This window comes from Primulina eburnea, chromosome 9, assembly GCF_022965805.1.
Source record: "Primulina eburnea isolate SZY01 chromosome 9, ASM2296580v1, whole genome shotgun sequence".
Taxonomy (NCBI): domain Eukaryota; kingdom Viridiplantae; phylum Streptophyta; class Magnoliopsida; order Lamiales; family Gesneriaceae; genus Primulina; species Primulina eburnea.
The window spans coordinates 5,876,010-5,948,098 of NC_133109.1; the positions used below are offsets into that span (position 1 = coordinate 5,876,010).

At 34.8% G+C, this 72,089-nt stretch overlaps 6 protein-coding genes and 1 long non-coding RNA gene across 8 annotated transcripts; 3 read left to right on the forward strand and 4 right to left on the reverse strand.

Annotated features, from left to right (window-relative positions):
- Positions 1–23,573: 23,573 nt before the first annotated feature.
- On the forward strand, positions 23,574–34,680 carry LOC140841215 (15-cis-phytoene desaturase, chloroplastic/chromoplastic). Of its 2 annotated transcripts, none has more exons than XM_073208479.1 (15): positions 23,574–23,909; positions 24,790–25,072; positions 25,163–25,295; positions 25,611–25,699; positions 25,791–25,848; positions 26,197–26,352; positions 26,696–26,844; positions 27,047–27,166; positions 28,516–28,729; positions 28,824–28,926; positions 29,296–29,343; positions 29,548–29,593; positions 33,378–33,565; positions 33,822–33,984; positions 34,182–34,680. In XM_073208479.1, the coding sequence occupies exons 2-15, from the start codon at positions 24,857–24,859 to the stop codon at positions 34,239–34,241; spliced, it is 1,743 nt and encodes a 580-aa protein (XP_073064580.1). In that variant the 5' UTR covers positions 23,574–23,909; positions 24,790–24,856; the 3' UTR covers positions 34,242–34,680. The 2 variants fall into 2 exon arrangements, with proteins under 2 accessions (XP_073064580.1, XP_073064581.1); XM_073208480.1 differs by having other exon boundaries at positions 24,803–25,072.
- A 1,935-nt stretch (positions 34,681–36,615) lies between these two features.
- On the forward strand, positions 36,616–37,784 carry LOC140840410 (small polypeptide DEVIL 22-like). The gene has a single exon (XM_073207612.1). It carries the CDS (start codon positions 37,091–37,093, stop codon positions 37,268–37,270), a length of 180 nt encoding a protein of 59 aa, XP_073063713.1. The 5' UTR covers positions 36,616–37,090; the 3' UTR covers positions 37,271–37,784.
- Positions 37,785–39,678: 1,894 nt separating this feature from the next.
- Positions 39,679–41,324, reverse strand: LOC140840408 (mitogen-activated protein kinase kinase 5). Its single transcript, XM_073207611.1, has one exon. It carries the CDS (start codon positions 41,120–41,122, stop codon positions 40,169–40,171), a length of 954 nt encoding a protein of 317 aa, XP_073063712.1. The 5' UTR covers positions 41,123–41,324; the 3' UTR covers positions 39,679–40,168.
- Positions 41,325–50,022: 8,698 nt separating this feature from the next.
- LOC140840686 (uncharacterized) lies at positions 50,023–51,103 on the reverse strand. The gene is made up of 3 exons (XM_073207858.1): positions 50,925–51,103; positions 50,726–50,846; positions 50,023–50,649 (listed from the first exon to the last, which is right to left on the reverse strand). Exons 1-3 carry the CDS (start codon positions 50,978–50,980, stop codon positions 50,023–50,025), a joined length of 804 nt encoding a protein of 267 aa, XP_073063959.1. The 5' UTR covers positions 50,981–51,103.
- An 829-nt stretch (positions 51,104–51,932) lies between these two features.
- Positions 51,933–53,590, reverse strand: LOC140840411 (uncharacterized). Its single transcript, XR_012119964.1, has 3 exons — positions 53,233–53,590; positions 52,388–52,559; positions 51,933–52,307 (listed from the first exon to the last, which is right to left on the reverse strand). It is a non-coding gene; the product is annotated as an uncharacterized lncRNA (long non-coding RNA).
- Positions 53,591–64,714: 11,124 nt separating this feature from the next.
- On the forward strand, positions 64,715–67,897 carry LOC140841216 (D-3-phosphoglycerate dehydrogenase 3, chloroplastic-like). Its single transcript, XM_073208481.1, has 5 exons — positions 64,715–65,399; positions 65,839–66,215; positions 66,458–66,568; positions 66,675–66,770; positions 66,884–67,897. Exons 1-5 carry the CDS (start codon positions 64,766–64,768, stop codon positions 67,568–67,570), a joined length of 1,905 nt encoding a protein of 634 aa, XP_073064582.1. The 5' UTR covers positions 64,715–64,765; the 3' UTR covers positions 67,571–67,897.
- Positions 67,898–68,058: 161 nt separating this feature from the next.
- Positions 68,059–71,260, reverse strand: LOC140840412 (glutamate receptor 2.8-like). The gene is made up of 3 exons (XM_073207613.1): positions 70,848–71,260; positions 69,399–70,729; positions 68,059–69,316 (listed from the first exon to the last, which is right to left on the reverse strand). Exons 1-3 carry the CDS (start codon positions 71,101–71,103, stop codon positions 68,144–68,146), a joined length of 2,760 nt encoding a protein of 919 aa, XP_073063714.1. The 5' UTR covers positions 71,104–71,260; the 3' UTR covers positions 68,059–68,143.
- Between the last annotated feature and the right edge of the window lie 829 nt (positions 71,261–72,089).

The window sequence follows — 72,089 nt, forward strand, 5'->3', positions numbered from 1 at the left end:
ACCAATTGCCGAAGCATACGGAATGCGTGTCATCGCCACTATCTCTGCATCAGTCTTGGGAGACAGACTTGGATAGGGACACGCCATGACACATTGGTAGGTGTCCTCCCTTGGACTCATCCATCGAGAACGGCTTCACGATGGTATCAATGTATGTGGACTGGGTGAGACCAAGCAATCTTCTCGATCTATCTCTATAGATCTGTATTCCCAATACAAAAGATGCTTCACCCAAGTCCTGCATCGAGAACTTACTCGCTAACCATATCTTAGTTGATTGCAACATTCCTACATCATTCCCAATGAGTAGAATGTCATCAACATATAACACCAGGAATGTCACAACACTCCCACTGACCTTCTTATACACATAGGGTTCCTCAGGACTCTTAGTAAATCAAACTATTTGATTGTACTGTCGAATCTGAGGTTCCAACTCCTAGATGCCTGCTTTAGATCATAAATAGATCTCTGAAGTTTGCATACCATATGCTCACTTCCGATAGATGTTAACCCTTCAGGTTAAGACATGTAAATAAATTTCTTAAAATCCCCATTAAGAAAGTCTGTCTTGACATCCATCTGCCATATCTCATAGTCATACCATGCAGCTATGGCTAGCAAAATCCTTATGGACTTGAACATTGCGACTGGGGAAAAAGGTTTCCTCAAAGTCAACTCCTTGTCTTTGAGTATATCCTTTTGCCACCAATCGCACCTTGAAGGTCAATACCTTCCCATCCGTCCCAAGTCCCTATGGGAACAATTCCCTCAGGTGGATCCACAAGATCCTACACTTGGTTTGAATGCATGGAATTCAACTCAGATTCCATTGCTTCAAGTCACTTGGATGAATCGGCATCAGATAACGCTTCCTTGAAGGTCCTTGGATCACATCCATGGTTAGGCTCATCATGGCCCTCTTCAAGAAGCAGACCATACCTCATAGGTGGTCTCGAGACTCTCTCGGATCTTCTAGGAGCTTGTATCTCCTCTCTTGGCTCTTCGGGTGTGGGTTCTACAATTGTGGGTGTCTCTCGAACCTCTTCGAGTTCTATCATCTCCCTTTTTCTATCCAATAGAAATTGCCTTTCAAAAAGGTCGCATTCCTAGAAACAAACACTTTTGTTTCTTGGGGATGATAGAAGTAGTATCCAATCGAATTCATTGGATATCCCACAAATTAGCATAAAATGGATCAACTATCCAATTTATCTCCCACTACCTGCTTCATAAGCAGGGCACCCTCATATTCTAAGATAAGAATACTTAGGAGGCTTACCCATCCATATCTCATATGGTGTATGCCTTTGAATGGACATTTAGTGGAATATCTTTCAATTTTAAGTTATAGAGATCGTTTTCAAGTTCACCAGTACCAATCAAACATTCATTCATGTAAATGTTGCAAACACATTTGCAAAATAACAAGAATATCCATTTTTATCAGCATAGAAATGGAAACAATGTTTTACAAAATTAGGTACAAACAAAACATCTCATTAAATTAACTTAAACTATTGTTCAATAATAAGTAAACATCTTCAATAGCCTTGGCAGCAACTCTTGCTCCATTGTTCATCTTCTAGAAGGTCACACCTTCCTTAAGCATTCTACTTCTTCCCATCACCTATAACTCATTATAGAGATGTGAGTCACAACCGGTATCTAATACCCAAGAAGTAGAGTTAATTGAAACGTTTACTTAAATTTAGAACATACCGTTTCCAGAACACTTCTGGGCCAGATATTCCTTGCAATTTCGCCTCCAATGTCCAGGCTTCTTGCAGTGATGACATTCATCAGCAGTCTTGTCAGCCTTAACTGGTGTGGCTGCCACAACGGGATTCGGAGATTGCCTCAACAAGGGCACGTTCTTCTTGGGACGTTGGAAAGAACGCTTATTTCCATTCCCATGTGGATCAATCTTCGTACCAGATGAAGAACCCACATAAAGAACCAACTTCTCTTTCTTGATGGTGGATTCAAACGTAACAAGCATATTCACCAACTCCTCAAGGGTCGGTTCAATCTTGTTCATGTTGAAGTTCACCACAAAAGGATCAAATGAGCTAGGCAGCGATAAGAGCAACACGTCGGTGGTCAACTCCGAAGGCAAGATCAGATCCATGCCAACGAGCTTGTCCACGAGCCCGATCACCTTTAGGCCATGCTCATGGACCGAGGCCCCATCTTGCATGCGTAAAGTGATCAGCTCCTTGACGGTAGCATGCCTAAGAGGACGTGTTTGCTCTCCAAAGAGCTCCTTGAGGTGCAAATGAATGTCAGCAGCACTCTTTGCACCCTCAAAACGCCTCTGCAGCTCATCATTCATAGAAGTCAGCATATAACACCTAGCTATCAAGTCATGGTCACACCATTCCTTGTAAGCCTGCAATTCCTCAGGATTGCAGTGAGTCGGAGCCTCAACAGGGGGCGACTCAGTCAGTGTATATGCTACCCTTTCCGAATTCAAGACGATTTTTAGGTTTCTTAGCCAAGTGAGGTAATTAGGTCCAGTTAATATGTTTTTGTCGAGTATTACGGATATTGGATTGCGAAGCGATGACATTGTCAATTTGTACTGAAAAGTAAAAACAGATAAATGTTGATGACTATTTTAAAATATTTAGTAAGATATGAAGTTTGGACTTTTACTTCATAAATATTGGCTCCCACTGTTTTGACATCTTTCACTACCCTCTAGTGAAAGCGGGAAACTCCTTTCCTCAGTAGGTACGTAAGGTCCAATTAGCGAATTATGATCCCGAATAATATCAGCCAATCACAATTCCTAAAAGGTAGTTTCCAATTGCATCACAATGCAACCCTCTACGTAAACTTTTGTCTCACGTTTGATTAGGACCCAATAATATGACGTCGTTCATCTTCACGTGTCAAGCCTTACCCATCGATGTCGAACCTTAATGGACGGTCGCCATGAGTTCCCCCAATAATATGAGCCGAAATCATGGGAGTTCCACGTAGTTCACATCACTATGTCAATGGATGTCACGTCACAGCTTTCCGGCACCCAGGGCCCCCCCAATAATATGAGCCGAGCCTCGAGTACGGGTAGCGTTCATCATGCACCCATTGTCGATGGAAGACAAGGAAATTATAAACAAATTTATAATTCCCCTTTTCGGGCTTGATATTAATTTTGAATCTTATTCAAAATGAGGGTTTTTAATTTTGAAAGGTCTCGTCATTAATTTTTTATTTAAAAGCTCGCCATGTTTGATCGTATGTTTGCCGGATTCATGCAACTTTGTTACTATCATAATAATAACGCACATACTCATTATTTATAACATATCATGCATATATTATAAACAGTAAACAAACAAGGATGATCAATCGCCCCAATACTAACGGTCCGTGTGAGCTAAACACGGACCTAGGTCCAATCCTAGGGTAAATGCACGGGATGCAAATGCAACTACATTATTACATTAGCATCCAATATTACATGTCTTCGATCTTCATAATCACCAAGGCCACCATCTTCCAATCTTGATCTTCCACTATTCTAATATTTACAATTAAATATCCATGGCACATAGGGATACATCTCATGGGGGGTGGGAACGGGCCATAAACCAAGTCCACTTTAAATTGATAATTATTACAATCATACAACACAAATATCCTAGCATACACCTAGCAAATTGGGCTTGGGCTTTTGATCATCCTTCATGCATAATATCACATATCATACACCATCAATTAATTATCACAATAATTAATTGATCCAATATTATATATCTTGAACCAATCACTAACCGCCACGATTATAAACTAAATTAACAAAGTATACAAACACCTTTGTCTACTTTCAAATTAATTTATTTATAACCGAATTTCTTGTAAATCACCATTTACTATAAATAATTAAAGTCCAACTTCAATTATTTATTTCATGAGAAAATATTTGCAACTTTTGTAATTTTAAACTTAAGGGCCCAAAACTTTATTTTTTACTAAAAACATTTTGGCCCATTTAAAATTCACAAATATGTTGACCATCAAATGGCCCAACAACATCAAGGCCCATGACACTTGGATAGTCCAAAACACTTTTGGAAACCCTAGTCGTCATCGCCGTAGCCGGAGCTCCGTCGCCGGATTCCGGCCAACCAAAAAAATTTTTTTTTTTATTAAAAGATAGGGGCGTTCGGGCAGCCCCTCGGGCTGCCCTTGCTGCCCGAAATGGGCAGCCCACGGGCAGCCCGAGCTGCCCGAAATGGGCAGCAACAAGCTGCCCAAATTTTCCCCTCAAGACCTTGATTTTATGTTGCAAATTTTCATCCTCAATCGGTTAGAAATCGCCCTCAATATAATATTATGTATATGCTACAAAAAACTAGTAACCTTAGCTCATGATACCACTTGAAAGGTATCGAATAAGGTGACCGAAAAACACAACGGAAGCTACAAAATTTTCGAAAATCACATTTTCTTGCAAGGAAATTTTCGGCCACCATGTGTACTAGTGTAGCATATACAAAAACTCAACTTTCAAGCATAGGGTGTTGAGAAAATTACCTATCAATCACAAGGATTGATTTTATGGCTCCAACTAAAGTATAAACACTTTAGCTCTTGATGGATGAAGATCTACAAGCTCCTCCTTTCTTTTGGACTCCTTTCTTCCGATCAAGCCCACCACCAACTTAAAAGATCCACCTTACACTTGCACTAGAAAATGTAGGGCATTTTTCTTTGAGAAGTGAGTTGTTGCTTCAACAAATTGAAGAACAAAATTGGAGGAGAAAGGGGGAAGAAATTTCGGCCATGGTGAGGGGAGGAGAGAGGGAAGAGCATTTTCTTGGTTGAGGAAAAAGTGTGTTCTAGCATGTGCAAGACATGCCTAGTTTCTTGCAAAAGTTGTCTCCCAACTTTTCACCTCCCCATGCATATAATATATGGTTTTAACAAATTAAAAACCATGGACTAAATTTTATTATCTCAAACATATTTGAGACTAATTAAACATTACTTGAATTTACCCAAGTCACACTAGTTAAATAATTATTTTAATTGAGCTCTACAAGACTCAATATAATTTAATTAATCCAACACTTGAATTAATGTAATTATTTGGACTCTACTAGGTCCACTAGTGTTTAATTAATTCAACACTTGAATTAATTTAATTTAGTTCACAATAATGTTTATGAAAATCACAATTTTCAAATACATTATTTACTTGGCCAAATTTTAATTTAGGAACACTTCCATAAATTAAAATTTACATTTCTCTCATAGAAGTCATACTTCTATTTCATTTACACTTATAAACTCATTTATAAGTCGTTCAACACATTGAACTAATTTCTCCTTTATAGAAGTCATACTTCTAATTTTCCTCACGCTTATAAACTCCTTTATAAGCCGTTCAACACATTGAACTATTTTTACTTCTCAACGGGATCTAGAAAGCTAGTACTTGTGTGGCCCTCAATGGTTCATTGATACAACTAGCCGTGGGTTCACATCTCTATGTGATTCGGACTAAACATGTCCTTATATGAGCATACCCCAATTGCTCCATTCTTATTTATCAACACCTTGATAATAAGAACGTCAGAACTCAAGTCTGATAGTACCCAACCAATCACGTTAAACGCCTAGCAGCATCACTTACGTGATTCCCTAGGTATCACATGATAGTGCCTGCAAGAACCATTCAATTATGGTTAGCGTACAGTACGGTCCCTTCAACTCATATATCCCGATCGATTCGACAACCATTGGTTTATCGAGAGTTGTCAATGAATCGATACTATGTGTCATGTCGTAGTTGCATCGATGGTGTAATCTATGAAACCCTTTCATAATTACCACCATACTCTGGCCAGAGATTTCGATCTACATACACATGATAACACATAGGATATCCATACCCGAAGGTAAGCGGTGAATCCCCGACTACAATGCATCGACTCCTATGTGTTTCGACAGAACACCCAACCTTGCCACCTAATGACCCCATGAGAGTCGGTAAACAAGTCAAAGTGTAATTCTAGCACATAGAGTCTCAATGTTGTCCCGGGTCATAAGGACTAATTCTGTACAACCATAAACTAGGACATTTCCACTCGATAAGTGAGAACCACTTGGAAAGTCCTTTTATGGAGAGTTGTTCAGTGCACTCTACAAGGAGCACCTATCTGCATGCTCGGACATCACAATGTCCCCTACCAATGAAACATGGTACTCACATCGCAGATACTAGTCTCTAACTCGAGCGGCCTATATCCTTCTTAGTGGCGGCTGAATCGACTAGGAACCGTTTAGAATATACAGTATTACAAATATGAGTTTCATGATACTCATCATATGAGCATCTCATATTCTTTCTACTATTTGTATATTCAAGGGCTTTATCTATGCAACTAGCATGGGTATACAGATAAAGATGTGCCAAAGTAATAATTTCAAATATTATTAAAATAAAGATTGCTTATACATAGAGTTTCATTGTGAACACTCGGCCAACACTTGGCTCGACGGGCACCTACTCTAACAGATAGATTCATTGAAATATTTTACCAGATTGGTTTTCTTCGTTATTTTCTTCTTTTCATGAGCTGGGAAGAAAAATTGGGTCAGTGGAAGTTATTCTTGATTTGAGTCACTCAGCCTCCTCTGATGTAGAGACCTCACAACCACCAATTTTTATTTAATTGTTGCTTTCTTTGGTGATTTTTTCTTCTTATTTTCTTCAACAGATCATCATGATAGATGATGTTCTTTGATTTATAGACTTCAATAGACTTTTTGTTAAGCACTGTATGGATGTGCAGAGTAGAGGGTTGCCCCATCTCAGCTTTAAGTCTTTCGAGTATTCGAAAAATCGATACATCATATGCTTGGTGTTGCTTATCTAACGTGGGGATTAGTTATATTAGAATGTTGTAAAGAATGAGAGACCAATTGATCTCGATACCCGCGGTATTGACTACCATCATCTCACGTCGCTCAACAGTGAAGACATCAAATGATCTTGTTTTAGCTGTCAATGATTTTACCACAATGTCATTCAAAATCTTATATTCGATCTTCATTCCTTTTTTCTTCCAAAAAAATTAGAGGCACAAAATATAAAGAAAACTTGATCTTCATTTCTTCGATCATTGATGAGACTGTCTGTTAAACTTCGTGATCCCTAATGTTGGCAGTCCGAATGTTTCAATGAAAAACTTTTGATTGATAGAGATGGTCTAGTCACCAATAGTGCATACCACTACCTCATCTTCAATTTTTGTAGAAGAGAAAAGTTGAGAGTCTCTTTTAAAAAATAAAGCTTGCAAATCCAAGGAATCCCTTGAGTCATGTTGATTCCAATGATCGGAACATGGCTACTATGCTATCATCCAATAGCAAATAAACAACATAAAATATCAATCTGAAGAGAGTCGTTGGTGAATGAATAAATATTTGAGAGTTATTTTTGTGAGCAAGAATGTTGTGAATATAGAAGCTTTTCAGTGAAATCTTATGTATGGTCGTATATGAGACAAACATGTCAGTCCACGTGTAAGAGACGTGTATCGTATTATTGTAAATCCTATGTTGATTATCGATAATTCCTCATGAAATTGTTATGTGATTATGTGTATGAATTATATCATTGACAACCAAAGTGAAAAAAATAGTTGGTGATAATGAAAGATTGTATTGGAAATTGATTTGTGTTTGAAAATTATGCTGAACCGCAACAGAAAAGTGACACATGTTACGGTTTTCAACATAATTATCTGAGTATTGGTTCAAATGAAATGAAACCAATTTCATTGAAAAGCTAATACATAGTAATACAATTTTCAAATTCACCATTTTTATTAATTTGGATCCTAGGATGTTGGACAGAACAGCTCGTGCTCGAGCGCGATATTTGACTGCCCGAGCGCGGCACAACCAGTACTCGGGGGACAGAACGTCTCGCACTCGGGCGCGAGATGTTACCGCTCGAGCACGAAATCGCCAATAGGCGAGGTGATAAGATCAACTGTTGTACGTTGCGTTTTCATTTCATTTCAACCGAGAGACAGAGAGAAACAAGAGAAAATCGATTTCTAACGTCTGAATCTACCTCGAAACGTTATTCAAACGCGAAACAAATTATATATTCAGAATCCTCACGTCGAGAGCTTTCTATTGAAGTAAGTTCTTCTAGTTTCATCAGCTCTAATTATTAAAATGCTGAAATAGCATGTATTAGAAGTCAAGATTCATATATACGGTAGAATAACTGACAAGAAACTAAGTTTTGAAGTTGGAATTGAATTATGTTATGATTTTGAATTGATATGCATTTTCAAAATTTCAAAAAATATTTGAAACTTATATTGTTGATTTTTAATAATGTTATTAATTGAAATGAATATGTTATTGATGCAGATAGAGTTTTTATACTGAAATCTTTCAGCTACATCAAGTGGAACGAAGAATTGAGTTATGTTGTGACCGAGTAACATACAACATGTATCTGTATCATATGATATATGTTTGATTGATTTGATTGAGAATATATGTCTATATGTCTTATTTGTTGAGTTTATGTGGCATACATGACATACACGTTGAACTATGATCCTTGGATATCCCTGATTGAGGTCGGTGTGCCAACTCGAGCATTGATTTGATAATGATTCGTTTGATTCTGACATGTGCTCAATGGATGAGCATTTGACCTGATACCTCCACGACATACATGCATTGCATATCATATATCATTGTTTAGATACTTGTGGTATATATTGTGGTTGTTTCAGACTGAGCTTTACTCACCCCAGATGTGGCTGTAATTGTCTTTGTATGTGGACAATGATAGGTACTCCAGGATATCAGGAGGTCGGATAGGGTGCTTCTGGAGGGAGTCACAGTTTGAGCTGAGGTTTTCTGTTTTTCTCACTGTATATATGTATTTATATACCGGAGCATGTCCCGAGGATATGAGTTGTTTGTATGTGGTTGGTTTTGATTAAGTGTGGGCATATTTTATGATATGAGATGAAATAATATTTTTAGTATTCAAATAAGATATTTTGATCTCATTGTAAAGAAAATTTTAACTCGTTTTCCACTTTGATTAATTAACCCTAGTCAAATTACATTGTAATAACGATTAGGAGTTAATGACCCAACACCATGTGTCAACATGTTTGTGAAGAAAATTTGAAAAGAAAAAAATACAAAAATCATACAATTAAGGTAGTAAATAAATATGACTTGCAATATTAAAAGTGATAGATAATAAATAATAAGAGTCAAATAAAATGGATAATTTACCATTCTATCAAATTGCTATTGGGTAAATATCAACATATGAGGAACTTATATGATAAGATCGAACTGATATTAAGCGGAGCTGTCAGTCAGCTGAATCTTATACATACGATTGTTGCCTTATCAGCTTAATCTAAAATTTCCTCCTAATAACATGCAACATTAGTTTAAATCAACAAGTCCTAGAATATTTCTAAAATAAGAAAACTTAGTCTTGTGAAATGGCTTAGCGAAGATGTTTGCCACTTGTTGATCTGTTGAGAAATGCTCCAATCTGATGTCTCTTTTTATCACATGATCTCTGTTGAAGTGATATCTTATATCAGTATAATTGGTCCTTGATTGCAACACAATATTATATGTTATTGTTATGGCACTTGTATTATCATAGAAGATTGGAGAATCTTCAGCTTGAACACCATAGTCTCTGAGATGTTAAATCCACAACAGTTGAGCACAACAACTACCAGTAGTTAATTATTTTGCCTCAGCTGTTGAGGTAGCTATTGAGGTCTACTTCTTTCTAAACCAAGAGATCATTATGTCTCCTAAAAGTTGATATGTTTTACTTGTGCTTTTCCTGTATATCTTACAACCAACATAATTTGCATCAGAGTAACTAATTAAATTAAAAGGAGAATTATTTGGATACCAGAGTCCAACATTTTGAGTACACTTAAGATATTTCAATATACGTTTAACAAAAATATAACACGATTTTTTAGGAATTTCATGGAACTTAACACAAATACAACAACAAACATGATGTTTGGTCTGCTAGCAGTTAAATGCAACAATGAACCAATCAATCCTATGTATAGCAACACATCAACTGATGGTCCACTCTCATCCTGGTGTATATTGATTGATAAGCTCATGGGTGTTTATGCTGCTGAGCAGTTCTCCATTCCAAACTTTTTGAGAAGTTCTTTGGTGTATTTAGCTCGATTAATGAGAATTCCACTCTCAAGCTATCTAACTTGCAACCCGAGAAAAAATGTCAACTCATTCATTATAATCATATCAAACTTATCATGCTTCATCTTAGAAAATTCTTCACATAGTTTGGGCTAGTTGACACAAATATAGTATCATAAACGTATAGTTGAACTAGTAAAGGGTGATATCCTTTAATGAATTTAATTTAATTTTTATCAACCGAGTCAATTATAAAATCACGATCAACAAAAAAATTAGATAGTGTCATACGAAGCTCTAGGAGCTTGCTTCAGACAATACAAAGCTTTATAAAATTTAACACATAATCAGGCAATACATGATTCACAAATCTAGGAGGTTGTTCTACATATACATCTTTTTGTAACAAAACATTTAAGAAAGAAATCTTAACATACATGAAATGAGTATCTTAATATCTTTTAATATGGCTATATATGCAAATGATTCATAAAAATATATTTATTCTTCTTGCTTATATTCTTGTGCAACTAATCTAGCCTTATTTTTAATGAAAATACCATTTCATCTAATTTATTTCTGAAAATACATCTGGTACCTATAACATATTGATCTGATGGTCTAAGAACTAAGTGCCACACTTTATCTCTATCACATTGTTTTAATTCTTCTCTCATAAAATCTATACAATTTGATTCAATCATAGTTTCATCCATCTTTTTAGGTTATAATTCAAAAATAAAGACAACAAGCAGGAATTCATTAATAATTTGCTTCCTATTTCTTAATCGAGCTATCAGATTACTCATGACCAAATCAGGTGGATAATTCTTACTTTACCAATAGCAGGCCAAGAGGATTTTGATATATAATGGAAGGATCTTATTCTTGGATCGGATAAGCTTGTTCTGAAACAAGCTTACTTTGATTTTGAATTTGATCATCTTGACTTGTAGTTCATTCACCTTGATCTTCTGGTATTAGCTCAATGTGGTCATCATCTTGGTTGGTGGAAATGTTTGATTCACAATATAGTTTATCTGTTCTTCTGATATGAATCTCATCATCACTTTCAAACTGAAGATTAGTATTTTTTATTATATTTTTAAGAACATTTAAGTGTGCATCGTGTGCATTAAGAACGACAGAAGATTCATCAAATACTATATGAACTAATTCTTTCCCAACTAGAGTTCTAGTATTAAACACGTGATAGGCTTTATTAACATATGAGCCTCTAAAAATATTCAATCAAGGTAGTTAATTTATTTTTTATTATTACTATGAATAAAACACTCACAACCAAATACCCAGAAGTATGATAGTTCAGGTTGATTTCAATTCCAGATTTGATAAGGTGTTTTTCCATGCATTTTGTTGATCATCGATCTGTTTGACATATAGTGTTTACAGCTTAAGCAGAAAAACGCTGCGATATCCCAGAGTCAGCTAACATGGTTCGAGCTACATCCTTAATTCTTTTGTTCTGTGTCTCGCAAAACCGTTCCGCTAAAATTATCTGGCAGCTGAGAAATCATGCTTGATTTCATTGTCATCTATATAAGTTGAAGTGATATGTTGATGAACTTCGTCCTTCGATCACTTCTTATCTTGTCAACTGTTGAAGACTTTTCATTCTGCAGACACTTTAGAATCTTTGTCATACAAGAACTGGTCTGGTCTTTGGACTTAAAGAAGATAACTCACATATATCTTTAATAATCATAAATGATCATTAAGGTGTATTGCATTCCTCCTAAGCTAATCACAAGGATATGACCAAACTAGTCCATATGGAGCAATTCCAAACATCAAGCTAAGGTAGTACGTTCTTTGTTCTTGAAAGTTGATTTGACTTGCTTTCTCATAGTACATGCTGAACAGATCTTGACCTTCGAGAAATCAATTTTGGGTAGTCCGACCACTAAGATGTTTTTACTCAAATTAGTGATGCTCTTGAAATTCAAATGTTTTAACCTTTTGTGTCACAACCAATTTTTGTTAGAATTAACAGTAATAAAACATGTCGGATCAAATGGTTGTTCAACATTCTAGTTTATTTTATATGTATTACCAGTCTTATTCCAATAAGCATAGTTTTACCATTTGGATTCTTAACAGTGCAATCGTGTTTGTGAAATTATACGATATATCCATTATCACATAACTGACTTATGCTAATCAAATTATAACATAAATTTTCAACTAAACGTACATCATTAATAACAATATTATCATGAATAATCTTACCCTTACTGACAGTTTTATCTTTAATAATATTATCATGAATAATCTTACCCTTACTGACAGTTTTATCTTTAGAAGCATCTCTAAAAATGATATTTGGACATTAATAATCAATGATTTCAGATAATAGTCTGACATTTTCTGTCATAGGTCTTGAACATCCACTGTTCAAGTATCGATTTCTTCAATAGCTCGGTCTGTTATCATACGAGCTCGATTTGGAATGGGAACCATAAGCATTCTTGATGCATATGTTTTTTAGTCATCCTGAATAGAACTCAAGGGTTCTACATAATCAAGAACATGATGAATTCTTTTGTTTTTCTGATAAACAAGCTGATTAGTCATAAATTCCGACTCTAATTGTCCATATTGTGTTGGATATGGCAAAATTTATGAATTTAGAGTTGCCTCTCTCTTGACACAACTAAGTACTTGTTTCAAAAGAGCTACAATCATTATTGGGAAAGCCTAAACCCGATCTTTCACCTGCTTTCTTTTGACCTTCGTAAATTTTTCCAAGTAAAACAAAAGATTTTGTCCAAATGTTGAACAAATTGTTAGACATTTGCTTTTCAATCATTATTATTTGAAATTCAAATTGCATATTTTCATTTTCATTCATGAGCATAGTAACTTTGGTCTTAAGACTATCTAGCTCAACAAGCTATTAACAACTTGAGCTGCTAGACTTGACAGTTAGACACTTGTTTTCTACTCTTACTTCCTCAAATGTCTACTAAAGTCTTTGTACTCCATAACCATCTTGTTAAGTGCGGTGGCTAAATAATCTCGTGTAAATTCATCAAAGGTAAAATAAGATACAACATCAGTGTTGGATTCCATATCATCATATGCTATTAAGAATTTGACTGATTCTTTGTCACTTTAACTGGAGGCATCATCTGAGCTAGTGTTCTCTAAGTTTGACTCATCCCAAGTGCTCTTGCTCTCTTTTTCTATCAGCACTTTCTGTTATCTCTTCTTCTTGAAATATTTCTTCTCTTCTTTGGTTATTCTTTTGTCAAGTGACTTCTTATCATCCTTTTTGGGTCTGATACAGTGAGCAATGAAGTGGCCAATTATGGTACAATTAAAATGTAAGGTCTAGGAATTTCGAACTACGTAATCTGATTGAATGCAATTTATGGTTTTAACTAAAATAAATGTTTAATTATTTTAAAGCTTTAAATAAGTGACCGGGGATAATTGAGGAAAATATTTTTTTATTAAATAATTATTTTTAATTATTTAATGTAAGGTGTTTTTAAGTGTGATTTTCGAAAATGAGCATTGGTTGGATATTTTTACTCTCCAGGTTATATTTTTAACCGGCACGCAAAATTGAGCGAATTAGGGTGACTTTTTGAGGGTTCGGGAAATAATTTCTAAAACGTACCAAAACGAAATATTTTTCGGGAGCGTTATTGGGCTCTATGGGTTGAGTTTAGTGCTTAATGGGCCCAAAACCCTTTTAACCCTTTAATTTTTAATTAATAACACATTAGTGTGTTATTTTATGACTTAAACCTAATAAACTAAACCCTAAACCTAATAAAATCAAGTGGCCGCCCCCTCCCTCATTCCATCAGCAGCTTTTTCGAAAATATCCAGCAGCCATCTCAGTTTTCCCTCAAAGCTTTCAAGAAAAATTCTTCTTCGCCTCTCCGGTGCATGTTCTACGCAAAGACCTTCAAAGTTTCGAGAGTTTAATCGCAAAGGCACACCATGAATCTCTTTTTCTCGTTATTCACGCTACTATTATGCTGTTTTGGTGTGTTTGCATGAGTAATGCATACAATTATCGTGTTGCATCATTTCTTTCTTAGTTTGTCACGAAATATGCCTTTGTTTGACGTGAACTCAAGATTTTTGTTGTATTGTGAAAATTGTTACCGAAATATTGATGCTAGGGGCTGAGAATGTCGAGGGCTAAGGTGTTTAAGTGCTGGGGTCTCGAGTTAGTCGCGTTTCGTAAAGGTCGGTCGCACTTCATTGGTGGAATGGTTCGATTGTGGTTAGATAGGAGAAAATGAGCGAGTCGACAGTGCAAGGGATGTTCCAAGCCTTAGACAGACCCCAGTGGGTCTGAGTCGTGGTCTAGGATGGCTCAAACGTTGCCGATCGTGGTCATGGGGCTGGTCGAGGGAGTTAAATTGAGGTTGTCTCGGTTGGGCTTGTTTAGAGATATTCGGGTAAAAAGGGCTTAGCAGCGTGCATGGGGCTAGGGCCCTTAGATAAGTTGGTCCAGGAGGGTCCAGTTGTGAGCTAGGAGTGTTGGTTCGAGGCTGGTTTGGGTCGGTTGAGAGTAGGGTAGAAGTTGACTTCAAAGTGTTTGGGACACCTTTCTGTCGCAGGGTTAGCGTCGTGGCGCTGCCCTTTAGGTGCCGCAACGCTTGGTATTTGAAGTAAGTGGCGCTGCAGCGCTGATGTCCGGGCGCCTAGGAACTAACACCACTGTGTCAAGGCCTAGGCGCTAGTCTAGGGTATGAGGAGCTTTAGTTTTAGCTCTATTGTCTCGTTTGTGTATTGATATGTCATTGACCGAGTTTAATGATGGTTGAATTGGGTCATACGAGGCTTGTTTAGGAATCTTTGAATTATGATTTAAGTGTGGTTGTCTTCGGGTCAAGATTTTGAGGTCCAGGAGTAAAATGGTCAGTTAGAGTTTCTAGGGACAAAATGATCATTGTGCACCCGGGTTGAGTTAACAGTCCTGGCAGCTTCCTGATCACAAAATTACACTTTTTTAATGTATATGCTATCATGAACATGAGTTTTATGTAAATATGAAAAATACGTTGCATGCTTGATTTTAAGGAAATTTACGTGTTTGCATGCTTTTTATAAGTGATGAATATGATGACATATTTTGAAGGATGATAGTTGGTTGTGACTAATACGAATATGTATACGATGATATGTAGGGCCAAGGCTCAGTGGATGGATAATAGTGTCAGTGATGTCCCCGTCGCCGAGCACCACGGTTATACATAGATAGATCCATCGATAGAGTTGATACGATAGATCTGATACGAAAGTAACAACTAATGAACTGAATTCAATTAAAGAAAACGAACACGTATATGATGATATGTTGAGTCATGTTTTGACACGTTATGCCTCGTTACAATTACGTTTAAACTTTTAAGATCATGAAATTTATGTTGATTACAGTACTTTTCGTTGCATGTTATGTATATGTACTCGTTATAACATTTATGGCGTGTTGAATCTTTTGACTCACTAGGTGTGAATGATGCAGGTGAACATATCGTTGAGGAGATTGGAGGAGCTGAAGACTGAGTAGGCGGGGCTGGATATGTGGATGCTAACCCAAGAACCTTAGTTTTCCGCATATCATGTTTAGGACTTAGGAGAGTTCATGGATTTTTTCATACTCTGTCATTATTTTTTCATGTTGTTGGTTCGACAGAATTTTTGACATCTTTGTAACTATTGTATTTTTACCATTATTGGAATCCTTTTATTTTAAAATGTGTGTTTTATAGCAATATTGCATGCATGCATTTAAACACATTTTCAAAATCTATCTTACAAAAAAAGATGTTAGCAGTATTTTCAGTAGTAGACGTTTCATAAAACACACTTGATCACTATAGTTTGATTCTTTCTTATAGTTTTTTTTTTTAACTTTGAAAATTATTATGACTCTTCCTCATGAACTTTTCGTACTTTCTGATGAATATGGACATGACATCATTGCTAAGTTGTTCAGCAGATTTTGATGGAGATTTTTTTTTTTGTAACAAAAGCTTTCTTTTCTTTTGAAATAATTGGTTCTTCATCATTTCTTGTTTTTATCTCGAACTCATAAGCCTTTAGATAAGAAAACAGCTCGTGCAACTCAATTTTGCTCAGCCTTTTGATTTCCTGCATGACACAGTCTTGATGTCTCATTCTTTTGGTAGGGCTTTCATAACTTTAAGTGCAACTTTTCTGTTACTGTATTTCTTTCCAAGAGCAGTCAACTCAATCACTATGTTGTTGAATCTTTCATCGAATTCATTTATTGTTTCTCCAACCTTCATTTAACATTATCGAACTTCTGAATTTCCACCATCAACTTCTTCTGCTTAGTTTGGTCATTCCATTCAGAAATTTAGATTGGTTTTTCTCAGATTTATTTAGTAGTTGAACATGTTTAATTTTATTAAACATATTTTTATCTAATGTTTTATAAAATATGTCTTCGGTCATGTTATCCAGATTTGATTTCTTCTTTTCAATTGTAGTCCATTGTGACCGATGCTTCTCAACCATCTGTGGAGTACCTTTAGTTACTACAACTGTTGTATTAGCTTTTATTATCTTTATCAGGACGTCGGTAATGACATACCATATGTCATCATATTGAGCTACCGAGTGTGCCTACATGCTGATCTTCTAGTCGTCATACTATTCCTTATAAAACATAGGGATTTGTTTGAAACAAGCCATCAAAGTATATCAAATATTCGAATATTGGAATAAACATCTCTGATACCACTTGCGAAAATAACAAGTTAAAGGAGGATGAGAGGATAAAATGTTATACAAATATTGCAAGTAATGAAAAAATTAAATTATGTTAACAACTCAGTTAATATATATTCCAATCAAACTAATTAAAATGGGCTACTAACATACTAAGTGTGGAAACAACTCAAGATATTAAGTGAATAAAGTATACGCAAGTGCAACATAACATATCAGTTTAAGTGAACAAAAAAATTAATGGAAGTAATAACTGATAAGGAACTTAAGTAAACTGATAATAAAAAGAGAGCTAGAACTTGTTTATGAAATTTCGAAGGCTAAGCTTCTAGGTTTCCCATTCTTCCTTCGATCGGTACAACTCTTGTACAAACCATTTCAGCTTGGTTCACCAACTCTATTGAACTGAAACTCCTAATAACTATCTCTTAACTCAATCTATTCAGAAACATGTTTCTGACAATTTCAATGATTTTCATTAAACAACGAATTCTGTGTATACAAATGATAAGTGAGAAAAAAGTATGCACAAGATGATCTTTAATCGATATGATTGAACTTTGTTTGTGTGCATGTTAGCTTATAATAAATATGTTTGAGAGATGATGAATATTTTGCGAATACTTGATTAATCAATGTAACAATCCTTTTCTTCAGTTATGATATACCCACTTATATATGTGTTGGTCTCCAACATTAATAAATATAGACGGCAGTCACAGATGTACTAGATGCCCGAAAATTATGCAGAAGGTGTCACATTTCCTTGTCGTATTTCGGAAAATAGTGATGACAAATTTAAATTTCTTGGACGCTAGCTGAAAAGGATAACCAACCGTTCTTTTATTTTTTCCTTTCTGATAACAACCAAATCTTTCATAGAAATAACTATTACTTGTCTTCATAGAATGTCGTCAGATCAATTTAATTAGATAACACAGTTTGTCAGTCTGTCTCATCTTGAATTAGCGTGGTTGGTCAACATATGTTTGATTTAGATTGATGGTCTTTCAACGATAGTCTTTTCAGTTCAGTCCAATAAGCTTTCTGGATTATTTACATTTGTGAATTTCAATTAAGTCATATCAGTTTAGTTTGTATCATCAAAACTTTAATTCAAATTTTGTCTTAACAAAGTTGTTTTTAAAAAAAATTACCAAAAAACAATTAAGAGCTTTTAAACTTTAAACCCTTTATAACGTTCCGTCTAAATAAAATATGATAAAATATACGATATTTGGTAATATTTTAATAAACTTATTAATTTTGTTTATGTTCTTGCAATGACCAAATTTCTCTCACTTTCTTATTTCAAATAGGGGTGTAAACGAATCGAATCGAGTTGAATATGATTAAAATTTGAAGGCTCGAATTATTTCTTTCGTTGTTCGAAAATTTTAAAAATTTTGCTCGAATTTGATTTGAATTAGAGCTCGAGTTCCGTTCGGTTCAAAAGATTCAAACATGTTCGCAAACTATTACTCGAAAATAAATACTCGAAAAGCTCGAAATTTATTTATTTAATATATAATATAATTATATTTATACAATATAAAGTTTACTGAACGGCTCGTGAACTATAGAATAAAATAATTTGGCTCGAGTTCAATTCAAAAAAAGTTATAACATGTTCTAGTTTGACTCGAATTCGATAAGTTTTAACGCAAATCAAATATTTTTCGAGTCCACTCGAAAACCCATGAACCAACTCGATTTATTTCATGTTTTTTGTCTTCTCACCTTCATGAGCTAACCTCCCACCTTCTCTTTCTTTAACATTTGTAGCCCCGTCCACCTTCAGCAACAACTGTTTGTTGTGTCTTTCTTTTTTTATCCACAAATTTATGATTTCTGCGTGACTCTTTCACGAAGAATATAGGAGGAAAATGAGATTGTTGAGGCTGTGGCTGTGGTTCACAGGAGAATTGGGATTTTTGTTGTTTGAATTTAAAAGGTTAAAATTTGTTATTTCAATGCACAATTTAGATGAGTGATAAACTATCACAAGGTTAGAGTGAGTCTTATGTGAGACTGTCTCACGGATCTTAATCTGTGAGACGGGTCAACCCTATCGATATTGTAATGCCCGAGAATTATAGAATTGATAAACCAAGATTATTAATCTTCATTAACGTGAGACTCGGAGGATATGAGAATGCATGACATGCAATGAGGGAAGAAAAGACATGAGAAAATAGGGTTTGTAAGACCGCACCCGCGGTGCAAACATGACCGACCCCGCGGTCATAAATTATGAAATTTTGTAAGAAAGGCCGTAGCCACACCGCACCCGCGGTGCTAGAAGGACCGCACCCGCGGTGCAGCTACAGTAGGGTGACCGCACCCGCGGTCGTTGAATTTTTGAAAATGAAAAGCTGCCGAAGCATGAGCGCACCCGCGCTCTTGGAATTACCGCACCCGCGGTCATGCGTGTAGCTTGAAAAATAAGCCACGTTTCCTGTGTTGCATGCAGTATATATATATATATATGAATGACATGTAAATTCCTCAGAAATTCAGATAAGGGTCGAGGCTTTGAGAGAAAAATCCTTACGTCTTTTAGACTTGCGATTGTGAAAGATCCGTTTATCAGAATTCAAATCCGAACGCAGTATCGTGTTCCTCTTGACTCAAGCTACACAAGGACGTAAGTTTTGTTACGTGTTGAGATGTTTTGAAAATATGATGTTGCTAGAATCGAATATGATTCAGATATGGTGTTTCTACTACCGTAGGCATTGTAGAATTGAAGTCAGATTAAAGAACAGACTGTTTCTGTAATTGTTATGATTTTTAAAAGATATTGACGGAGATTCGATATCATATTTGTGTTATCATTGAGATTATGAGTTATATCAGTATTGATTATGAGTTCTAGTATTATATCTGTGATGTTGAGATTGACGGGGTTATTTAGATTGTATTGTTATGCCGTCGAAACATCAGTTGATTTAGATTGATCAGATTCACATATGATTTCGATTATATTGTGATGTCGATGATATGAAATAGATTGTATCTTGTTCAGACATTGATCAGATTATGTACTGAGTTGAGTATTGATCAGAACAGATAGTGTATTGAGTTATTCACTGATACAGTGCATTCGATATTGTCATTTCAGATTTGATATGGACAGATTCGAATACAGGTCATCGTCTTCGTCAGACAGGGATGACAAAGGTATAATTCATGTGATATTCGGGAAGATGCAACTCAATTGAGATCTCATTTGAGTTTCCCAACAAATCACATACTAGAATTATTGTGGTTATTTTATGATATGATTATGATGCGTTTATAGATGATATATTCATATCTTTTGAGATGATTATGCTTTGTTTACAGATTGTTATTCATTGCATTTAAGATAGGGAGTCTTGACAGAACAGTCAAACTTCTAGATGTTCGGTGATATCACAGCTTAGGGGAAGATCAGTCTCCTATTGTAGATGTGGATACAGATCAGGCCGAAGTCTAGGAATAAGACGTACAGTCACCCCGATTGGGAGGGTAGGTGATAGATCTTCTTATTCACACCGGGATCCCTAGAGTTATAATTGAATCGAGTCTAGACATGATTTGACTAGAACTGCATGCGTTTATGAATGTGGTTTAATAGAATATGAAACCCATTTTTATTGTTTTCAGCCATGATAGCATGTTTCTATGGTTTGATTTGAGTTGCATGTTTATCAGATTCGAGTTGCATGCTTATTTTGATTTAATTTCATAGATTATGAAATATATTGTTTTGATAATATTCATGATAGAATGTTTCATGATTCACATTGTGTATATGCATGTTTACCATGTTTTATACTGAGATTTATTCTCACCGGAGTATCCGGATGTTGTCTTGTTTTGTATGTGTGCATGACAACAGGTGGGACAAGATCGGGGTCAAGAGAATGATAAGAGAAGACGAGTTTAGCGTGGTGATTCCGGACTTATTGTAGACTTTGTTTAATACTTGAAATTTAGTAGTTAAACCCTAGATTAGTTTGCGTGAATAATGTACATTATTGTACTTTTATATTGAAATGTATTTTGATACTGTGATGTATGTTATTTAGATTCCATTACCTTCCGCACTTGCATTTTAAAAGAAAAATTTTTAGACCCTGTTTTATTTTAATTGACAATTAAATCCCAAAGAAGATTAAGAAAAAGATCAGCGTCCGGGTCCCCACAGATATTCACAATAAAAAGTAATAATATTAGCATAAAAAGTAATACTTTTTAATGGATTACCCAAATAAGAGATCCATCTCACAAATACGACCCGTGAGACCGTCTCACACAAGTTTTTGCCCACAAGGTTATTGGGTGATCATTCATCATAGCATTTTGGTAAAATCAAAAAAAAAATTGTGAGATTGTCTTTTGTAAGACAAATTTTTGACTCACTTTATTCGTAAAAATATTATTTTTCATTGTATACTGAACACTATAATAAGACTATACAAGGAACAAAATCATGGTGATTGTAAAATAATAATAATAAAAAAATGGTGTGAGGGAGCTTTTAAATGACTTTATTACCCCTATAGCATGTAATAATTATAATTTGACTTTTAGATGATAGTGTTTCAAGTTTAATTAATATATTACCCTACCCTACTCTATACATTACGTGAATAAAAAAAGTGAGTCCACTGTTGTCTTTATTTTAGAAATAGTTTAAAAAACGATCACAAAAAACTTTAAAAACAAAGAAAAATTACAAATTGTTTCGGTGTAGTTTTCAGCAATAAAAATTACAAATTGTTTCAATATAATTTTCAAAAAAATTTCTAAGTTTTTACAAAAATTAAATTTTAAAAAGCCTATACACCTCACACCTTATGTCCAGGGCCGTCTTCAGAAATTTGGAGGCCCTAGGCTATTTTTTTAGGTGAATGTTTTATATAATATTTTTTAAAATTAAATATACAAATATCACATAAAAACTGATAATTAAAAGCCCAAAACTAAAGCCCTAATTATATTAGAGGCCCTAACAAAAAGAGAGGCCCTAAGCGGCTGCCTAGGGCGCCTACCCCTAGAGCCGGCCCTGCTTATGTCTATGAGTGAAAGCGAGCCAATTTATTTATGAGTAGTTTGGTCAAAACTCGACTCAAATTTCATTTGACCGAGCTTGAGTCGAGTTAAGTTTTAATTATTTCTACTCCATTAGCTTGTGAGCTACCCAAATAACTACATATATTTTTTAAATTTAGAGGATATAAAATTTAATGGATATTTTTTTGTCTATATATACATGAAATTTAACCTCAAGTCATTTTTATCAAAATCTAAGAATCTTTTTGAGGAGGAGATCGAGTACCTCCACTCACACACGAGTCGATCTCAACTTGAAATTGATTATTATATCGAGTTTAAGTTTGAATTCAAATGCAAATAGCATGATAAGACGAACATGAGTAGCATGATACTCGACTAGACCCGTACTTGTGTGCATTTATGCTAGTAATAATTAAATTTGGGTTATGATAGATTCAGCACATTGAAAACTTTAACCCAATGAATTGATTTTTCATAGCACAATAAATAAATCTAATACATGTTTAAAAGTTCTAATAAATTTTTTGGATACTAATAAATGCCAAATTCGATTGAAAATTTGTCATTTATCATCATATAAAAATTTATACTTGGGTTATATTTTCTTTTATAGTAGTGTATTGGTGCACGCAACAGTTTTTTTTATAATTTATTTTAGTGAATTTAGTTGTAACAACACAATTTAAATCCCTACTTTTAAAATTACTTTACTTAACTAAAAAATTTATATAATAGTCTTACATCTTTTAAAAATCCTAAAATCATTTTTTCTATCTTAATTCAATTTTGGGTTCGACGTGTAATTTTTTTTAACAATCATAAAAAAGATAAATTTACTATAATTATTAAAGTCGTAAATATTTTTCATGAGATGAATTTTAAAATTTGATTTATTTTGATAAATATTTATCTATATTATTAATAGTACATTAATAAACTATGAATTTTTAAGTATGAATTGTGTAATATTTGGTCAATTTAATATAAAAAGTAAATTCATATATTACAATAATAAATTAATGACGATGATGAGAACTATAATTATTCTTATTGTTCATCAATATTTTATATTTAAAAATTCATAAATTTTTTTTAAAAAAAAAAACAAAAAACTATATAAAGACATCATTTGTCTCTATTATAAAATTGTAATGAGGATATGATTATGAAGCTGTAAGAAAGAATCGAAAGAACATATTCCTTGGTTGTGTTAAGTTTTAATTGTGTTGGTAGAGAAATCGTTCCATCGAAATTTCAAAGTTTTTTTCATGAGACGGGTCTTGGATTTAGTCATATCCGTCACATTGACATTTCTATTAAAGACCAAATATCAAAATCTATTCACCGAAATATATCAAAAAGTTACATAAATTTAAGTTATAAAAAAATCATCTAAATAAATCTATTTAAAGGTAAATACTCTCCAATTTTAATATAAAATAAACAAGATATAATCTCTTTTTGTATAATTTTCCAACTTTAAAAATAAACTCATCCTCTGAAATCTTTATGTATAAATTGCAGAATAAGTTGAGGCTAAAGTCCAAATTTGAGACGAAATGGGGTTCCAAAGAAAATGGTAAGAGAAGCTTGGATGGATAGAATATTCCTAGCCATAGCAAACTGTCTCCACAGCAGAAGAAGCCAAGGCGTCCCACCTTTGGCAACCTGACAAACCAATACCAAACGGCCAAATTCATTACTTTATTGCCAATGTTGTTGATTTTGGCCAACTCGGTGACACCCTTTTCATAGTGCCACACCATCTCCTTGCGTTTTACTTGTAATAGTAATAATACTTCTAATATAGGCGTGGTCTTCAACACAACAACACAGCTGAATTGAGAGTTTTCTTGCCTGCCCATCACTTGAATTGCTCAAAGGTAACTGCTTTTTCTTGATTTCTTGGAAGCTGAGATGACTCTGGTCACGAGTGGCCGTTATTGGGTGATTTTCTGCTTTATCTGGTCTTTCGATTTATTAAACAAAGGCAAAATTGATTTATCATAGGTGTTCTCAATTCTCATGTACCCTTTACTTAATTTGTTTGTTGGTAGCTTCTCTTTCCAGTATTTCGAATTTCGTTTGTTATGAATTTGCGTGGAAATCGAACCATTTGATGATTTATTGCCTCCTTTTAGTTAGGGCCAGTGGTGAAAGTTTTTTTCTTCATTCTTTTTACTGATCATGAATTGCAACAAACTAGAATTTATTCTCTATGCTGCGGCTTCATTAATAAAATCATGCTTTTGGACTGAAAGCTGGATGGTTATAACCCCTTTGCGAACATGACTTGCCAAGGGTGAACAAATGCTGGAAGCAAGTTGATCCATTGTCGGAATATCTAAAGTTGCTAATCTGCCATTTCATTTCATTGGTTTTTCTTGGAGGAGTTGTTTTTTGTTATAATTCATTTGCTAGTTTTTATATATTATGATTATTTCTACCTCCCAGAGCTTTATCATAGTGAAAAGAAATCCAACTATATTTAAATGTTATATTTGCTCATCTCGAGGTTTGTAAAAAACAGCAGATAAATTCAATAACTTCTAAATTTACAAACACCACCATTAAGTTTGTGTTTATCTTACTTTACAATCTTAGGTTTTGTTCATCTTACGTTTTTAGTGGGTTTAAATGTAAGATTTAAATTTAGTTGAGTTTTTTGGTTAATATCTTAGGGGAGGTATATATAATTAACCCTTATTATTTTCTTAAAATTGTTTATGTGGCTTCTAACAATGCAATGCCACACTTTTATAGTGGCAAAGTGCAGGTTCTATTGAACTGTGACTGCAGTTACCTGGAAGTAAATTTTTATATCTGGAGAATGGCCCAATTTGGACACGTTTCTGCTGTGAACTTGAGTGGACAAAACACTATAGTCAATAAATGGAGCACACAGTCATCTTGGAGATGTGGCTGCAAAGTTGGGCAGTTAAATAGCATATCCTTTGCTGGCAGTGACGCTATGGGTCATAAATTGAGGATACCTGTTGCACGTACTCTAACGAGAACTTTTAATTGGGATGCAATCCGTTTGAAAGTATGTTCTGCAATAGCTGCTGATGACATTTATGATTCTCTTGTTAATTTGAAGATGGAGAATTACATCAAATCTATGTTTGTTGAGTAGGTAGTTTGCATCGATTATCCGAGACCGGAGCTTGAAAATACAGTCAACTATTTGGAAGCTGCTTACTTATCTTCTTCATTTCGTAATTCTCCTCGTCCAAACAAGCCATTGGAGGTGGTGATTGCTGGTGCAGGTCGGGATATTGTTTCTCAATGTTCAAATTTGTTTTCTCTATTAACAAGTTATAAATCTTAGTTTGTTGTATTCCTTTTACCATTAATGAATCATTGTAGTTTATGCTTTTCTTAACTTAGCTTTTAGATTCTCTTTCATATTTCTTTGAAAGCCACATTATACATCTTGTTCGATAATTCATGCACTCAAATTATTGTCGACTATCTGTGAGATAACATTCTGAAAGGAACTTAGTTTTTATGAACGCCCAAAATAAGCATATCCAGTTTTCAGTATTTTCTCATCAATTTTATGAGCTATTTTTCCCATATAGGTCTAGCTGGTTTGTCCACTGCAAAGTATTTGGCAGATGCAGGTCATAAACCGATATTGTTGGAAGCCAGAGATGTCTTGGGAGGAAAGGTTTATTTTGTTGTACAGAATTTTTTGTGATGCTTGAACTTTTCCCTTCTTTGAACATCCCTTTTCTAATTGTTATTCCATCTCTACCTAGGTGGCTGCCTGGAAAGATGACGAGGGGGACTGGTATGAAACTGGGCTACACATATTCTGTAAGTTTATGTTTCTCAATGAGGACTTCATAAATTCTGGACTTAGGAGTTAGTTGTAATGGCTGACTTGGTGCATTTGACATCCAAAATATCCATATGGCATCTTCTTTTAACTCATAAACTTGAAACTGCCAATTTTTTTTTAACGGCTCTGCCAATGTTTTTTTAACGGCTCTGCCAATGTTGATGTCGAATGCTTTATTTTTCTATTATGTGACATTTTTGTGGAAACATTCTCCCAATGTAAATCTTTAATTCCATATTTTTCTAGTGGCTTCATAGCTCTTACGAATGAATGCCATTATGCAACAAATGGCTGCTCTTTTTGATGCTTGGTTTTTCTTTAAGTTGGGGCATATCCGAATATTCAGAACCTGTTTGGAGAGCTGGGCATCAATGATCGATTGCAATGGAAGGAACATTCCATGATATTTGCAATGCCAAACAAGCCAGGAGAATTTAGCCGATTTGATTTTCCTGATGTTTTACCTGCACCATTAAATGGTAAGCTATTTATTTTCTGTTATTGCAAAAGCTGCTGGGTATGTTTGGATTTAGAAAATTCTTTTTTCTACTATTAGGCTCTTTTGGTTTTGTTTATTCATAGGTTCATGTTATAATATATAGGTTTCATCTAACTACGTATCCTAAAGAATTTTCCTGTAAAATGTTATTAATTTGAAGCACACTACGAGCTAAAGTAAAATGTTAAATCATAAGTGTAATAATCAGAGTTTACAATAACTCGAAATATGGTCAATAGCTGGTGATTTTGACTAATCTACAACATATTTCTCCCATTATGAGAGTTTTCTCTTCATGTGCTTCACTTTAAATAAATTGACAGGGATATGGGCCATCTTGAAGAACAATGAAATGCTTACTTGGCCAGAGAAAGTCAAGTTTGCAATTGGGCTTTTGCCAGCCATAGTTGGTGGACAGGCTTATGTTGAGGCTCAAGATGGAATAACTGTTAAAGACTGGATGAGGAAGCAAGTATGTACTTGTTTTGTTCATAATTTGTAATGTAATTCTGATGTTTATATGAATGAATGAACATGGGGATCATATATATATATATATATATATATATATATATATATTTTATATTTATATTTATTATACATTAATTTAGTTTAAATTTATGGTCGCCTTGGTATTTATTGTTTGTGACATGTGTTGTCCCGACCATTGTCAGGGTATCCCAGATCGGGTGACTGAGGAGGTGTTCATAGCCATGTCAAAGGCACTGAACTTCATAAACCCTGATGAACTTTCAATGCAGTGTATTTTGATTGCTTTGAACCGATTTCTGCAGGTGCGACTCTCTTTCTCTCAGTGTTTTGAAAGGTATATTAGATACTATTCACTTTAATCTTGATGTTATAGAATTATGGTGCCTAGATTGTGGTTCATTAGCCACATATAGTTCAAATTATTGGTTGCCTCATAGGGTTTTCACTTGCTCTACCACGAGATCTACTCCGGTAAACCCTATTCTAAAGCAGTTGGGGTCCATCACATCCAAGGGTTATGGATATGCTGGGAGTAGACGCCCAGGTATAGTATAGTTTAAAACCGCCTCTGTCACGCCCCGAGCCCGGGCCCGTGCCTGCGTGACTGCACAATAGGCCCAATAGCAACTACTTCGTATTCGTCCTCGCTTTACGAAAATGATTAACCCAAGTTGCTATAGAAGTCCATTGTAAGTCATTATAAACTCATTTTAAATCTTTGATTTTTTCGATGTGGGACAAGAGTATCACAATCACCCCTCCTTCAGAACGCGACGTTCTCGTCGCGGCCTGACCCCTCGATCCACCAGCACCGAGAATCTAGAGGTGGCTCCTACAGGTTGAAGAGGTGGCTCCCGTCATGTAGCACTTTGCCCCGCTGGTTCAAGAGGTGGCTCCCATGCACGTAGCACTTTGCCCCGCATAACACTTATTTCTCGGTGTTCCATGCCGGTGACCGGCTCTGATACCATTCTGTCATGCCCCGAGCCCAGGCCCGTGCCTGCGTGACTGCACAATGGGCCCCTATAGCAACTACTTCGTATTCGTCCTCGCTTTAAGAAAATGATTAACCCAAGTTGCTATAGAAGTCCATTGTAAGCCATTGTAAACTCATTTTAAATCTTTGATTTTTTCGATGTGGGACAAGAGTATCACAGCCTCACAGAACATCAATGCTGAAAATAATTCAAATTTAACACTTGCTGAACTCAGAACATCAATGCTGAAAATAATTCAAATTTAACACTCCAGTACTGTCAGCACTCTCTTTTTCATTTTCTTTGAACATCTTCTAGCTCATTAGAAAAGGAGAAAGCAATTGATAGACGTTTTGAATTTTTTCATGTGTTGTGAACATATGACTGCATTACATTGAAACCTGAAGGTTCGGTTATATTTAGCATAAGCTGCATAGAACCAAGTTATAGATTTTCTCATAATTGCTTATACAATGGCATTTGGCTCAACAATCTATGTAGATGACTTCTAATTCACCTAACTGTAGCACGAACTGAAGCACAATACTGTTGTACTAGATTATTCAGTACATTCCAACAAAGGGACATAATTTTGGTTTGAATGTCCTGTTTCCATTTGTGATAGTGGAGCAATGACACTCTATCATTATATAATTTGTTGATAAAATGAACAGGAGAAGCATGGTTCAAAGATGGCTTTCTTGGATGGAAATCCCCCTGAAAGACTATGTATGCCCATTGTTGATCATATAGAGTCTCGAGGTGGCCAAGTCATGCTCAACTCACGAATACAAAAGATTGAGCTAAACAAAGACGGGAATGTCAAGAACTTTGTACTAAATAATGGAAAATTGATACAAGGAGATGCTTATGTATTTGCAACTCCAGGTAGAGGCTTCATTTCTTTTATCACGTAGCATATATGCCCCTATTATTTGGTCGAGTCTTTCTAAAGATAGCTTATATAATCTTATTCGACCAGTTGATATCCTGAAGCTTCTTGTTCCTGAGACCTGGAAAGAGATTCCATACTTCAAAAAATTGGAGAAATTAGTCGGAGTTCCAGTTATAAATGTACACATATGGTTAGTGTTGAATCTTCTTTTCCAACTTCCTTGACGTTGATACTCTTTGGATGAGATCATGCATATTTATACATGTGTTCCACTAATTATCTGCATTTCGATTGAGCTAAGCATATTTAACCTCATTTCTTAATACTTTATTTATAGTCGGTCTTCAGTCCAAGTACCTTCTTAATGAACTAACTTGTGAGTTGACTGCTAAAATAATCTCTTTAGCCCCTTGAGGTCTAAATATAAAATTGTGAAATACCACCATCTACAAACCACATGGATGAATAACTTGCAATATTTTTCTTTGATCGTGCTTGTTCTTTTTCTTGCATTGTGTGCTGTCTCAGGAGAGTTTACGTGGGTTAACTTCAATTGCAGGTTTGATAGGAAACTGAAGAACACTTATGATCATCTACTTTTCAGCAGGTTTTTGACATACTCATTTTACAAGTACAAAGTATGAGAAAAATTCGTAAAATCTAAGAATCCTTTTACCTTCTGCATAGTTCAAATTGAACAGCAAAATACCAGCAATTTTTCTCTCCATTCCACTTCAATATTCTTCACCTAACTTTGCCATTTTATGATGCAATGAGGTTCCACATTCATTTCTGTCTGAATTCCATGCAGAAGTCCACTTCTCAGTGTGTACGCGGATATGTCTGTAACTTGTAAGGTAACTTCTTCTTTACAAAAGGATTGTAGCTGCTAAACCTAAATTTATTCTGTCAATCTTTTTCAGTTCCACACACAGTTCACTTGAGGATTAGTGTTTTACACATCTGCTTTCTTTCTGCAGAAAGATGTAATCTGTGTTTGGAAGAGAAATTAGATTCTTCATATTTTTAAACGAACAATATACATGGGATATATATAACAAAAGAAATAACTGATAAAGAAATAACCGATGAAACCAGTCCCGAGGAGACTGTATAAGGCCGTCTAGAGATTTTTTTAACTTGCACGCTTTGTGTTTTACTCTTTTTGCCACAAATCCTGGGGAATATCTGTGTAAACTTCCTCCTCCAACTCTCCATTGAGAAATGCATTTTTAACATCCAGTTGGAATAGTGACCAATCAAGATTGGCGACAATTGATTGGAGTACCCTGATGGTATTGAGTCTATCCACATGAGCAAACGTCTCTTGATAATCAGTTTCATACAATTGAGTTACACTTTTTGCAAAGAGTCATACTTTGCATCGGTCAATGCTCCCATCAACCTATTGTTTCACTGTGAAGATCTATTTGCACCCAACTGTTCGTTTCCCAAAGAGAAGTTATGTAATCCACCAAGTGTTGTTATTTTCTAGTGCATCGAGCTCATGAAAGGCTGCGACCTTCCATTTTGGATCCTTGAAGGCATCCTCAACAGTACCTAGTACCTGTGTTTTATCTAAACTGGACACAAATGAACGATACATAGGTGATAATAAATCAAATGAGATAAAGTTACATATCGGGTGTTGTGTACATGTTTTAGTTCCCTTTCGTAAAGGAATAGGTTTATCATCAATTTTAGTAGTACTTTCGTCTTTATTATCTGGAACTGGCCTCATGGAAGTGTCATGGACTGGTGGTTGACTTTGTACTGGTTCTAGTTGGCTTTCCATTTGGACGACCTTTCTTTTTTTAGTAGACTTTGATGTTGTATTTGGGGAACTTGGTTGGGAATTAGGTTATGGAGTGACATGGATTGGGTCGACAAATGACGTGGGATCCTAGTTTGGAGATTCTTCGGTGTTGTGCTCTCTCTGAATGGACAAATCGGGGTAGAAAGCTTCGTTCTCGAAGAAGGTGACATCGAGGGAGTGATAGAATTTTTGGAGGTCGAGGAGTAACATTTGTAGCCCTTCTGGTTGGGGGAGTATCCGAGGAAAATAAATATAATTGCTCGAGCTTCAAGTTTTTCACGATTTTGGGAATGAAAATGGACGAAGGCGGGAACCCAAAGATTTTGAGGAGAATAAAGTTAAGGAAATGTGTATGGGGAAAGGATTCAAGGAGGACCTCGATAGGCATTTTGTAGTCGAGGACATAGGAAGACATGCGATTAATGAGGTAAGTGGCAGTGAGGGCCGCGCCACCCCAAAAATGGCTAGGGAAATTGTATGTGAACAGGAGAGAGCAAGTAACCTCCTTTCTCAAGAAGATGACAAAAGAACTTTGGTGGACAATGCCATGGTTGGCCAGATAAGTTCCTAAGACCGAATTAAAATAATCACAGGCTCGATCAGTGCATAGGAGTTGAATTTTAGCGGAAAACTGAGTCTTAATCATGAATTGCAAATGTTAGAATATGGAAGTTGTTTTAGATTTGTCTTTCATTAGATATACTCACAAAACCTGAGTATGATCGTCCATAATAAAAGGAACCAACGAGTACCCGTCACATTTTTTAATTTTTGATGCTTCGACATGTCAATGTGGATGAGTGAGAATGTCGTTGATGGTTTGTACGGTTGTGGTTTGAAGGTGCTACATTTGTGCTTGGAAATTTGGCAAATAACACACTTAAGTAAATAGTGTGTTTTATTACAAAATAGAAATGAGTAATTTGACTAAGTATAGAAAGTTCGGATGACCTAATCTATAATGCCATAAAATAATATCATTGTGTTTATTGGAATTGAAAGCATAACAAGAATTAGGAGAAATTGATCTTGTAATACTCTGATGTTCAATCATGAAGAAGGTTATCCAGAGGAGAAACAAGCTAGCACGTAGGTTAGGACTGCCAATCGTCTTCCCCGATGCCAGGTCCTGAAAAAAGAGAAAAGTCAGCAGAGAACAGTAGTGCAATGGAGATCATCATTCATCTTGCTAACAAATAATAAATTAACCACAAGATCAGGGACATAGAGCATAGATTGTATGCAAATATCACGTGAGAGTTGTACAGAGCCAACACCAAATATTTTAGAACTAGAATCGTTTGGAATCAGCGCAGAACGAAACGCTCTGCATGGCTTGTATGATTTAAAGAGTGAAATACTGTCTGTCATATGATTAGAGGCACCTGAGTCAACAATCCGTGTAAAGCACAAGGTCTGATTCAACAACAAGGCGAGGGAAAATTCACCTTGAAGGGCTGCATTACCGGAACTGAGAAGAGATGGAGATGGCGTCGAATTCTGGGCAGAATTCTTCCCAGACAAGCGCTGCAGAATATCGAGTTGCTCTTGAGTGAATGGGTGCTGCGAGCCAGGAGAATCATGCGTTGTAGTAGCAGCTGAATTGGCACGTCGTTCCCTGCTTGGGTTCCAGTTGGCTGGTTTGCCATTATTATGCCTGCAAGTGTCTAGCGTATGGTTGAGTTTCTTACACTTTCCGCACCAAAGTCGACCATTCCGCATATGCTGATGAGGAGGAGCAGCAGCAGAAGGAGGCAGAGAGCGTGTACTACCATCGGGAGTGGTAGAGAATGTAGGTCTGGTAGAAGCAAGGCAAGAACCATCGATCTGAGGGGAACTAGGGGAGCTAACATCAACTTCCGGCGACTCTCCTCATGTCTGACCTCGGAGAAAGCTGCACGAAGACCAGGCAGTGGCTTTGCAGCCAAGATGCGGCTGTGAACGTCATCAAGATATGGATTGAGTCCAAGCAAAAACTTGAACACCCGTTTGATTTCCACAATTTCCTTGAATTTTGATTCATCAGTAGCACACTTCCATTAGTGGAATTCGAATAAATCTAGCTGATGCCAGAGTTTGGTGAGAACATCGAAGTATTCTGTGACAGTGTCCTCACCCTGGCGAATGTCATGGAGCAAGCCTTTGATGCGGAACAATTCCGAGGTGTTGTCTCGGGTAGAATAGGTATCGCGGATAACCTCCCATATTTCCTTGGCAGATGTGTAGAGAAGGAAGTTCTCCTGATATCAGGAACCACTGAATTGATGAGCCAAGACATAAGCATGTTGTTCTCGGCGTTCCAGGCCTTGAATTTGCCAACAGTTGATGCTGAACGTTTGGATGCACCCGATAAGAAATCTTCCTTGCTCTTACCGCTAACAAACATCATGACGGACGGGGACCATTGAAGATGATTCTGACCATTGAGTTTATGGCAAGCGGTGGATGAAATAGGTTAGAAATCCGGTGTCGGTGGTGGCGGGTTGTGTTGTGCCTGCTGCTCGGAATCTGAAGGGGATGCCATGTGGCCGTATTTTGTCATGCCTATGGCTAGGGTTAAACTTGAACGTCTGAAACCATGTAGAAAGATGTAATCTGTGTTTGGATTTGGAAGAGAAATCAGACTCTTTGTATTATTAAACGTAGAATACACATAGGATATATATAAAAAAAGAAATAATTGACTAACCCTGCAATTCTAAATATCCAATCCTTATTTAAACTTCAAATAAAAAATCTTATCTAATTATCTCTTATCCAAGATCCACTTTCTATATTTCGTTTTTTTTTCCAATTTGCTTATCTGGCCATCCTTCCATCTTCAGGAGTACTACAATCCAAATCAGTCCATGCTGGAACTGGTTTTTGCTCCTGCAGAAGAATGGATCTCACGAAGCAACGAAGAGATCATTGAAGCCACGATGAAGGAGCTCGCAAAACTCTTTCCAGATGAAATTTCTGCAGATCAGAGCAAAGCAAAAATATTGAAGTACCATGTTGTCAAAACTCCAAGGTCAGAAAAATGAATCTGAGATTACACAAGAAACCTATCGCGTATGCTCGGAAGTTGAACCTATTGATGATACAAATGGTTGATTTGAGCTCTTCTGAAATACAAGTTTCTTAAAAAGCACAATCTATAAGCTCTACAATTTTATTAACTTTTCAAAAACCCAAATACAAGTTTTTTGTTTTAAAAAAAAAACAATCTATAAGCTGTACAATTTTATTAACTTTTAAAAAATCCAACTCAAAGTTCTCTGTTGTAGGTCTGTTTATAAAACTATAGCTGGCTCTGAACTTTGCCGTCCCGTTCAAAGGTCACCAATAGAAGGATTCTATTTAGCCGGTGACTACACGAAGCAGAAATACTTAGCTTCTATGGAAGGTGCTGTCCTATCTGGAAAGCTTTGTGCTCAGGCCATTGTACAGGTGATTTTTCATTTTCCAGTTTATGTCTCAGTCACACTCTGGCTATATGAACAATAAATGATTTTAGAATATGCGGTATTAAATCTATCTGAGGTTTTGTGGAAACATTCATGACATTAAAAAAGATCCGGCCATAAAAAAAGAGAAATCCTATAGTTGATGCTGAATCCAGTACTTTTATGGATCATAAATTGAAGGATTATGAATTGCTGGCCACGAGGGAACAGAGAAAGTTGGCTGAGGCAAGCGTTGTCTAGCTTGCGGCTTCTGATAAAATTTGTGTGGAGTTTCGCTGATACCGAGAAATCAAGGAGACCTATAAAGAAATGAAGCATTGTAGAATATGTTGAATGTTGATGGTACATACCAAAATGAGTCAGGAAAATAATCAAATATAATGAAAATTGTCGCGCGGAGTACAGATGGTTGTTAATTTTTGATGGACTGAATACAACTAGATTGGCTGTTCTTGGCAACTGTAATGGATCGTATTCTCGATCCGCCAATTTTTAAGCTGAGAAAACTAGCTTGTCATCTGGAAATACTATCTGTATGCTATACTCAGCCTAATTACTTGTGGCCTAGCAAAATGCAAATTATGCAGTGTATACATAGATCAGAACATTATTGTGAAGGCCAGGTGCAGTTTAATATACTCTTCATGCTAATCTAAGGATATCATATATTTTATATTCAGACAGAGTTTCCTAGGAAAACACTAGTATGGTGTATATGGAGGGTACCCTGCATTTTCTGGAAACTGTACGGCTTCAGCATTTCCTCTTCACAAAAAAAAATTAATTACCCTTTTTCACTCGGCCCGTTCAATGAACGTGATTGATTATTTATATACAATTTCTCTTTGAGATTGTAACACATTTTGATTTTATAAGACAAATATCCGATCCGGTCTAATTCATGAAAATATAATTTTTTGTGTCAAAAATATTATTTTTCATCATAAATCTATATCAGATTGATCTGTCTCACTGATATTTACATGTGATACAGTCTTATAAGATATCTACTTTATTTATAATATAATGAGTTAAGAATATGTGGAATTATAGACCCAAAAAGATAATAATTTTTGTATGAGTTATATACCCTTTTCATGGACACGAATGAATATGATCTTGGGAAATTCCAAAGTTGTCACGTAAATTGGTCAAGTATTTGGTTTTGCTTGTTTTAAGTATATATTTTTAATAATTTTGTTCGTTTTTAGTTTTTAGTCATATTTCATCGGAGTGTTACATCGCACTGAAAATTACTAACATGTTTGGTGAACATCAACGCTTCAACGAAATATGATCAAACTCTGAAAATTTTACATAACCAAATTGATTATTTTTCCATTTATCATCGTTTATAAAATATACATCAGGTCTATGCGCATATATATATATATATATATATATATATATATATATATGCATACATATATATATATATATATATATATATATATATATATATATATATATATTATCACCATACTATTATAATTAACATATAGAAGTCCTGAATGTCAGCTAGCTTGGGTACACTCATTTATTTTCTTTCAAACGATTGTCGCCTCATAAGGTTTCAATTTATTTAAGGTGTCTCCACAATTAGTCCTACGTTAGGATTCGCCCAAATTTTTAATGTTATCCATAACATCTGTATTTGACTGATCCAAAATATTACTTGGAAAAACTAGACCTAATTAATTTGTAGAAATATATTTCTATATATATATATATATATATTGTGTGTTCACAGTTGAGATAACACTCACCCAGTGAATATACAATTTTTATATGTTTCATCACGTCCACTAAATGAGGGTCACCTAACAGTGGGTATAAACATAAACACGATAAGTGGACAACGTATCAGTATCATCCTAATGACTTGTAAGATGACAGCTAGCGATCAACAAATATCTGGGAGAGATTAAAAATCAAACAATTCTGAATAGTTTTAATAAATAAGAGATCGAACAGGTGAATCTATTAAGATTTAAGTTGTCTGAAGATCAAATCATTCAAGTTAACTATACAGAATACAAAGATTTCCAAAATCTCAGAGGCCACATGGATGACAGAATATGATCCCTTTTGTAATGATTTTAGAGATTTGCTCAACTCACCAATTCCAATATTATTCTTCTTCTCTTAAATAATAGTTAATCCCTCGATGAATACTACACAATCACTCCCCTAAAAAGATCTCACGAGATACTTGGTATATTTCCAATAATAAATCAGACATGATCACACCGACTAATATGGGATGATTCCTTGTAAAAATATTGTAAGGACTTAGCAGGATTAGTACTTAGACTACTCTATTCAGATCTCATGACCATCTAAACTCCTGAGCTGGTATAGCAAGGTGAACGGAACGTGTCGAGCCAACGGTCGACTAAGTCGATGGTGTAGATCAGTCCACCCTATCATTGCTAGAACTGGATACGAGCAGATGATGATCATGAGTTGATATGAAGTACTGTTTGAGACGTCGAAAAATGAAAATACATACGACACAGTTATTCCCCCGCGCCCTGTCGATTAAATATTGTAATGAGGCCTATAACACATTGCAAGAGACGGATTAAAACTTGCTCGCAAGCCGACACACTATTCCCTCAATTACAGGCTGTCTTGTCTTGATCAAGCAACCCTCCGTTTCCAATGCTGGCTTCCCTATTTTTCTACTAATTTTCACTCCAAAGCAGCTAATCATCCCAATCAATTCTTCAATCCCAATTCAAATATACTGTATTTTTCACTATAAAAAACACACCCCCACGTTCACCCTTATAAAAAACCTATATTTTCATTAGCTGTCCATTTAATTTGCCACAATTCCCCATGCAGGATCCCTAAGTTTTCGAAACTGACCATGTTCACTCCCCCATTTTCCAAACCTGGTCAACCATATTCTCACTATATATGTATCAAACCCTTTGTCACATCTTTCCTCAAGGGTCCAGCTCCAAAAACCCCGTGAGCTTTTTTCCCCAGAAATTTTTTCCCGTCCGTCTTTTTTTTTTTTTGCTTTTGGCGAAGTATTCTTCTGAAATTTGTCCCAATTCAAACCTCAGATTAGAAGAAACATGGCCGATCAGTTGAAGCAAAAGATCAAGAATAAGATCTCCAATCCAAGAAAATCGAAGAGCAATCACAACTTCACAAGAAAATGCGCTTCTTTGGTTCGAGAGCAAAGAGCTCGCATCTACATCCTGCGACGTTGCGCCACCATGTTGCTATGCTGGTACATTCAAGGAGATGAATAAGCAAAAACCCTTCATTTTTTTCCACCAATATATGCCTATTTATCGCCTCTCGGGCGTCCAAACATCAAGAAAAATTAATGGGAAAAAAGTGCATATATATACGCTAATATCAGCCAAGATTAATGGAGGTCCGGATTCTTTTTTCTCCATTAATCGATGGCTTCTTTCGTATATATATGGTGGCCAAATATATATATTTCTTTCCTTAAACTGCCTTTTTTAAACCTAAGTTGGTTTGAATATGTACCAGTTTTTTGTTGGCAGAGGAGAGATTTACAATATATTTGGACACTGCGTATGCAATCATGTTGGTTGAAGCTCTTTAGAACAAAAATGGGCATCTCCGTAAAGGGTCGAGCTGATGAGACATTACTGTTTTTCGATCTTTAGGAGTAAATTCCTTTCTTCTTGTTGATTCGTGGCAACATTTGATGTCTGTATCAAATGATGTAACGAATTAAGAATAATGATTGTACCGGCTCGTGTCCTAATAAATAAAAAAAGTTTTTTTTTATCTTTTGTGAAATATTATTTTTCCTGAATAATTAGTTATCTGCGATTAGTAAAAAAAATGGTGAGAAGTCCAGATAAAAACATTCAAAACAAGTACTTATACGTAGGTTAATTTGCTAATTAAATAAATTTGGCATAATCCTATTAGTATTTCTATTCTTATTTTATGTCGGGAAATAAGAATATTTCTACCTTGTTTTATGCTGGTAATTTATTTTCCTCAAGGAATTAAAATCAGTCAATAATTGGATTCAGTCCAAGGGAGGAGGAGGATTTTGTGTCTTATAGATGAAGAAACCCACTTTGCCAGCAGCATTTGACTCTGAAAATTGAATATTAATTTGATAATAATTAATTTTTCAATATTATTATATTAATTTTACGTAATTATCATTACTATTATATTATCCTTCTAAGCAGGATTCACTTTAATTTATTGTAGATGTCATATATGTGCATCTTGTCACAAATTTGATAACCATAAAAAATTTAGACAGCTGGTCGGGATTATATTCTAAAAAGTCAAACTACTAATTTGATATGTGATTTTTTTAACAATGTTCAAAAATTGGTAAAGACGTTGATGGCTATATCAAATATTTCTAAACGTGATTTTGGATTCGAGACTTAATTGTAATAATTCATTCCGTCGACTCGAAAGATGCTAAAAATTGATCACTTCTTCACTTTTGCATGAGATTGGTCCAGCTAACTTCAGTATTTTCCCAAAGTTAGTGGAAAAAGAACTCCACAGTTTTTTTTAATGATTTCGGTATAGACGATATTTATTGATATTGTACCAAAAAAAATCGATATACCGAATGTGTTGGGAAGAAATGTATGAAATATATATCATACCGAAATTTCAGTATACACGATATCGGTATCTATTTTCTCGGTAACAAAATTTTCGGTACGATATATGGTTTTCTTTGAAAAAACCGGTAGACCGTACCGAACTAGCTGTAAATACGATTACGTCTCTTATTCATATACAATATATGGTCATGATTTTTTTATTTTTGATATTTGATTTGTTTCAATTGATAAATGCTAATAGACATGTTCTAATTCATTTAAATATTATCAAAATTTCGTTCATATATTTTCACCAGTTTAATTGTTCATATACCACTATATATATAGACACGCACTCAGAGAAAAAGGCTTGACGGACAAGCAAGAGAGAGCCCAATTAGGAATATCCCGCAACGGGCCCCTACCTCACGTCTGCTTGGAAAAGCAGTTAGAAGGCAGTGTACTTGTATTAAAACAGAGGAATCAAAGATATGAAAATGAGGTATAATTTTTTAAAGAAGAATCACTCATGTTATTCATTTACTTTAGGATTGAAAAGTTATATGTTTACAACTTGAACAATAATATCTTAAAATAATTTTTTTTTTACTGCAAATAGAGTTTATTAGCTCTATAATATAAATTATGAGTGGGTCTTATGTGAGACCGTCTCACGGATCTTAATCTGTGAGACGGGTCATCCCTATCTATATTCACAATAAATAATAATACTCTTAGCATAAAAAATAATACTTTTTCATTGATGAACCAAATAAGAGATCCGTCTGACAAATACGACCCGTGAGACCATCTCACACAAGTTTTTGCCATAAATTATTCAACCAAAAAAAGAATGAAAATTTAGGAGTGAGTCTATTGTTTTCTTTGAATCAATGTTTATCACTCCCCCTTATTCCAAAGCTACAAGCTTCAAGTTGATTTGTGGAATAGACGCACTTTTTTTCATATTTAATATGGGAGACGTTTGTTACAATAGAGTCTCGAACCGAAGACATTGTCTCAAACTTGAAACTTCAGCGTCGGATCGATTATAAGGTATTAACAAATAAACATACTTCTTGAAGTAAAGGGATTTTGCAAGATTTTCAGCTACTTATTCATGTAGACTACATAATTATAAGGTAACAAGTCCTTTTTGATATCAAATCTATGATAAAATGAACCCGAGGATCATTCTGTTTTTGTCCTTCAATGATAAGCCAAATTCTCATTGTGGTTCCATGGTGAGGCTTTGTAGGAGAGTACATGAATATGGATACTACTCCAACCAAGCCAAAATGCTACATAAACTAGGTGGAGTATGCCTAAAATGTATCAAGCCGCCAATCAAGTTTCTGTTACATTGAGTTTGCTTCTTCACCACCATCACCAAATTGTGACTTTTCATTGAATTTGATAGAGGTGGTTGCAAGCTTATGATCAAAAGTCCACTTGGTCCCGAATGAAAGAAGCAAGAATTGATCGATGTTAATAATAGTTTCAAGATTGATCTATCATGTACCCAACGTAAATATAGCAAGAAAAGTATGCCTAAACCGGCATCGAAGTACAAAGAAAATCCCCAAATTAATTAGTTATACTCTCAGGCGACACATGCAGCGTGATAAAAGGATGCCGCAACAGCTTTGCTGCGGTCCATCGCTTCGTGGGATCTCTGTGAAGGCAACAAGCGATAAAATCTCGAAACTCTCTGCTCGCGGAGGCGGGAGCCTCCGGCGGATGGGACATACAAATGGCACACATTAGACTAGCCCAATCTCCTTGCTGTCCAACGGAAAACGGAAACTTTCCCAAGTAAAATTCAAGAATGCTGACTCCCAAACTCCATATATCACCGGCATATCCGTCATATTTACCGTGATTAAGATCAGTGTTGATTCTTTCCGGGCTCATGTACGCTATTGTTCCGACCGACGAATTACAAGGGTCCATCGTTTGAGTCAAGAACCGGGACACGCCGAAATCAGCTATCTTTACGTTTCTGCGTGAATTTATCAGCAAGTTGGAGGGCTTGATGTCACGATGAACGATTCTGCGCTTGTGAAGGTAGTGCAATCCGGAGAGAACCTGTCGGGTGAGATCAGATAGAGAGGGTTCATGGGAGATGCGTGTACCCTCCAGAGATCCTCTGTCCATATACTCCAGAAGAACTTGAACTTCCCCGTTGTGATCGAAGAGGTTGTGGCATTTGACGATGTTGGGATTGTCGACGTCACGGAGAATCTCGATTTCGCGGCATATCTTAACGAGCACAGCGTCTTCGTGGTGGCCGTACATCACTTTAAGTGCGTAGAACTTGGCAGAGGGACGGTGGAGAACCTTGTAGACAGTACCTCCTGCGCCGCTACCAATCCTGCTCACACGCTCCAGCTCGGAATACTCCAAAGGCTGAGAGTTAGAGAATGCGGGCGGAAGAGGGAGGGGAACAGCAAGCGAAGTGTCGCGATTCGGAAGAGGGAGGGTTAGGCCGAGGCGCCTCCGCGGGCGTTTGGCGGCAGACGGTGGTTGGAAGGGTGTCATCACACACTCAATGTGATTAAAAAACCGATCTTTTTCACCAAAACTCACAGATTATCAGAATTATGAACGGCCAACAGAAGACAAATCTGCTACGTCAAGTTCGAGATGGCCCGATCAAACTATTTATAGAGTGTGGTGATGCGTTCAAATCAAGCAATTTCAGAGTAATCATGCAATTAGTCAACCGTATAATCTTCTAATTTTCTTTCTCTCCTCTTCTTCTTCATTCTTAGTTTCCATGATGATTTATTTTTATTTTGAAACAAATGATCCATGAGATGACTATTTCCATGTGTCAAATTATTTCAATCTTAACATGATATTAGAGCCTAAGTTTCACCGTTATATGTTGGACTATCTATAATTAGATCACCTGTTCTACCTATAATTAGGTCATTTTTAAACTTCACGCTCTATATGCTCATTCCTGAGCGTGAGCAGTGTGTTAATTATCTCATATCGGTTGTATAAATAACTTTGGAGTTGTATATATGAGTTTGGACAATCCTTCTCCCTTGAGCTAGCTTTTGGGGTTGAGTTAAGTTCAAGTTTCAATCTTAACATTATAGTTTTGCTCCATGTATCTTTACGCACCTCATACGTCCAAATCGATCTATTATTAAGGTACTATCTTTATGTTAGCATGATTCTAGCGAAACAAAGTTAATCGAAAATCAAATTAATGTCTAATTTTTAGCACGAAAATTTTTCTTAATAGCTTGCTAGCAATGAATGAAATCAAACATAGGTATTACTTTTTTTTATTTATTGTTAAACGATGAAGATTGTATTGTTTCATATTGGCAAACGAGTTATTGAAAATGTCTAACATAAACAAGAATTTGATCCAAATGTTGATAAAATTGCACTTGTGCTATAAAATTTGTATTAGTTGAATTACTTATAATTTTACAATAATAAAAAAGATTGGAGGAATTTGAAATTTAAAAACATGTATGAAATAATGAGTGTGGATGAAGGTGCGTGAGCACACGAAAGAAGAAATGGATTTGAGCAGACTGACAATGAGGCGACCAAATGCGTGTGAACAAGTTAAGTCCCTTGTCCCAATTTGTGCGTGACAACTTTCAATGAAACCTACATTTTATAATAGTGGTCATTAATAATAATAATAATAATAATAATAATAATAATAATAATAATAATAATAATAATATAGTGTTCCTATCAATAATAGAATTTCATTTTCATGGAATTAACCAACAAATTTATAAGGTTTTTTCAAATTTAGGTGACCAAATTATATTATTTTAATCCATTTTAATTTATATATATATATAACTATAATTAAATCGCAGGCCGGAAAACTTAAATTTTAGGGGAGGACCATCTTTGGCTTGGCCATTGCGCACGAAAAATATGTTACAATTAGAAATTTCTTTAACATCTATAATTGTTTGACTTCATATAGTCAATATGTTGTGCAAGTATACTGATTGATATAGCATCGAGACTATTAGGGATAAAAGTTGCCACATTAGAAAGAGATTGGATTATATTAAAAATTGTTGTTTATGGTATGGTATACCTTGAAACTCGAGAATGACAATGAAAAATTGGCAAAAATTTAAATTGAGATAAATGTTAAACACTCTATCTCTTTAAGAAGAATTTTGCCATGTCTTGGCGCTCTGGTTATGACAATTATTCTCCAAGATACAACAAATCTTCTTACAATAACAATATTGTAAATTAATACATACATGTGGTATCAAAAGAGTGTATACACGAAAAATTATCATATCAGGATAGGCGGCTTTTCACTTGAACTTTTTTTAGTGGAATAATATCGGATTTATTAGGCCACGAAATGAACTTAATGTCTTAAACTTCTTGGCAGTTAATGTAAAACCAAACAACAATAATTACACGATAACTTCCCAACATTCCATTTAGTTCTTTATCGGTTGTGTCTGTTTTGGTCATAGAACACTTATTGGTTTCGTAAGTGTTTTGTTGAGGCGACTCGCCCTGACACTTACATAGGTGATTTCATTTTTTAAATTATCATGCCATACTCTTCTTCTGACAAGCTAAAAAGTCATTAAAAGTCCATTACTTAACCTCACTACATTGGTAGACAACAACACTCGTTGTCTTAAGAATGAAAGGGAAAATCTCCCGATTGTTAACTCAAGTTTTCATAATTTTGTTGTCTAATTGAACCTAGATCTTGGGATTTCCAATCAACAAGGTTGAATTTCCACTATGAAAACTTTATTTTGTAGGTTTTAAACTCATTACTCTAGACAAGATATACACTTGATCTTCATTCATTCTTTCGTAAGCGGATCCGCTAAGTTATCTTTTGATTTAACATAATCCATAGAGATAACTCTATTTGGGAAAAATTCTCGCACTGTATTATATCTTCGATGAATATGTCGAGATTTACCATTGTACATCCTATTTGTGCCATTGCAATTGACTGTCGCAATATATCATTATTGTAGGCACTGGACTTGCCCAACATGGATATCTTCCAAAATTACGAAGTCATCCTACTTTTTCTGCAGCCTTGTATATTGCTATGAATTCAGATTTCATAGTCGATCTAGCAATGCATGCTAGTTTTTTACTTCTAAGATACTGCACCAGCACCAATGTTAAAGACATAGCCACTGGTGGATTTGGAGTCTTTCGTGTCAGAAATCTAATTAGCATCACTATATCCTTCTAATATCGCAAGATATTTTGTATAGTGAAGTCCATACTCTAATGTGTGCATGAAATATCTAAGCACCCTGTCAAAGACTTCCAACGAGCATCAATAGGATTGCTCGTGGATCGGCTCAATTTATTTATAGCACAAGTGATGTTCAATCAAGTACAGTTAGTGATGTATATAAGGATTCCAATAATTATGGATTATTTAGTTGAGACACCGGTTCTCCATGATTTTTACCTAAATGGATGCTCAAGTCCTTAGGCGTTTTTACGGGAAATGAGTCATAAGCATTAAACTTTTTCAAGACAGATTCAACATAATGAGATTGAGATATGATTATTGTTTCTTAAGTTTTATAGAGATTTTAATCCCAGAATAACATCAGCATTACTGATTTATTTCATATCAAAAATTTTTGTCAATGTTTTCTTTGTTTCTTTGACCATGTCTTGGTTACTCCCCATTATAAGTATGTCTTCTACATATAGAAACACTATTACATAAGATTCTCAAGTTCATTTAATGTAGACACAATTGTCACACCCATTAATCTGAAAACTATTGGGCAACATCACTTTGTCGAATTTCTCATGCCACTATTTGGGCACTTGTTTAAGTCCATATAAGGACTTAATGGTCGTCAAACTTTCCTTTCTCGACCTCGAGCTATAACCTTCGAGTTGTTCCATATATATCTCTCCTTCAATTTCACAATTCAAGAATGTAGTTTTGACATATATTTGTTTTATTTCAAGCATATGCAAAGCTGCGATTGCAATGAGCACACAAATAGAAATTATTCTTGAAATTGTTGAGTACATATCGAAGAAATCAAGACCTTCATTTTATCTATAGCCTTTAGCCATCAATTTGGCCTTGTATTTTTCGACTGTTCCATCACTTTTATACTTTATTTTCAGGACCCATTCGCATCACAATGGTTTGGTACCTGGTGGAAGATCCACCAATTCCCAATTATAGTTTTCGTAATAGGCCTTGTATTTTTCTAATATTCCATCAGTTTTATACTTTCTTTTCAGGACCCATTTTCATCCCAATGGTTTCGTACATGGTGGAAGATCCACAAGTTCCCGAATATGGTTTTGCGTAATAGAATCCATTTATGCATTGATGGCTTCTTCCCAATTTCTAGCTTCAGGGCTAGACGGTGCATCTTGTAAGTTCATTGATTCATTTTCCAGGATGTAAGTGTGGAAATCTGGACCAAAAGACTTCAAGGTTCTAGCTCTTTTATTTCGCATAAGTTCTTTTTCTTTAGAAGAGCCTTCAATTGTCCTAGATTTCTTATCTTGTGAAAGTTCAATAGTAACCTTCATCTACCATTTATATGTTTCTTTTGCGATAATGTTCTTCTTGCCTTACTTTGCAAGGAAAGATATTTTCAAAGAATGTGAAATTTCTTGACTCAATCGTCATGCCTATATTTGTTTTAGAATTTTCAAATTTGTCCACTATTGTTATGATCATATCCAATGAGTATACGGTCAATCGTATTTGATCCAATTTTGACTTGCATTGGCTTTGGTATTTGAATCTTCGCCAAGCTCCCCCACACTTTCAAGTATTTGTAGTTCGTTCATGTCATTTCTACGATTCATATGGCGTTTTATCATTTTCTTATGGGGTACCTTGTCCTGAATATGATTACCTAACATATTCAATAATTCAGGTTTTGTATGTTTTGAATGTCTCAATTGCTTCATCTTTACTTCTTAAAATATTTATGTAACAGTACCTCGTGCAATCGTCAATAAATTTTACGTAGTACCTTTTCCATCATCTAGTTTGCACAAACTTTAAATCACCAAAATCAATATGTATTATTTCTAGAGGAGTTGTATATCTTTCAATGAAATGGAAAGTCGTTTTGTTCATTTTTGCTTCAACACATATCTCACGTTTATGTCTTGATCAATGTTGTATTTAGGAAAAAAATTCTAAATTCATCAAACAATGCATATTATTAATATTTACATGTCCTAAGCGAACATGCCATAAATCAGAACACTCAAAAGGTAAACAAAATTATTACTTTTATTCCTTCAACATTGCAGTCTTGACTTGAGAATGCACATTGTAAAGTGCATTGTCCAATCCATTCAAGATGTAGTTCCTATAGAGAAAATCACTCTGGTTTCATGTATCTAGTGCAACTTTTTTATTAGCGTCGAATTTTTTCTCTGCGACGGTGGCTGGATCCTCCTTAAAAATTATTTTCAAACTCAGATTTGTAAGATAGAACAACATTTTCTATTGTCATCTTTTGAAATCTGCACTATTGAACTTATCTGTTTTGATCCTTGTGGGATTGAAAGAGTTGTTGCAGTAGATGATGATGCCATCTTCGATTTCCATGATATAGAAATCTTCTATGATTCTTGTTTTGGTGTACCTTGAAAGTCGAGAATGACAATGAAAAATTTGCATGAATTTGAGTTAAAGGGAGTGTTGAACACTTTCTCCTTAAGAAGAATTTTTCTCACGTTAGTGCTTCGGTTGTGGAAATTCTTCTCCAAGATACAACTCCTTATTACAATAACACTGTTGTAAATTGTAAGAAAAATAACCAGAAAATGGAGTGTACTCTCTTTCAAAGAAAGAAGAAGAAGAGAAGGAAAAATGAATACAAATGTACAGAAAAATCTGATGATCAAAAGTCTCTTCTTTTTACCTTTGATAATGTATTTATAGATTTCAATCATTAGTAACATGTTGTTTCATTTAAGATGTGTCCCTTCATAAAAAATTCTGATGAAAAAATTCACGGGATACCATTTGATGCAAGATATCATGAAAACTCACAACTTTCCGTTAATCAGTAGTGCCAGACACCTAGGCACCATTTTACGGGTGCTTATGCACCTCCCTCTCTGCTCAGGAACTTTCAGGGGCAGTAAGGAAGGTACTAAGGAGCCTCTCACTCTAGAAATTCCAAGGAACAAGAGAGGCACTCGCCTCTAAGAGGCCTACTGCCTGGATATTTCCAAGGCACGAATGGTTGCTGATGCACCCCCATTTAGGCTCCTCAGCACCTTCCTTGTTGTTTGATAAACTTCCTCGCATCTTTTAAGGAACACATTTGAACGTTTTTGTTCGGTCGAGTTTTCTTTGTTTTTTCTTTTTTTAAATTTATATTCGTTAAGCTCAAGCATTCCAACAAAAATATAAATACCAAAGAAGTTATATGTGAACACAAGATGATTTTGTAGTTTATTATCAAATAATTCGATACTTTGTCAATTAAGTAAGGAACATAATTTTGCTGAGGTTGCGCTTCAATGATGAATTTGATTAGAGAAAAAAAAATTTGAGAGACGAATTTCAAATGACACTCATCTTAGATATATTTGTGATACACCAAAATCTATTAAAAATACATAATTTGATATTTAGCGTATTTTAAATCTACTTGAACTTTGTCCATTCAAGAAAAACAAGATATTTGAAAAGATTCGAAGAAATAATCCGGTTTGTTAACGGGAGGATGTGGCTTAACTAGGAACATAAGAATAGCTTTTTGGAACACACATTAATGGTGAGGTTCCTTCAAGCAGAAAAGAAAACAGAGTGTCAAAATCAGATATGACTCACCAGCCCGACACGGTTCACCCCGAAAAATAAGGTTTGGGGTCTTCGAGTTCGGGTCCGATCGGGTTGGACCCGATAGCTGACCCCAAAAAAATGATCGGGTTGGGTTGGGTTGAGACCCGAGTTGACCAAAATTTAATTTTTTTTAAAATATATATATAATTAGTAAATATTGCCTACATTTTTTTTTATATATTTTATGTCTGGAAAAAATATTTATTGTATATTTATATCATTAATTTTCATAATTTAATATTTATTTTGAACATTTTTTATTTTTTAAATAATTGTTTATTTGATTTAGTAAATATACTTTATTTTTCTACAATTATACTTTCAAATTTAAACATATATATGAGGGAGATTTTGTTATTATGTGTTTAAAATAAAATATTATTATTATTATTTTTATTATTATTATTATTATTATTATTATTATTATTATTATTATTATTATTTGAATTTTATTTAATTTTCTTTAAAAAATTCAAAAATCAGGTTTTATAGGTTGATGGGTTGATCGGGTTGATTCGGGTTCAGGTTCAGGTTCAGGTTGAGAGTTTTCGAGTTGACTCGGGTTCGGGTTGAGTTCGAGTTGATCAATTTTTGAATAGTATTATTGCTCAATCCGACCAACCCACCCTAACACCCGAATTGACACCCTAAAAGAAAATCAAGAAACGAGGAAAATATGTTTGGTAAAGAGATAAACTGTAATCGGTAGATGCATAAAGAAACGAAGGTATTCTATTTTGTCCTCATGTTAGATTCAAATTGCAAAGACTCATAGTTAATTTGGGACTTCTCGATGCTTAAAAAAGGGCACATCTCAATATGTATAATCAACGACCTCGATATATATGGATATCACGATCTCAGATCAATTAAAGCCGTTGATTGTTAATTTAGTAATGTGTGATCCATATTTTAACGCACAAAATTCCATATGTCCAAATTATTTCGGATCTAACACGAAGCGTTGATAAAAAAGAAAAAAAAAACCATCGACACTCGCCTCGATCATCGATGGTGTGGAGAGCAGCAACTCTATGTAAATACTTGTCGGCACATTTAAAATTTTACAAATGCTACGGACACAAAATCATGGGGTCACTTACTTGAAATCATGTCATACCTTTAAATCAAGTTTCGATTTTGTTCACTACAGTACTTAAAATATCATAAATATTAATTTAAATGTAAATTATTTCCAAAGATGACAAATTTCTTCTAGAACTCGTAGCTAAATATAGCTAGGAGTGCATTACCTTTTATATATTCTGGCAAAGCCATTCTTTCCCACTCAAGTATAAGAGTCTTCAAACTTCGGATAAAACTAAAAAAATCGAGCACTGAATCGAATCGAAAATTGAATTTTATAATTCAATGTTAAAGTAGAAATTTAAGTCACTAATTAAACCTACATATATATAGGTGAGAGGAGAAATAAATAAATACTATGTATCTAACATTTAAGTAATTAATTAAACCTTATATAAAATGTCAAACATATCACCATCGAGGTGAGTGTCTTAGCTTCATCAGATGGATGGCAAAATTGTGTTTTTAAATGGTAAAATTGATGAAACGATTTATATAGTGTAACCAGAAAATTTTGTGTCCAAAGGCGCAAATAATATGATTTGAAAATTAAAGAAATCTATCTATGAATTCAAGCTGACATCTGATGAGATAGAGACAATATTCACTTCTTATGTACTCTATTTATTAAAGTTGAGGACATGATAGTAACCACATAAGAAGAACACCAACTTTTTCTTCTAACTTTACCTTTATATGATATTAATATTATAATTTTTTTTGTTATGTTTTTTTAAATTTCAACACACACTTTAATTTTTATTTTATTTTATTTCTACAATTCAAATATCGATTTAATCCCTCCATAATTTGTCAAATTTCACTTTAGTTAATCAATAATGATAAAAAAAAACTGTATACAGACAAATCGCGTATGCGGTATAACTAGTTCAAATAAAAAATCTAAATTTAATGATGTTTTTTTTGGGACAAAATTACTTATGGTTTTTTAAAAATATTTAAAAACTTATCATTTATATTATTATGCGAATAAGGTCTATGATCGTCCGCGACAAAATTGATTGCGTCTGAGTCATATTATTACATGCTTTTGGACGAATAAATTTGATTTAACAAATATATTTGATTTGGAAATATATTTGAAATGTCATACAATGTTGTGTGTTTTCAAATCCATTTTTAATTGCTATTATATTTTCTTAAAATTAATAAAACGTGGATTTGAATTGTTACATGTATAAATTCAACGAAACAATTAAATGATTTCAAATATCTCAATCCAAATATATTATAGTGACTTTTATTTTTAACTAGTAAAAGACACGTGCATTGCACGTAGAAACACATTTCTATTGTTGATAAATGTTGTTAAAGAAATGAGTTAAGAAGAGATTATAAATTTACAAATAATTAATGATTTTCATCTATTTTATTTAGTCAAACAGTAAAATCCAATGTAATATAATGTAACAAAAGTATTAAAATAAATATGAGATAAAGAAAAAATATAATCTATGCTGTTGATCACATTATTTTACTACTATTTATTTAATTCCAGAAAAATAAAAATATAACGTAGATAATGCATTCTAAAACTTAAATCAAATAATTGTGTCAACCTTTCTTCTTTTATATTTTGGAATTTTCTATCTTTCACGAGTTTTTCCTTTTTCATTCGCCCTTTTTTCTTCATGAAAGAAGCAATATTATCATCATCTTCAATAACTATTCTTGTGGTGTTATCGCCATCAATCATTTGCATTTTCATATCTTTATTCTTTAATGATTCTTTTCTTGGACGACCTCTCTTTTTTTGTATTTTTTGATGCTGAAAATCTTTCCTTGCAGGAGAAGCTATAATTTCATCATCCTTAATCTCCGTATTTGTATTGTCGTGGTGTTCTATTATTTGTATGCCAATATCGTTAATGATATTTGTTGGAGATCCTCTTTTCTTTTTAATATCTTCTTGTTTGAAATCTATAGATCTCTTTTTGCTTGCAACGTTTTTGTTGTTGAAATTTGTGCTTGGATTTTGAATGCCTTCAATTACAAATGCTAATGTTCCATCTTTTATTTCAACTGACTTGTCCATTTTGAGAAGAAATGTATATTCTTCTCTATTTGGTGTCTCTAAATGCTTGTAGTATATTAACGTGTTGCCATCCTGTAGAAAAAGAATATTATTATTAGTAAATGGTAATTATATATATTCTTTGGAAAAAAAATCATTATTTGTATACCTTAGTGATGGAATCGATATAATCTTCAACGCTGCAGCCAATAAAAACATTTGCGACATTTCCGAACAATGTAACACTTGCAGTGGCAGTGCCATCATTTACGCTCATCGTTATTCTATATCTACAATAACAATTTAATGTAAGGCATTATTGTCAACTCATGTAAACTTATAAATATAATGTTTAAATGTAATTTTACCTTGACACAATACTGATATTGAAGTCTATGCAGTAATTACAGCTCCGGGTTTTCATTGTTTTGTTGACTGATTTTGAGCAATTACTACATGCTTCGTACCATGGATTCGCCTTATTTTCTACCTCATATATGTATGCCTTGAAGCAATAGAATTTGTTCTGTATTTGTCAATAAGTGAGATACATAAAGTCAAATTTAATATCAATTTTTGATTCCCTATCTAATTTTTTTTTAAATGTCATTAATAAAATATTTGGTCCATTGAATAAATATTCGAAAAAATAATTGTGAAGTAATAAAAATAAATTAAATAATAAATTATACGTAACCTTTGGTAGAATATTAATTTGATCGAGAATTTGCCTCAAAGTAATTTCTTCAGCATCTTTAATTTGATGTGTCATCCATAACCTGCAGTAGAATGATTAACATAAAGATATTTACAAACTTGAATAGTAAAAAGAATAATATCAATATTATACTTTTGTTAAAAACAATCGAAAATAATAATACCATATATTTATTGTTTCTTTTTCTATGCAAGATGGATTTGTGAACATTGTTGTTGTTGTTGTTGATTTGAACTGAAACTTTCCTATTATCAGTCATAAGAAGAAGTAGTGAGTAATGCTAATGAATAATTATTGTAAATATTGATTATAAAATTTTAAAAAAATTTACCTTCAAATATATGTCTTTCCAAGTTACAGAAAGCTATAACCGGTTTATCCATCTCTATCTCTTGTAAAAATAGTCCTTCGTTAATAGCAAGATCATCCCATAAAGTAATTGTTATAGTATCTAGCCTTTAAGAAGAGGGAAAAATATATTTATCCAATCATATATCGTAAAATTTTAATACTAAAATAATGCTTTGAAAAATATTAGTTTGCTTTTTCTTTTTTATGAAGACATAAAGATAGAATAAATACTCACGAAGGATTTATAAGTACTATCTCTCTTCTATATCTGATGATGTTCATATATTTTTTGTGAAATTTATTAAGCTGTCGAACTTCCTTCAAAACACCAATTATATCTGCAAAATTTTTACAACATGTGATAATTTCATTACATAAATCTAGAAAGTTTTTATTGTTCGCATAAATCGATACCTATATCTTCATTAGTATGTGATTCTCTGCTTGCATCATCGAACATTGTAAATTCAGAAGTCACATTGGAACAAGTGAATTGAGTTTGTAGTTCGTCAATTGTCGTCTTCGTTTGGAAAATCAATTCTATCCGTTTGTTGACATTTGGATAGTTGTTGTTGACTTCTTGAATAATTGGATCGGAGATGATGTAAGTTTTGTTTATCTTCAACTGATCTTGAAAAAAATCTATTGTGTTCGAAAACATTATTCCATGTATTTTTGTTCCCTTCAATGAAAACGGAATATGTTTATTTAATTATATAACAACAATTTAAATATAGATGAATATGGATAAGAAGAAAGTACCTCTTCGTCCACAAAGATCAGTTTTCTTATAGGCTTCGAATTTGATTTGGCGGGTATTTGGCTTCCCTGTCGTACTACTTTAACCTTTATGGGAGCATTTTTTTGACTCGGTTGCAATGAGATGATAGGACATATGTGCAAGGTGTCCATTCGAACTATATGATTTTGTACTCTTTAATTGGCATGGCACAAAAAATTTTGAGAATGAAATATATTAAACAAAAATAATTTAAATAAATAATAAGTATATTGGAAATAATAGAAATCGATAGATATTGGTCTTACCACATTGTGATTGAAATATAATATTTTGGCATGGTATACAAATCGAACGGGTTTTTAATTCAAAATGTTTGGAAAATGAAATAAATACAGTTATTTAAAAGCAATGGTAAAATTTTACATCGTCCACCGCTTCTATTTGTGGAGAAATTTTAGAAGGTTTATTGTTTACAAGGACACAAAAATATAATTATCATTACATATAATCGTACGACCCAAACTAACATTACTAAGCAGAAAACAAGAATCACCGGTTCGGAGAAAAGATGTAACATGTTAAGGGAGCAAAGCCATACCACTGAAAAGCACAAGAAACTCATACGTGCACCATTGTGGTTTACTTCACAAAGTTTTGAAACAAAATACTGCACAACATTCCTACCCCAAATTGTATGATTTTTTTCCTCCTCCACAGAAAAACAGAGAGAGTCAAATTCAACAATCGGTCTTTCGAGGAATTTTTGCACAGAAACAGGGGGACTAACAGCAAGAAAATAGAAATAACCCCCTCTAACAATTGGTACCACAAGTCGAACTAAATTGATAGTTAAACAATCACTCACCGGCAGCCTATGAAACTCGAGCTAGGACAAGATTTCGAACTCCAAATGCCTTGAAAATTCAAGTCCGAGCAACGGCGGAGGCCCGGTGCGGTGGATGACGTCGGAAGAACGATCGGAAGGAAAAAGATTGTCGACTACGTTGCGAAATACCCCTCAATATCGGTATCGATAGAAAGATTATGACGAGATGTTTTCGAATATGTATTTGTTTCTAAATTTTGACGACTTACAGCGCGAGAACTGGTGGCAAGCGGCAAAGGATTTAGAATCTGTGTGAGAAGAAATTTCAACCGAGGAGAAAACTTTTATTGGGGAGAGAGATTGGAGATAATAATAAGAGAGAGAAGTGTTTTTTCGAAATTACAAAAAGTCTTTATTTCAATCCAAAAAAAAAATTCTCAACAAATATGTAGATTTTTGTAGAAAATAATAGTTTCATTTTATCTATAATCAAATAAAAAAATATAATAATAATAATCCAAATATTTTGACATTTTTTAAGTAAAAATATGTTAACTTTAAGTATAATAATAAAAATCAAAATATTTTGATATTTCAATCAAACTTGATTGATTTTTATTTTTTTCAACAAACATGTGAATTGTGGTCGGAAAAAATATGTTCACTTTATCTATAATTAAAAAAATATATATAATAACAAAAATGAAAGTATTCATAGAAAAAAATATGTTCTCAAACCTGACCTTTATCCAACAAACACGTAGTTTGTCAGTTTTGACTTTATCATAATAATTGATTTTATTAAAACATCTTTACTAAATTACTAAAGTATGTACAAAACAAGGACAAAGTTGACAATACACAACACTTTTATAATAAGGAAAAAATATGTTCAATTTATCTATAATTAAATAAAAAAAATATAATAATAAAATTCAAAGTATTCATAGAATTTATCCAACAAACACGTAGTTTGTCAATTTTGACCTTATCATAATAATTGATTTTACTAAAACATCCTTACTAAATAAATACGTAGTTTGTCAATTTTGACCTTATCATAATAATTGATTTTACTAAAACATCCTTACTAAATTACTCAAGTGTGTGCAAAACAAGGACAAATTTGACAATACACAATGGAAAAACTTTGACCTTGGTTCACACTTTTATAATATGTATAGATAAACAATCATAATAAACATCTATAATCATAAACTGTTTAAATTTATTCATTTATATATGAAATCTCATACAATTTATTTCTAAATCATTTAAACTTTATCTCCCGACGACATTGCTCAATGACTCACATTTTGATTATACAATACGATTACTTTCTCTCTTGACATTGCTCAATTTAAGTAAGAAGTAGCCATGCAATGTCTAAAGAAATGTTCGGATTTATGGAATAAATGAGCATTTGATGAGTGGTCAGAAGTTCGATTGCTCATACAAATACCTTCTTTGGCTAGATTGTCATACAAGCAGGGACGGATCCAGGAATAAGAGTTAGGGTGGGCTTGAACTCAATATGATAAATTATATATTATTAAAAAAAATACATTATATCGTTCAACGAAGTTGTGCCTTACGGGATTTTAAAACATAAAATTCATCAATAATAGAATTTACATCAATATGTTTAGCTAAATCTCGTTCAATATAGAGTGTCAAACAATCGGCAAGAAAGTCAACCTCCATTTTATTGCGAAGTGCCGTCTTCACATGCTTCATTGCTGAAAAAGCCCGTTCAATAGTGGCAGTAGACACAGACAATGTCAAAACAAGATGAATCAATCTAGTCAACATAACATAAACACTTGACCGTCCACTCTCGGTCAATTGCTGACACAACTCAACAAGTGTAGAAACCTTTAAATTCTGCATCACATCGAGTTTATAAATGTATCAATGCATACTTCAAAACAACAATTTCTTGATCTGTGAAATCTCCAGGATAAAACTTCTTCGCAAGCTTGCAAATATCATCACTGTTAAATGAGTCAAATGAATTTTTAGGATCTAAAGCTATACTAAGATAAAGAAGTTTCACCGATTAACTCATTGAACCGAGTATTTAACTCCATTAAAATGAAATCTATTGTTGCATCAAAAATATCAAAGAATTTTTTAATAATTTAGCGACGGTTTTAGCAATAACCGTCGCTAATATGTGCGACGGTTTTTGATAAAACGGTCGCCGATCCCATCGACGACGGGTTTACTAAAACCGTCGCAAAAGTAGCGACGGTTATCAAAAAACCGTCGCTAAAACCGTCGCTAAATAAAAAAAATGGGCTGGGCTACAGCCCAGTACAGCCCTAGCGTAAATCCGTCTCTGCATACAAGACTTGTTTAGTATGGTTTGCATGACTAACATGATTTGCATGGTACTACGTTAATTTAGGAATTTATTCAATGCATATCGATGATCATCGATGAAGTGTCACTACAGTTTTGATATGCTGCACACCTACCGTGCACACCTATGTAAGCAACGATGAAGTATCACTCACCCATTGGATGCGCAATTTTTCTATATTTCATCACATCCAATGGGTGAATGACACCTCATCGGTGCTCACATAGGTGTGCACAGTAGGTGTGCATCATATCAAAACTAATATATTAGTTTTGATATGCTGCACACCTCTGTGCACACTTATGTGAGCACCGATGAAATGTCACTCACCCATTGGATGCGCAATTTTTCTATATTTCATCACATCAAATGGATGAGTGACACCTCATCGGTGCTCACATAAATGTGCACGGTAGGTGTGCATCATATCAAAACTAATATATATACAGTTTTGATATGTTGCACGGTATAGTTTTGATATGCTGCACACCTACCGTGCACACCTATGTGAGCACTGATGAAGTGTCATTCACCCATTGGATGCGTAATTTTCTATATTTCATCACATCCAATGGGTGAGTGACACCTCATCGGTGTTCATATAAGTGTGCACGGTAAGTGTGCAACATATGAAAACTATGTGTGTGTGTCAACCTCCAAGGAAATATGATTTGTGCTCCTCTGATCCTGACGTTCCCTTGTTTTTTTCTTCGAAGAGAAAAAAAATTAAACTAGAGAATATGGAGAAAATATTCTAAACGTCAGCATGTCATCATCATAATCTCATACTTAACCTAATTTTAAATTTCATTTAACTTCTAGTGACGATTTATGTCTAATATATAACCATTATGATTGTAAATTTATGGTCGCAAAATTTTATAATCAACTTACTCTAAATCATTGGCCTGGATTATTTATTTATTAAATCAACGAAATAGATCTTTCTTTATTTCACACACACACACACACCAAAATTGCTTCCACTTTTAACTATACAACACTATTACTAATTACATTACATAACAATACTATATTGTTAGAAAAAGCTCTAGGAGGTTAACGGCAGACGCCTGTCGCTTAGCACTTAGGCGTGTTTTTTGTTATATATCTAACTTTTTGCGACAAACTGAGTCTTAAAATACTAATATTTTAAAGTTTGAGGAAAATTTTGAAATTTTCTTGTTAAATAATTTGTTACAAATATAACTCGTAAAATAAAATAACGATCATCATTCATACTAAAATAGAATTTAATATCAAAACTCCACGTTTGAATAGCACATTCATAAAAATAAAAGTTAAAAAAAATCATCATAATTTGAAAAAGTCGAACATAACGTAAAAAGTCTCCACAACTTTCCATCGACCCAAACACATAAAATTCAGAGTAAATAATTTTAAAATGTGCATACTAAATATCTCGTGAACTACAAGGTCCTCGAGTTGGAGCTGCCACTGGCTCGAGCCTGCTCACTGGTCACACCTCCCATCTTCTCAATAACATCATCTGCGTCGATCAAGTCTAGTGAGTTTAATTACTCAACATACATAAATCGTGAATAGAAAATAACACGTAATAAAAATTCATGCAGTTTAAACATAGCTTGTACATAGCATAATCTAAGCATAAATACGTATAACGTGAATTTCTTGCATAAACATTTTCATAAAATAATATTTTCATGCTTGTCATAGTAATCATAATCATAAATCATTATGCGTAGAGTTCTGTTAAATGCAAGTGGCCCATAATATAAATCGTTTAATCAAACTAACGACAGTACTGGGTTGGAAGGGATCACCACAGCCCTTGGACTGGATGTCCATTCCCTAACATATATATAATTCCTCCGAAGAGTGCACACGTTTTCCAGCTTCCAAATATTTAACATAATTTGGCCACAAGACAAACCGTATACCTCAAAAATAATTATTTTACACGTCATACATACTTACGAATATTGTGAATCTCGTGGGATCGTCCATAGACATGCTACCATAACATCCCAATTTAATTATCCAAAACAACTCCTATAGTGCATTCGAACACATACGACTCCCGAATTAAATAAAACTACTTAGGACATACCAATCAACTTGGGACTCGACCCATATGTGAAATATATCCTAACCTACTGCCCAAGGCCCTAAACCATTCCTGAATCCCGAACCATGCACCACGAATCATGAAGACACACGCTGCCCCAAAGAGCGACGCTATGTCACCTATATGTGTTCCGTATAACTTTCTATTGATTCTAACTCGAACCAAGCCATAGACTTGACCCTTAGACATAGATTAAGACTCTGGTCCAGCCCGTTCCAGCCCATACACATTCACACAGCCCTTAAAAACCTTCACATGCACGCATGGTGCGTTTCCAGCTCCAGCAACTATTCCATCAAAACATACCCTAAACGACCCGTACCAGGCTTACCCAAGGACCCTAAGACCCCGCCTAGACTCTAGCCATGAGCCCTGGTCCAGCATACAACCAAAACACTACGTGAAACCCGCGGATATCCCCTAATGCACGCGACTGCGCTTGTTTCATTCCCTGTTGCACCAGCGGCCTATCGGCCCATCCCGGACCACCTAACAACATCTTAACACACCTAAAAACAAAACCATATGTAGCAGAAAGCCATAGGATCGGTCTAGTGAATACGATGATTAAAACTCGAGAAAACGAAGGAGTTCCTGCATATTATATTTCGAAATGAGTTGTAATAATGTTCTAGCATACATATAATCAAATCGATGTATTTTCATGCATAATTTGTATCAGAATAAAATATATAATATGATCAATGAGTAAAAGAAAATTTAGGCATGCCTTTACGTTAAAACACACGAAATATTGAAAAACAAATGTGAAGAAGAATGGAGACATAACAGAGACGGTTTGCTGTGTTTTATGGCTTGAAAAGTGACTAAATTTATCGATGAACGTTATATGTTGTTTGGGTAGGACTCTATCTCTTATTTAAATAAAATAATAGCTAGGTAATTAGGTTAATTAATCAAGTTTTTAAATTAGTAATTAAGCCCTTCAACTATTAAAATTTACCAAGTTAAGAGTCTTACAAATCCTAAATTGTAACCATAATTAAATACTAGCTAATTTAATTAGTTAAATCATACAAATAATTATTAAAATATTGTATTTCGAGTGGAAGTGTTTAAATTTCCTTACTTTTCGAAAGTTTCTAATTAAAATGTTTAACGTCTCTATTTCACTCGATAAATTAATTTTAGCTCTAAATGTTAAAATTCGTAAATTATTTAAAATACCTAATTTATCGGCTTAAATAAAATAAATTTAAATTTTTAACACCTTAACCTTCTCCAGTCTCTTTTCCCGGTTCGACATCGAATATTCGTCTGAAAGATAAAATTTGTGAAAAAAATTTTAAATTGCATAAATAAATTAATATAATTACCTTTAAAATAATTTGACATATATCATGCATTTCCTAGATATTTATTTTAATAATAATTTACTATTTTATCCAATTGTAGTATTTACTTTATTTATATACTCATTCAAACTGCATAGATAAAACCCTTGAATATACAATAGGTACCATGAGGTCTACCTCACAATATAAGATCATGAAAAATGATTAGGAAGTATACCGTATGTTCTAAAAAGGTTCATAATCGAATCAACGGCCTAAAATAAGGATGATTGTCACTTGAGCTTGAGACTAGCATATGTGATATAAACATCATGTTTCATTGGTAAGGACATGAAAATATTCTTTCATACAGATGAGTGATCATTTGATGATGCACTGAACAACCCTCCCTCAAACTATCCAAGTTGTTATCATTTATCGAGTGAAATAGTTTGCGATTATGGTTGTACACCTTTAGTCCTTTGACCCGGGACAACGTGGAGGGTCTGCTTATTAGCACGACATTTTGACTCGTTTACCGACTCTAACACTGGTCATCGAGTGGCGAGATTGGGTGTAGTTTGAAATACGCCGTAGCCAATGAACTGTAGTCGGAGATTCATTGTTTGCCTACAGGTGAAGATATCTTATGTGATATGACGATTTATTAATGTAAGGAACCTCTGGATAGAATAAGGTATGTGCATTTTGGAAAAATGTTTCTTCAATTGCACATATTATGTCACTGTTATTACTCAAAGATATATCACATCATTGTCGAATTCATTAACAATTCTCGATATACCAATAATTACATATTCGATCAGGATATATGAGTTGAAAGGACCGTACTATATATTAACCATAACTTAAGGTTCTTTCACACACTATCAGTAATATCTAAGAGATCATAGGGCAATGCTATTAGACATTCTTACCATGATTATTTGGGTGAAATCAGACTTGAGTTTTGAAATTCTTGATCAAGGGATTGATGAAAAGAACGAGGCTAATTAGGGTAAGTTTGAATAAGAATAAATGTTATTATGAATCACATTGAGTTGTGAAATCATGGCTAGCTGTATCCATTAACTACTGAGGGTCACAAAAATATTGGATTCTATGTTCCCGTCGAAATAGTCAAATTCAAGAAGTTGAATTTGGAAACTGTATTTTGATAGAGATCAAACATATTGTTTATAAAAGAGTTTATAAGTGGATTCCATGTAATTGAATTTGTGGAAGTTAGCTTGATTTCAAATTAAGTAAGGTGAGTAAAATTGCTTATTTTAGTGAAAAAGTTCACAAAATTAGCCGCTGTAAAAAATGGATCAGTGGAAATTTTATCTTTATAAATTTTCAATTTTCATTATATAAACAAGATTTGTACCCTCGATACATAAGCGCAGTCTGATCAGCGATCAGGGTTGTAATGAGTTCACAATTATTTATTTAATAAATTTAGAATATACTAATTAAATAATAATTTTAGTAGTGGTGTGACTACTCTATGTACATGGTTATCATAGAATATAGGGGACTAGAATTGATTAATTAATTAATAATTATTTAAAAAATTTAAAAAATGTATATATATGACATTATCAAGAGTTTGATTTTGCGTGATATATTACATGAGAATTTTAATTAATACAAAATAGAAAATTCAAATGGGATTAGGATTATGAGTCTTAGTAGAATTGTGTTAGAGTATTTTTATTAAGATGTTAGAAAAGATTGATAACATGTAACTTAACCATAAAAGAAAAATACACACAAAATCCTCTCATCCTTCACAAGAAAATTTTCGGCCACCTTCCCTCCACTATGTGAAGCCCCGACGTCAACGCCACCGAATTTGTAAAAATATGGCGATCCAATTTCGATGCTAAATTGTTTAGATCTCTATTGCACCTGATTTGACGATCGAAGAAGGAGAAAGTTTCATTCGTAGAGAATTACAAGAAGAATTATCTCCACTTAAAATTCATAATAATGTGGTGTCTAGTGTTCAGAACATAAAGTAAATATTCTAAACACCCTATAAATATTTTTATTTCATACGGCATTCAAAATATGGCGTTCAAGGAACATTTTGAACGTGAAAACAAAAAATTTAAACTTCCCCTGCGCTTTGGATGCGAGAAAGTGATACTCCAACAACATGTTCCAATGCAACTCGAATCAAATCAAATGTAAGGTCTTTCTCACCATGTTGGTGTTGTTGGTGTGGTCGATTCAGCGGTAGGACTTTGAATTGAAATAAGCAATGTGAATAAGCCTTTGAAGAGCTCAAGCATCAACTAACTAATATCCCCAAGTTGACGAAGCTTGGTTCAGGAGAGCGTCTTTCTGATGTTAGGTATTCCGATGTCGAGAAGGTAGCTTTAGCATTGGCGACAACATCGAGAGTTTGAGGCCTTTTTCTAGTTCATTCGATGCTGGTTGTAAGGGCACTGTCCTGAATCATCAGATAGATGACATGTGGCAATCCCAATTTCAACTCATGGTTTGGATTCAAACAAAAAAAAAACTATTGACGCATGGCAAAATGTGAGTGGTTGTGGGCAATGGCCACAAAGGCAGCATCGAATATTCCCTATTTCTTGTCTTATGACATCATTATACTCACCAATAGCTCAGTCGGGCAGATCATGACTCAAATTAACATCTCGGGTCAACCTTAACCATATTAAGAGTGAAAAAAGCGTGAAAACGTATTTTCTAAAATTAAGTTTAAGTTAATTTTTATTTTTAAAAATTCAAATTTAATTTTAAATAATAAATATTTAATAATATAAACCTTGTAAACAAAAAACGCTAAATGTATCAAAATATTTGTCTTGAACCATTCCATTTTTTTGCAACTAAGGGATGACACTTGAACCAATGAAATTGACAAAATTTTCACTCTATATAATTTATGATTTTGAGACTTATGAGCTTGATAACTTGAAAATTTATGAATTTATCACTAAAATTTGTATGTTTATGTATATTTAATCTATTATTTACTTGATATAATAATAATAATAATAATAATAATAATAATAATAATAATAAATTCACATTATTCTCGTACTGAGGTCACTTAAGATTGTAAAGCTTGAACCTTGATCGTGACGTTTTGTCAAATTTCATGCTTTTTTGAACCTCGATTTAATAGCAAGATCTAGACAACAATAGTAAATGAATGCTAAAAGAAAATTGCAATAAGTAAAATGAGACAATGTTTGTTTTTGAAAATTCGAAAACAATCCTTTTATGTCCCTGCTTTTTCTTGGATATGAAGGACTTCACTAAAAAAAACTCAATATACACAACAATTTGTACAAATCCACTTCAGCTGGTCGAAATGTAACAAACTAAAACTCTTCACATCTCAACCCAGTGTTTTTATAACCGGACCGTTAATTGAACCGGTCAAGCCTTAAAAAATGGTTCAACCGGTTCCACCCGTTCGACCGGACGGTCGAACCGGATCAATAAAATTAATATTTTATTTATTTTATATAATAAATAAAATAGTAAAATATTGATTATTTATGTTTTTATAGTTTTTATTTAATTTTTAAGATGAAAATTACAATAATTATCAAAATAAAAATCATTTTTCAAATTCAAAAATCCAAATTACACATAACATGTAACCAAATAGGGATGACCAAGTTTAAGTGCCCAATTAAACATCAAGATTAATTATAAAAAAAGTAGCAAACATCAAAAACCGTCGCTATTTAGCGACAGTTTTAAACAAACCGTCGCTAAATTGCGACGGTTATTCTTTAACCGTCGCTATATAGCGACGGTTTTGAAATAACCGTCGCCGATCTCTGGGCAATTTTTTAATAATTTCACAGACCCGGCCGGTTCCTGAAGACCGGCCGGTTTCCGGTTTTTCCGGTTGAACCGGGTTTTAACCGGTTTTTTCCGGTTAAACCTGTTTTCCGGATTTTTATTTATGTCCGGACCGGTCTGGAGGCCGGTTCACGGTTGAACCGGTTCAACCGGCCGGTCCGGTCCGGTTTTGAAAACATTGTCTCAACCAAACTCTAAATGAGTTCAAATAAATGATTTCTAACAGTTACAAATGTTCGTTCTTCTATACAACTTAGTACAACAAATGCTAGAGTGAATGAAAACAATACGATCGATCCTTAATGATCAGATAGTATGATTTCAGTCTGCACTTGAAGAGAAAAATATGATCTTGTCCTTATTACATTTAATGATCAAACTATTAATTTATCCTTATTTAATCCACTCAATCAAACACACCCTTAAAATATTATCAATCAAACTCTAAATAGCTCAACGGATATGTATGATGTTGTCCTAAATAGTTTGAAACAAATCGACTAGCTGTCTTGAAATAGCCCGACTTGCTTTTGTTAACAAATAAACAAATGTCATCCACCAAATTTGTCCAGCAACAAATATACATAGCCTAACAACATGCAAATTTTGTTATAACAGAAAATAAGACAATTTTATTTCTAACATTCTCCTTCTTCTCCTTCAGTTTTATTTATATTAAAAGAAACTAGATTATTTTATTTTAATATAATATTTAAAAACATAAATCACAATTTTGATTTTTTAATATCCTTTCTTTTACCATATATCTACTACACATTTGATGAAATATACTAGCCAATTAGGCTCTAAGGAGTAGCTTAGATGGTAGGTACGGTGAGTCTCTAACAAAATGTCAATCTCTTCTTATTTCTAGGGGTGGACATTTATTCTCAGATATCGGGTACTCGATCCGATCCGATCGAAAAATCGGGTTCATCGAGTACTCGACATTTTCGGATTCGGGTAATTTTTTTTTTTACTTTTTTTTTATGGGTCTAGTTCAATTAAAAAATACTTGTATGTTTTGTGGCTAGTCATAACTCTATATGATGACAAATGACTAATCATAAAATGATATGACGACATGATTTTTTGTGAGAAAAATACGTGTGTTTTTTAAATTTACTAACCATAATATAATATAATGACTAGCCATAACTCGATATAATGACATGATTTTTTGTGAAATATGAAAAATACATATTTTTTCAAAAAAAAATCAGAAAAAATTTAAAAAAAATGGTTTTTTATTCGGTACCTGAAAAATACCTGAAAATGGCGTGTACCCGACGTAATCGGATTCGTGTCGGGTACCCGAACCTGAAAACCCGTCCCGCGCCCACCCCTACCTGCTTCTGTTATCCCAGCTTTGAGCTTGACATATACGATTTGTCTAATATGGTTTAATTTGATCACTGTAGCGAATCTCTTATTTGGGTCACCCATAAAAAAATATTACTTTTTATGCTAAGAGTATTACTTTTTATTGTGAATATGAGTATTGTTGACCCGTCTCACAGATTATGATCTATGAGACGGTCTCACATAAGACTCACTCGCAAACTAAAAAGCAAAGATCGAGGGTCCCGAAATTTTAAAAAATAACCATTTAGTAGCAAGTATTTGTTATCATATCTTAAAAATCAAAATTGATAATCTTTCTTGAATCCGTCAAACACTTATTTGCAATTGACATATCTTTATTTAATTATTTCCGAATAACATCCTCGCAAATGGAACAATTTCGATTGAACAATCACGTTTCAAATTACTCTCCAACCATTCTTCACCTTAGTTAGCAGAAAAAGTTGACAAAGTGGACATAAGACGTCAGCAAGGGTCAATAATGTAATTTCATAAAGTTCCCTGAATAAATATCTGCGAACCGCACCTTCGAATTTGCCCCTCTTTTCTTTTGCTCCTCTCTCGCAGATCATACGTTCAATGGCTACCAACTCCATTTCCTCTGCAACCAATCTCACCAACCACACCGCATTTCTTCCTCACAAGAATCTCTCGAATCCTTTCTCTTCTTGCATTTCCTTCTCTGATTCTTCCGTTTCTCTCCAGAAACTCTCCCTGTCCTCCGATTTCAGGAAGCCCATTTCAACGAAGCCCGCCATTTTCAGCGCCCTCAAAACTGTTCAAGCGTCGGAGTTAGTGTCCAAAGCGCGAGATTCGGATCCGGGCATCAAATCTCAGAAGCCCACGATCTTGGTCTCCGAGAAGCTCGGAGAAGCGGGGCTTGACTTGCTCCGAACTTTTGGGAATGTCGAGTGCAGCTACAATTTGTCACCCGAAGAACTGTGCGCCAAAATTTCGTCCTGTGACGCGCTGATCGTCAGGAGCGGGACGAAGGTGACGCGCCAGGTGTTTGAAGCCGCCAAAGGGAGGCTGAAAGTGGTGGGACGCGCTGGGGTTGGGATCGATAATGTGGATCTGCAGGCGGCTACTGAGTTTGGCTGTTTGGTTGTGAATGCGCCCACGGCGAATACGATTGCTGCCGCCGAGCATGGGATTGCTTTGCTTGCTGCCATGGCTCGGAATATTGCGCAGTCTGATGCGTCCATGAAAGCTGGTATGGTGTCATATAAATATTTTCTGACGATTTATTCCACTGCGATGTAGATCTAAGATTTGGAACAATTCATAATCAAACTTAGATGGTTTCCATTGTCATGTTTATCTGTAGTAAATTGAGATTTTTGGTGCTTCTGTTAATGAACCAAGTATCATGAAAAGTAAAATGTTATATGCTTGAGTTTACCGATGGTCATTTCTTTCATTTTTTGTTCGATCCCTTGTTGACGAAGCCGGGATCCTGACAGGAGTGCTATTGTAATATGGTTCTGATTGCCGATTCTCAATCGAAATGCAGTATACTAGGTTGAAACATAAATTGATCTCGAATCAGATTTATCGCTTTGAATTCAGGAGTTATCTCTCAATACATGTTCTGTGGTCTGTAGTAATGGGACTAGGATCATTTGATTGATTGTTTCTTACGTTTTTTACAGGGAAATGGCAGCGAAGCAAATATGTCGGTGTTTCTCTGGTTGGGAAGACATTGGCGGTTATGGGATTTGGAAAAGTTGGTTCTGAAGTTGCTAGACGTGCTAAAGGCCTTGGCATGCATGTCATCGCACATGACCCTTATGCTCCAGCTGATAGAGCGCGAGCTATTGGAGTTGACTTGGTCTCCTTCGATCAAGCCATCTCCACTGCAGACTTCATTTCTCTCCATATGCCTCTCACTCCATCTACTAACAAGGTATTCAACGATGATACTTTTGCAAAGATGAAGAAGGGAGTGCGCATCATCAATGTTGCCAGGGGTGGCGTTATAGATGAAGATGCTTTAGTGAGGGCCCTTGATAGCGGAACTGTTGCCCAAGTAAAATTCACTTTTTCCGTTCTTTTGAAGATATTATGTGCTGTATGCGTGATATATTACGTTCTAGTAATATTAGTGGCCTCATAATTGATTTGTTTCTAGCAAATGAGATGGCCCTTAGTTCTTCCTTTAAGTAACTTTCTGGTCTTTAATACTTGTACATGCCAGTTTTATTGTAATGCAGTCCTGATATCGCTACTGCAATATGAAATCGAGTTCTTTCTTCATCCTGGTATTAACAGGCAGCCCTTGATGTGTTCACTGTGGAGCCTACAACACAAGATAACAAATTAGTGCAACACGAGAATGTCACAGTCACTCCTCATCTTGGAGCGAGCACAAAGGAAGCACAGGTGTGAATTTTCATTTTGAAATGGCTTCATTTATACATGTAAAGATGTTTCTCTCTTAAAGTCTTTTGGCGTGCTAACATGCACTCATGTCACTGAGAGCTTTTAGGAAGGAGTTGCTGTTGAAATAGCGGAGGCGGTGGTTGGTGCACTGAAGGGTGAGCTTTCCGCTACAGCTGTCAATGCTCCCATGGTTCCTCCTGAGGTAAAGAATTTTATTTCCTTCTTTACTTTCCTTTGCTTTCCTTCTTAACTTTCCTTTGCTTTCCTTTGTTATCCTTGTCGAATAATGATTCATGTTTCCATTCTTGTTGTTAGGTTTTGTCTGAATTGGCTCCATATGTTACTCTTGCTGAGAAGCTTGGTAGATTAGCTGTTCAGTTGGTATCTGGAGGGAGTGGAATTAAATCCGTGAAGGTGGTTTACTGTTCAGCTCGTGGTCCAGACAACTTGGACACTAGACTACTTCGAGCCATGATTACGAAAGGCATCATCGAGCCGATATCTGATGCCCATATTAACCTTGTCAATGCAGACTTCACGGCCAAGCAGAAAGGCCTTCGAATTAGTGAGGAAAGAGTTATTGTCGACTCTTCCCCAGAGAACCCGGTGGAGACTATTCAGGTACAAATAAGTAATGTTGACTCAAAATTTGCTAGTGCTTTGTCGGACAGTGGGAACATTATTATTGAGGGTAGAGTGAAATATGGGAAACCTCATTTGACCCAAGTGGGATCATTTAGTGTGGATGTGAGCCTGGAGGGAAATCTCATACTATGCCGTCAAGTGGATCAACCGGGAATGATTGGAAGAGTGGGGAACATTCTTGGAGAGAATAATGTGAATGTGAGTTTTATGAGTGTGGGAAGGACTGTTAAGAGGACAAAGGCCATTATGGCAATCGGGGTTGATGAAGAACCCGATAAGGACACCCTTAAGAAGATTGGCGACGTATCTGCAATTGAAGAGTTTGTTTTCTTGATCTTTGAAGTTTGGTTTACTTGAAATTCTTTTGAGGGGCACAGAACTTCTTTCTGTTGTGTGATTCATAATAAAAGATTGTTGCTGATGGAAGAAGGCAAAGCTAATACATCATTGTTATCTTTTTTGGTTGGTGTTTTTAGACCAGAATACTTGTCTGGAAGATATGAATAATCTTTCTACTAGCATATACAAATTGGATCTACTGTCTTTGTTAATTAGGGTTTGTATCATGGGAACGTATCAATAAGTCGTGTTAAATGGTTCTCTATTTCGTGCTGTAATTGTTTGTACCGTCATGTAATATTTTTTTTGTGGTGTAGTACACGGGTATGATGAAATTGATTACTACCCCTTTCTCTTCTTGAAATTTTAACATGTTTGATTTGATTGCCGAACCTCTCCACAGCCATTTTCGTTGTTACACAAATCAACTTCAGAAGCAATACAAATGAGCATAGAACCAGCACGCATTTGGAAATAAAAAGCTATAATTTCCTTCGTCAAAAATTAACTTTTGAGTTGGACAGGAAACGAAAGTAGTGATGGTTTTTGCAATGAAATAAAGACAGACGTACATGAAATCTTGCCAAAATATCATGTTGCTACAGCAGGAGCTGATTGCAACACTCCATCGATGTTATCATCTGATGAAACGGGGACTACTGTGCTCGTAGGACGTAAATTCGGTGACACATTTCCTCCTCCTCCGTCCCTAAACGATTTGGGGTCTCTTTCATCAAAATGCTTGCAAACTGCAACAACTTTTGACCAAACTGTATTGTTAGAGTTCCAAATCCTCTGAACGAAGTCTCTGTTCTTGTAAAGATGTATGGTAACAAAAATGGCAAGACAAACTGTTGTGAGACCCCCTGTGATTGCAAAAAGTACCGTGAAATTTTTCAACTTCATTTGAGTATTCTTAGGCAGGTCACTGTCATCATATATCGGGCCTTGCATTTCCCACATTTTCTCAATTTTAGAGATCTTGCCATTTTCCATCAGCTCGATTATTTTCCTTGAGACATCCGCAACCAAGGGCGAGCCTTTTGGAAAAGCAAAGGCAAATCCATCAGTTGGAAAATTTTGGCCAACCCTCATGTAGTCGTCACCGTACTTTGATAAGAAAAGGTTGGAGTATGGTCGCACAGAGAACAAGGCTTCTATGCCATCATTTTTGCTTCCTTTAGACAAGGCTTTTTCACAAAGCTCTGCAGGTTCGCAAGGCTTGATTCTAGACTTGTTGAATCCCAACTCTTCCAAGAAAGTGCAAATGAAAGAGCCATTGCGACATCCAACGTTGTACTTTCCTCGAATCAGTTCTTGCTCATAATTACCTTGTGAAAGCCTTCGAACCGTTAGTTTTGCAGAAAGGCTTGCCGTAAAGGTGGAAGTCAGTATGAGCACCACAAACATCCACACCACCACAACCAGTCGAGCTAAATTGCTCACTATTTTTTCACTATGTGCAAATACCAGTGACATGAAAGGAAAATAGAAAATCATGCCCGCGTGTTGGGCAGGGTGGCCTCTGTAAGCATGGTTAAACTTATGTTCAAGAATCCAGAGGGCCGCACCAGTTAAAATGAAAAGTGCTATAGAAGTTAACCATAGTTTTGTGCTAAGGGGCTTCAAGAAAATCCATTCGTCATCGAGGTCATCATGTTTGACTATAATGGTAACTCCTCCAGCTGTAAATGGCAGAGTGAAGTCCACGTACTGTGATCGCTTGGCCGTAATTGTGACGTCGCCAACAACCGCATCAAAGTTCTGAAACAAGAACTATGATTAGGGACACTGTTATAAATCAAGTTTTCAAGTAAATCTAGCTAAAGGTATTAGCGTTGGGTACCCGAAGATAAATTTGGCGTGTGAGTTCATCGTAAGATCCTGCACCAGAACCGTCAGATTTTTGGAATGGAACATATACATATGACACTGCATATGGCAATGCTTTCAGGGCAGCCTCAAATATGTCTATATAGCAGCCAGTAACTATCGAAGCATTAGTTTTAGGGTCTTTTTTCACTTCAACAAATTCCTTAAAACCAGATCCTACTGGCACTCCAACTCTAAGCTTCTTACCACTGACTGGAACTTCCCATCCGCGTGGTGCGACAGTAGAATATCCAGGAAATATAACACCTAACACTGTCTTATTTGAAGAACTTGTCCCGTTCAGGTTTCTTCCTCTTAAAATTCCTTCAGAAGTTCTCCATATTCCTACCTCTCTCTCCCCCTTTCCAACTACATTCAGTATTTGAAAATCTGATGGCCCTAGTTGTCCTTCAACCAGATGGAACTTCCCACCAAATCCTTGAAATGTAACCCGAGACAGAGCTTCAAGAATTTTGGGACCTGTTTGTGATACTTCAGTAGTGAATAGGTTTGTTGTATTAAGAGCACTTGAATTGATCTGCAAAGAATTAACTGGCAACCTAACTGCAACTCTTTCAACAGCCATAGCCAATGCCCACAAGGTATCATACGCCCACAGACCATAAAGGCTCAGCTCAGCTTGTAAAGCGTTGGGATTATCTGCAAGGAACTTTCGTTTCCACCTTATAGCCAAAGAATCGAGTTTTCTAGATCTTGGAATCAAAGGCCTAACGCCAAGAACGCCTTGCATTGAATCCACAACATGCGAATCGAGTGAGTAAAATAAGTCCATCAGCCCACTTGTTACGATCCATGCATAGCCTTCACCCATCATTCCTGCTTCTTTTGCTTTTACGAATAGCTTGGAAGCGAGAGAACTTGAAACATGCACCACAAATACCCTCGTTTGATTAGTCTTCATCTTATATAGCTCTTGCAGCAGAAAATCATCAGTTGCACTGAGAGGGATGACGCTTCTGTATGAAACTCGAGCATTAACATCTTGAAATGCATTAGCCAGATAGGAAATGATTCCGTTACCATAATCTGAATCTTCGTATATGAGAACAACTTGAAGCCAGTTAAAATATCCAACTATGGCAGCAATAGCACCTACTTGAGCCGCATCACTCAGGCCTGTTTGAACAAAATACCGAGATCTGGGATGGAGAGAAGGACTTGTAGCAGAGAAACAAATGATTGGAACATTTGCTCTATCTCCAAGACCAATCACAAAGCTTGCTTGTGAAGATTTTTGAGGACCGATTATTGCGTCAACTTCGACATCCTTCAACAAACTGAGAGCTGCATCCATGCAATACAACATGATAATTGAATGTAATTATGTACAACGATAAATAAAAATAAGTAAATGATAAAGATATTGGATTATATATCACACAAGGCGGAGTAGATGGTGTACCGTTTGCTGCAGCATCAATGACTTGTCCCTTTGAGTCCCTGAAATGAAGCACAAGTCTAGTAGTATAATTGGGGTTTGTTGCATAGAAATCGGAGATTGCCAGAGATAAGCTGGTCATGCCTATACGCCCGACCAAAGAATCAAAATCAAGAATCACACCAACTTGGAACGTTGTATTAATACTGACTCCCGTTTGAGCATCGCACAAGAAGCCAGAAAAAGCAAGTAGCCAAATATATAAAATCGAGACGAACATTTTCTTTTCTGGAAACCGATACACGCACACATTACTCTAATTGTAGCATGAAACCATGTATATATAGATTTGTTTGCCTGTAGTACATTGCGCGAATCGACGAAATTAAGGGAGCCAAGCTTCTCGGCAGAGTTGAGGATTTTTTTGAATTGGTAAAAGTCCACTCTTATTACGTCGTTACCTCACTTTAATTATTTTGTTTATGTTATCGATGAAGCTGTAATAGATCTTGCAGTGATGCATGAATGATGATTAATACATAAAAAAAAACTCAATTGGATATATATATTTTCATCTTACTTCTTTCTTATTATTGTTAATAAATAAGTTTGAGATTCAAGAAACACCAGTCTAAGTTTGCATGGCATCATCAGGTACATCTCTATGTTTCAATCTTCAGTTTGATTAGGTATCTTGTGAGACGGTCTCACGAATCTTTATTTGTGAGACGGATCAACCATATTGATATTGACAATAAAAAGTAATACTCTTAGCATAAAAAGTAATACTTTTTCATGGATGACCCAAATAAGAGACCCGTCACACAAAATACGATCCATGAGACTGTCTCACACAAGTTTTTGCCCTTCACTTTTGAGAGACAAATCAATAGCATTGATGAGCTTCAAATTAGATATGTTATACGTAATTAGCTATTTGGTTCGAAAGATGAAACTATAATAACGTAATAATTTTTAACTTTAATTGAGTCGACGTAATGTCTTGTTCATCGCACTAAATGATAGATATTTTTATCTGAAATCTGTTGAAGTGTTCTCGGGAAGCATTGACTTGACAAGACGTGATTGGGGAAAAATAATACCACAAAATGGGTTTGTTCGATCTTACCACATGGATAGCGCCCCAAACTATTGAGAAATTGATCGTGTATCAAATTTTGACACGTGTCAACTCTTTATTATATGAAGCTGTGTCAACTCTTCAATGATTTTGGAACACTATCCATATGAATAGGGTCGAAATAA

What these genes read in the sequence shown, in the direction of transcription:
- LOC140841215 (XM_073208479.1), top strand. Translation starts at nt 24,857, where the DNA reads ATGGCCCAATTTGGACACGTTTCTGCTGTGAACTTGAGTGGACAAAAC. An exon ending in AACTGGGCTACACATATTCT is followed by an intron (nt 25,849 to 26,196) that starts GTAAGTTTATGT and finishes TTTTTCTTTAAG; the next exon opens with TTGGGGCATATCCGAATATT. An exon ending in ATATGTCTGTAACTTGTAAG is followed by an intron (nt 29,594 to 33,377) that starts GTAACTTCTTCT and finishes TTCCATCTTCAG; the next exon opens with GAGTACTACAATCCAAATCA.
- LOC140840410 (XM_073207612.1), top strand. Translation starts at nt 37,091, where the DNA reads ATGGCCGATCAGTTGAAGCAAAAGATCAAGAATAAGATCTCCAATCCA.
- LOC140840408 (XM_073207611.1), bottom strand. Translation starts at nt 41,122, where the DNA reads ATGACACCCTTCCAACCACCGTCTGCCGCCAAACGCCCGCGGAGGCGC.
- LOC140840686 (XM_073207858.1), bottom strand. Translation starts at nt 50,980, where the DNA reads ATGAAAACCCGGAGCTGTAATTACTGCATAGACTTCAATATCAGTATT. An exon ending in AATATCAGTATTGTGTCAAG is followed by an intron (nt 50,847 to 50,924) that starts GTAAAATTACAT and finishes TTGTTATTGTAG; the next exon opens with ATATAGAATAACGATGAGCG. An exon ending in ATATCGATTCCATCACTAAG is followed by an intron (nt 50,650 to 50,725) that starts GTATACAAATAA and finishes CTTTTTCTACAG; the next exon opens with GATGGCAACACGTTAATATA.
- LOC140841216 (XM_073208481.1), top strand. Translation starts at nt 64,766, where the DNA reads ATGGCTACCAACTCCATTTCCTCTGCAACCAATCTCACCAACCACACC. An exon ending in CGAGCACAAAGGAAGCACAG is followed by an intron (nt 66,569 to 66,674) that starts GTGTGAATTTTC and finishes GAGAGCTTTTAG; the next exon opens with GAAGGAGTTGCTGTTGAAAT. An exon ending in CTCCCATGGTTCCTCCTGAG is followed by an intron (nt 66,771 to 66,883) that starts GTAAAGAATTTT and finishes TCTTGTTGTTAG; the next exon opens with GTTTTGTCTGAATTGGCTCC.
- LOC140840412 (XM_073207613.1), bottom strand. Translation starts at nt 71,103, where the DNA reads ATGTTCGTCTCGATTTTATATATTTGGCTACTTGCTTTTTCTGGCTTC. An exon ending in CATTGATGCTGCAGCAAACG is followed by an intron (nt 70,730 to 70,847) that starts GTACACCATCTA and finishes GCATGGATGCAG; the next exon opens with CTCTCAGTTTGTTGAAGGAT. An exon ending in CACGCCAAATTTATCTTCGG is followed by an intron (nt 69,317 to 69,398) that starts GTACCCAACGCT and finishes TTCTTGTTTCAG; the next exon opens with AACTTTGATGCGGTTGTTGG.